Source organism: Aptenodytes forsteri, unplaced genomic scaffold, assembly GCF_000699145.1.
Source record: "Aptenodytes forsteri isolate BGI_AS27 unplaced genomic scaffold, ASM69914v1 Scaffold307, whole genome shotgun sequence".
Classification (NCBI taxonomy): Eukaryota; Metazoa; Chordata; class Aves; order Sphenisciformes; family Spheniscidae; genus Aptenodytes; species Aptenodytes forsteri.
Genome location: NW_008795303.1, coordinates 972696 through 1043130, shown reverse-complemented (window position 1 = coordinate 1043130; position 70435 = coordinate 972696). Strand labels below are relative to the sequence as shown.

At 37.9% G+C, this 70435-nt stretch overlaps 1 protein-coding gene across 1 annotated transcript; it reads right to left on the bottom strand.

Annotated features, from left to right (window-relative positions):
- Window positions 1-10816: 10816 nt before the first annotated feature.
- On the bottom strand, window positions 10817-66250 carry XPO4 (exportin 4). Its single transcript, XM_009279361.1, has 22 exons — window positions 66151-66250; window positions 61974-62115; window positions 61574-61712; window positions 49529-49645; window positions 48573-48726; window positions 39597-39709; window positions 37002-37159; window positions 36555-36729; window positions 31576-31752; window positions 29216-29358; window positions 28955-29100; window positions 27590-27767; window positions 25684-25843; window positions 23853-24022; window positions 22711-22885; window positions 21297-21590; window positions 20183-20363; window positions 18514-18632; window positions 17444-17574; window positions 16543-16660; window positions 15180-15272; window positions 10817-11490 (listed from the first exon to the last, which is right to left on the bottom strand). The coding sequence occupies exons 1-22, from the start codon at window positions 66242-66244 to the stop codon at window positions 11293-11295; spliced, it is 3375 nt and encodes a 1124-aa protein (XP_009277636.1). The 5' UTR covers window positions 66245-66250; the 3' UTR covers window positions 10817-11292.
- Between the last annotated feature and the right edge of the window lie 4185 nt (window positions 66251-70435).

Here is a 70435-nt window from a genome sequence, read left to right as displayed (position 1 = left end):
GCGCTGCTGCCGCTGGCGCCGGTCCTCGCCAGGTTCACGCGTCCCTCCCTCCCTCTCCCTCCCCCTCCCGCGGGTCAGGCCCAGGGGAAACGCGCGTGGCTTGAAGTAGTTATTTCAACAGATACAGAAATCTTAGATAGGCTATACCTCAGATTAGACATCCATAGGTAGCCAGTCATGTTAGACTTAGAAATCACGGATATATCCCACGTTAGATGCCAAGTGTTCAAAAGCCATGAGCTTCTGACTTCAATACCAGCCTACCTCTCCAAACTGTTTTTCTTGATCTGGCTCTCCTGTCCAGTCTTTCAATTTGAATTAAGCGTTATCAAGGTGGAGCATGCTCCCTTTCTTGCATACAGACAAAAGTCGAGCTGCTGCTTAGTTTCAAAAGATAGCAAGTTTTAAAGTACCTTCCTTGTTTCAATTAATTCACTGCATCTTTCCCTTTGGGCGTAAAAACTTACAATCTCCCTGTTTCTTATTTTGTACAGGCACAACGCATTTGTCTGGCACTTCTTGTCATCTCATATTGCCCCAGAACAAAAACTTAAGAACTTCCTCACCACTGTTTTTTTCATTCCTTCTTTATAAAGTCTGGTAAAAAGCATTTTGGTAACATTGTCTTTCTATTGTTCAGTGACTCTCCTATAAACCAACTTGTAGAAGGTTGCCCATCAGATTATTTATAATTAACCCAACAGCAGAGTCTCCTCACGTTCTCCAGAGCTAGGTGTTCCTATTGGCAATGAGTTGAATAAGAAACTGCTATTTTACCTACAACCTGTTGAATCTTTATCTGCTGCAACACTTCGCTGTGGCTGAACGGGAAGTCCCGGGCTCAGCACTGAATGCCTGCAAGCAGAGCAGAACTATTTCCTTGGAAGACAGAAATACTGAATTCTGATAAAATATTTTTGCAGCATAGCTTATGTAGGCAGCAGAGAACCAAATTTTCTTGTCAGCACAGGCTGTAGGGATAGGCCAATTTTCCCTTCAGATTCCCATACTTTTTACCTCCCTCTCTCCCCCATTTCAAAACAAGGCTTTGCATTACAGTAGAGAACCGTGGGCATTTCCATTTGGTTTTAAAAAACTTCCAGGTAGTCTGGATCTGGCATTCAGTGCATTACACCTGTTGTCTTTGAAAAGTCTTGCCAAAAACCATCTTCATCCCAGCACAGAAGATTGTCCTATGTGGAGTGCACCCATATCCATTCATGTTACTACCACTGCTGTAATTTAAAACAAAAAACTCCCCCTTTTCCCTGCATTGCTGCAAAGTGACAGTTACCCGACACCTGCATATTACTGACTGCAGTAAGAAATCTGGTCTAGATTCTACAAAGAAGTGACACTTAAGTAATTTTCCTATTTCATGCATGTTTGTAAAGCATTTTATATGAAAAATGTTCTGCGCAGGGCTGATAATGAAAGGATAAAGGAGACTGAGCAAACACATACTCCTCAGTCCAGATTTCCCAGAGCAACAGTACCCCCCATGACAGACGATTCCTCCTCACCAGGAGGGTTACAGAGATCATGTAAGGGCACATGGCTGTGTGGGGGCTTGGGGGGGGCAGACAGGGTGACATTATTTAGGTTATGATATCAGATACTACTTGGCAGCAGACACAGCTCAAGACCTTGCTTGAATCCATGTTACAAGACGGTTCTAGAAGGAAAGCTCAGGAGGAGCTCGAGTGACCCTGTAGGAAGGAAAACAGGTTATATCTTGCAATGCAATTTCTGTGAGATGTGAGAACAAACAAACAACATACGTGAACAGCTGTAAAGTGCACCCTGCAAGAAATTTCTTAAGAATAATTTTTGTTTCCTAATCTTTTTTTGCAGAAAGGTATCTCTAGTTAAGCTATCTCCCCTATCATTTCAGTGACATACCCATGTCACGCAGCAGTGACACCGGTGTCTCTAAGACAAACCTGACAGCATAGACCACTACTACTTCATTAATACATTTGCTAGTACTCTATGTCCAACCAGATCAGGAAACAGGGCTTTTAAAAACACAGTTCTACCCTGGAAAGTAACAGCAACTTGTTACTCATAAGGCTTTTGTGTCTTGGTGTTTGAGTTTCCCTCTTTATTTTATAGTCTATTGTATTTTTTCTTTACTAATGAAAGTCTGTATTTTTCATTCCTCTTGCTGTAGCGCAAGCTTTTGAATGAAAAAGTATAATCAGTTTTAACTAATATGAAAATGGATTATTAAATTCCAATTGTAGAATCTTTGCTGTTGCCATTAAGTCTAAAAAAATTTTTAATAGCTTTTCCCCAAAAAAACTTGACATTTTTAGCGCTGGCAAACCAACTGCACATTCATTTAGAAGGCAGACAAGTGTGCAATGTTTTACAACCATACAAGGATTACTTCTAGTTAATGTCAACATAATCCTACTTTTGAAGATGGAAAATAATAGAAGTGGAAATGCTCTACTTGCAGAACAACCTGCAACATCTCCTCTTTGTAAGAGAGGCTTACTGCATTTTTTCTTTCAATACCGAGCTGTTCTCCTACAGATAAAGGATAAAACGCATGTTAGAGCCCCGTGGGGTAGCTCTGCAGGCCAGGTGCATCACAGCTTCCGGAGACCTTGGGTCACGCAATAGGACAGATTATCAGTCAGCCTTTTAAAAACTTGCAGTCACTCTCTGAATTACAGTACAGTAGTAAGTTTTCATCCTCAAACAGTTTATGGACTCCCAACTCTTTCTCTATTGGAGATGCAAATCTTCTTAGGAACATTACAGTGATACACGATCACAGTGACTTTCTATTTTGCCAGGCTTTGTGGATCCCTTGGAAGTAATTCAGGAACCACAAAGAGGGCTTCAGATTGAAAAACGCTCTACTTAAGTGATACCACCTAGTGGTATTGACATTTTAAATGGATTTTAGAAGTAATAAAAAAAAAAAAAATCAAACTGAAACAGAATTACCAGTATTTATACCTTCATACATTTTAGTATCCCCATTGATTTTACTATGCCATATTGCCCCTGATTTATGCTGTTCTCTCAAAAAATGCCCTGAGATACATGCTAACATACAAACTTCTTGGAATTTTCTGGCCAGAAACTTCTCATGGTTGTTTTTGCTTCCCCCCCCAAAAGATGTAATCATTCTGCCATCACAAGAAGCAGGAAGGAAAATATATAAAACACATTTAGCAAAACCAGTAAAATTAAAGTGGAACAGAAAATGCAGTCAAGTAGCAAACATTATGTACAGCAGCAGATTTTACAGTTTTTCCTACACATACCTCTACACTTATTTCACACACTCTTTTAAGGAGGAGGAAGAAAATAGAAATACACTAGTGTTAAGGAAGAAAACATTTTTTTTCCTGAACAGTAAACGGGGTTTATCACTGTTTTTTGCTTTTGAAACTCCAATTCAGACTATATATACCTCTACGAAAAATAAGAGAAGGACACCGTTTTCTCAGTTCCTAGAGTAAAATTACACTGTCCTCCTTTTACAGACTATACTGGTATCTGAGTTACACTCCCAGGATCTAGACATTATCTGGCCATCTTAAGGGATGTAGGTAACAAACATTTTAACCAAGATACAAAACAGGTATCCGATTTTTCCAGCTTTCCTGAGGCTGAGTGAATTGTTTAAATACATGTGCGCTTATCAAAATCCATGTTACAGTACATTTTTAACAGTAGTTTATTAAGAAATCATGAAAGTGCATAACAGCCTAAAAGCAGGCAAAAAGTACTTCAGAAGAACAGTCTCTCCTTAAAGTGGCAGAAGAATGTTAAGCCTTCCCCAAAGTAGTGTTGATCTTGTGTGAGGACATCAGTGATCTTCCTAAAGACTCCACAGTGTGGTGGTGGGGTTTTGGCTTTGGGTTTTTTCCTCGAGTTAAAACAATCATCTGAATGAACAAAAGACCATTAGAATCATCGGTGCAGTTCTAAAATTAAAGCGAGTGCCCTGACAACTTATTAAACCAAGTTATGAATGCGGCTTTCAAATCAATACTTGTGTTGGAGTCTAGTGATGACTTTCATTCAGTAAACACCAAACACAGAGATTGGAAGCGGTTTGAATATGCCACAAACCCAAACTGCATCATCCAAAACAGTAAGTTAAAGCAAATCAAACATACGCGCCTTCGAAACCACGAACAGTAGGCCAGACACAGAGGGGAAGAAAAAGGGAAGTACATCACACCCAAAGCTCTGCCTTACTCTAACTTGCAAAGGCAACAGTGTCAGAAAAATCAAATCTGGTAACATCTATCAGATGTTAAGGTGAAAACAGTTGTTCCATGAGATTCAAATATAGACGGGAGAAAATCTAGTAATGAGTTCTGTATCAGTCACAGTGGGTAACTTCAGTGTTCTCTTCGGCAATGTAGATTTGTCTGGAATGTTTCCCAAAATAAAGAACATCTTATTATTTAATTAACAAAACTCACACCAATAGTATCGCATTTCATACAATTCCAAAATAGCACTTTCTCTTTTCCCCAAAAAAGGTGTTGATGAAATGGCAGGCTTTTACTAATCCTTGTCAGGATGATATGGGTTACCAAGTTATGGGATAACACTTGTATTATGGATTTCTTTTTCTTCTTACACATTAGGCTTGATTTTTTTCTCCACCTAAGGTTGCAAACTTTTTACTTTCTTCTCCTCCTCCGCTCTTCCAGTTCATGTACGACCTCCTCCTTGGTTGACCTGCCAAACAAATTCCACTTCGAAGGCTGAGCTTTGCTACCTTTCTGCTTATACTACATGGCAAATCAGTGAAGGAAAAAAACCACCAACTCCACCACTCATGACTGAAGCAAATGTAAGTTTCATAAAGGCAAAATTGATGGGTTTTGCGTACACTTACACAAACAAGTGTAATTAAAGGCTTTGTAGCCAAATCATTCAAGTTTATTCCAGACCTCATATTTAAGGTAAGCAGAATAGTTCCATTTTCTACATGAAAGGCTCTTGGATATGCTGCTGTTGTTAATCTTACTGGCTGCTTTCAGGGATTTGCTCAAAATTACCTTAAATGTTTCCGTCCTTCACCAAAACGCTCACTGAACTAAACCAGGCCAATATAAATATATAATTGCAATAATTCTGAAACCAGTAAAATTCTAGTGATACATACAGCCAAGATGTATAGCAAGCTGTCACCACCATAGTTGTCGCGTAGTTTTTCTTTCAGGATTTGTGAAGCTTTTTTTTAAAAAAAAAAAAGAGTACATGAAAGTAAGAGGGGAACAATAGAAAATAGCTGTAGTTTATCCAAATGTAATTGTATTATAGCACATTAGGAACTGCTGCCTTTAACTGACCTTTCCTGATATACATGAAGTAACATACTGTTGGATGTCCCTTACATGGGAACAGATTACAAGCTTGGAGAACATTTCCATGCCAGGTATCATCAGAAACTGTTTAGATTAAAGCTACACACGAAAAAATTCAAGACCCAGAAATCAGTATTCCTTCTGGGTAGACAAACACCACCAATAATAGTGACCTGAAAAGTCACCATTAAACTTTTTTTGGAGGATGGGGGAAAAGATTAATTTGATTATATATTCACAGCCACTGCTGGTAATTGTAGTCCAGTGTGAGATACTCAGGTTGCACACCTAACCACATTTTTTTTTTTCTGTTGATGGACAAACTCATGCCTTAAGTGCCAATGTAAATTAAAGTTACCCCATCAACTTTAACTGAATTACTGCACATTCACAGTAGCCAAAGAGGACGTGTAGCCTGAGGTTTCATAACATTCCTATTTTTGTTTCTACCATAAGGAGGTATAACAAATGCTATTTCAGGGATTCAACACAGTGAGATTTTAGAAAAATATTAAACAAGAATACACACAAATCACACATGGCCAAAACAAAATAATAAAAGTCTTTAGTGGAAAACAATTTTATCCTCCTCCTGCTTATGGATCTTAAAAATACAGAAAGTGTTCATTTCAAAATTGAAAATTCAATTGTGATAAGGCTTGATTACACAGCCATTTCCCAAGTCTTATTGCAACAAATTGTGAAATGTTTCTATGCAACTTCATATCTTCAACTGTACAGGTAAAACAATACTTGAAATCAACTAGCACTTCAATCCCTGCATTTTTAATATATAAACTCAACATAGTACTGAATTATACATTTAAAATATTTACACACTTGACCAACAGCAGTACTAGCATTTATTGCCTTAAAACTGCATGTTCACTGCATGGAGGTTCCTTATTTTGCACAAAGGGAACAAACAAAAGAGGATAATCTTTTTTTCCTAATTATAAACTCTAGAATGGTTCAATGGGAGATTGAAATGTGCTGGGGAATGCTATTAGAAAGGATTTTCTCAATTTCAAGTATCAAGCTGTAATAGATTGGAAAATCACATGGGTAGTATCTTTCCCTTGAGGTTGGAAGGGTCTCCCAAATCTTTTACAAAAATGGCTTAAAAGGACAGGAAAAGCAGGATAGGGAAAGGGAAGAAATGGAAAAGCAGAATCTACTTTAATTCACTGAGGAGAAGGAAAAGCCAGGGATATCTTATTTCTCAGTTGCTAGGGCCCCAAGAAATCTCATATTGAAAAAAGGGTTTTGTAAGACAGCCAGAGAGCTTAAGGCTCTACAGCAAATCACACTTCATGATTTGCTTCGTGATTAGTGCTAGAAAGCATTAATCTCATTTACTGCAAAGAGGGCACAATCTACTCATATTAAAAGCAAGTTTACAGGGGGGGGTGGGGCTGGCTCTTTAAATTTTAATTGATATCATTAGGCTTTGGTTATACTGAGTGACTGGAACAGATATGGGGGAAATAAGTGGTGTTTGTTCCTTGCAGAAAAGTGTAAAAAACCAAAACCAAACCAAACAAAAACCCCTACCACCACAAGTGGCACTTGTCACAAGTAGAGGCACCAAAGCCTGAATAACTAGCAACTGTCCTCTCTCTATTTAGACCAGAACCGAGGCACTCTGGTGGGGAATATTATCTTATTTAAGAAGAAGCCACCATTTCAACTGGCTGCAATTGAAATAACTACAATTTACAACAAGCATTACTGTACTGCAGTAGACCAGTCTTGGGGAATACTGCACCACTACTGCCTCTGCTGGGCTTTATAATTATGAAAATCTTCTGTTTTCATTACAGTAAATCTTACACCTCACAAAACTAAAATTAAAATATTTAATATTTACATAGCATCTCAGATCCTCAATGCACTTTATAGGCATAACCTAATCCTCACAACATCTCTGTGAGATAGGTAGGTATTACCGCTATTTTAATGATGACACAGTTCTAGTGACTTGCCAATGGCCACAGAGGATCCAGTGGAAAAACTGATACAAAATTAGAGGAGCCTGGCTCCTACTCCTGCGCTTATATTCATCAAGCTACTTCCATAAAAAACACCCCTTCTTATGTAATTATTTAACCAAAACTGAATTTACTTGAAGTGTTTTACAAGAAATGCTGCAACCAAAACTGAATTTACTTGAAGTGTTTTACAAGAGAAATGCTGCAACTTGTATTTCTGAATAGTTTTACAGATCACAAATTAGAATTTGCTTTACCTTTTAAAGAATTAGATTTTAAATGGACAACTGACTGCTCTGAGCAAGCTTATTTTCTAGAACTACATGGCTTAGATATAAAGGGATTTACCCAGGTAAATACTGGGGCTTTAGTGAGTGCTACGCACTATCAAAGAGGTGACTCTGATTCAAACCCCTCTCTTTCAACTAGTAGGATTTGGACATGCTGAGAAAACAAGTTTCTCGTTCCTGAGGAAAACAGTGAGCCCTTTATCACTAAACAGTGAAACGCAAACCTCTGGGCAATAAGTAGCAGATTCCGGCAGTAATTCAGTGAAGATAATTAAGTCATAAATGCACATGAAAGTGGAAGTTTCATGTAGTAGTAGTCCACTTCTCCCTGTCCATGTGTATCTGTGCTTTCAAGAAGGTCTTGAATTTCATGACCCAACTAGACGGTCATGCTTGCCAGCATCAAAAATTATAGGTTGAACAACAGAAAATTATTATGCCAGCATTAGAACTAGCTATTACAATGGGGAAGGAGCTGGCAAAATGGGAAAGAAACGACTTGATTTCTAGTCTCAGAATGAAAACACTGGAGCAATAATCTGTTTTAGCAAAAAAAAGTCTAGACAAATATATTTGTTACAATTATATCATGCAGCATTTATAATTCAGTTTGAGTTGCCTTTTTTTCCCTTCAAAAAACTGGTGCATTTTTAGAGCCATTATTCACTTTGCACAGTGAATGGAAAATCAATGCAGTGACGCTATAAAAATTTCAGAACACTTACATGGAGCCAACTCTCAGTGTTCACTAAAAATGGTCTATGAGTCTTTCCTATGAACTTGAATGAGCTCTTGCATCTAGATTTACAGCAACTGGATGTGTAGAAGATAAACAAAGGATTTTTTCTTTCCTTTTTTTTGGAAGGGATATAGAAGCCAAATAGTTTAGGTAGAAGCAGCCACCTAGCCAGCAGGAATATGAATTAATGAAACATTCCCAGAACCTTTTGCAACAATTTCATGGATGTCACTAAGCAGAGACATCTTAGCATTTGCTCTAAAAGAAACATAAAATGGCATGGAAAGATCCCTGTTGAATATACGAGAATGGAAGAAAAATTAAGAAACAAGAAAGGAAGAATGTTGTCTAGCGTAACATCAAGCAGGAAAATTACAAAAAACCCCTTACTAGGACAGTTTTCCTTTAACATATAATACTAATTTTAAATGAAGGGCAAAGGAAAGTTTTAAGCAACCTTCAAAACTAGTCTTTGAAAGTAAGTGTTCATACTTTAGCAAGTCTTGACAGTCAAAAGATGCTGTGCATCTCTGCTTGTTACAACACAATGGGCCTGATTAGAAAAGTAATGGGTATGCACATTACATTTTCCTGAATACTAACTCAATTTGTGCTCCCATTCATCAATCACAATATGCAAGAGAATTTCAAAATTTTAAAGTTAATAAATATTTTTAAATAGTAAGCCAGATTTAGGATTAAAAAAAAGATAGTGACAGAGCTAGTTATAAAAGAAATGATGACTGAGAATATCAGTTATTCAGTTGGATCCAAAAAACTTGAAGGTATTTGCTATCATCTTTTTGAAGACTTTGGCCTAGATATTTGACATCGAGTGCATCATGACAAACTAGCAGCTCCTACTGCCACTTATGTTCCCAGGCTTTAATGCCCTTCATCTGAAAAAAATGGGGTTTCAGACCTGCTGCCCTATCCAATGTACAAACTCCGAGAAACTCCAGAAGCAGTTTCAAAAACATAGTAAAACCCAGACAAATTTAAAATATCAGCCATCAGAACAGTTTAAAAACAGAAGGATCTGCCAGGATCATTATCTTTTGTGCAAGTGCACGGTCAAGAAATCTTTTAAAGAAAAGCATTACAGTTTCAAGAAAAAAACTGAGAGCAATACCCCTGTTCTAAAATACTATGCAAATTATCTCAGAAATAAAGTACTAGCTGGGAAGGTACATTATCTAACAAGTTTTGTGGTCACTTTTTAATGTGTAAATCTGCCCTAGCCCAGTTTTCACATAAATTAAAAGAGAAAAGTATAATGAAGAGATGGCATTTTTGGCCTTGTGGACCCATGCTTGAGACAGGTATGGATTTAACTAAAAAATAAAAAAGCCTTAGATCACTTATAGCACAGTATTACACATTTATGTCTTTTAAAAATTCTGGCTGTTGTGACTAATTTTGAGATGAATAGCTGAAGAATGGCACAGAGTTGCAAACATGATGCTATATGTAGCCATGAAAAGGTGTCTACTGTACATTTTATATAGATTTTAAAAACACATGGGAAATATTCAACAGTGTAATCTAGCAGAGGTCTTAAACAAAAGGGCCCACTTCTGCCTCCATGTATTTCCACAAAAATCAATTTTACTAGACATGCAGCATTTGTGTTTGCTTCAGTTTTCTCTGGCTCATGACTGGAGACAAAGCAGGCTTTGCTTTTGTATTCGTGTGCTGCTCCCCCCTGTTGGTCCACTATACTCAGGGCACTATATTCTGCTGTCGTAATAGCTGAAGTGCTGATATTAAAAAAACGAGTAAGAGCAGAGCAGCTCTGAGGGCTCTGCAGAAATGGAGCTAGATTCAGCAAAACCAAAAATCCCCCACAGCACTACACATCCCAATTATCTTTCTCGAGTTGAGTCAAACAAATATGGCCCTTGAGTAAAAGGGTTTGACGCCCCTGTTCTAGTGTAATTGTTTTAGCTAATGCCCCAACTTTAAAAAGTTTGCCAGTAATTTACACCTTTTGAGTTGTTATTGCTTAAGCAAACAGTTCAGTGTAGAAATACATTGCAGTTGCATGCAACCCGGGTATGAATCAAAACAGATACTGAAAGTAAAACTACACATGAACCTTGCATTAGACACTCATTCCAAAATGACACGTCAACATGAAGGGCTGCAACAGGTACACAGCAGCTTAATGCCAACATCCTAAACCAACTCGGTAGAGTCAAATCTTGCCTTAAATTTCTTATCTAAAGTATATGAGGTTTTTTTTTTTTTTCTTTTAAATTAAGGCAATGAAATGGCTACAGTTCCTAAAGTTCATTTTAGGGGAACAAAAATATACACCTTTTTTCTTCTGAACTTTAGGCAGCAGAACATAATGTAAAAACCTGCATTGCATTAAACATGCAATGTCAGGTTGATGTAGAAAACCAGAACTAAACACAAGTTAAAATACCATTTAGTTTTTCTTCCTCATTGGAACACAAACTCAAACTTTAAGAGAGGAAAAATAAAGCTTAAAATCAGCTAAACTGTTTAGAGCTTTGTATGTATCTGCATCACACTCTAACATGATTTTGGGTAGAAAAGAAATCTGTATGTCTATCTGGCCACTCATATTTTAAACCCGTGGGGGGGAAAGGCACTGAATTTATTTTTCGTTGTGCCCATATCTGTTCGCACATATATGGAAAAAATTTAAATTCCAATTTTCTGTTCATTCTCTCCCACACACAAGTATGACAGATTGCAGCTAACACATAGTAGCAGAAGCTGATTCAAAGTTGACCTCTCCTATTCCATTGTGTTATGTTCAAAATTCCAGGCTCTCTAGAATCTGAGATGGCTGCAAAGAACCCAGAGACAGGTACAAGATTTAGTCAGCATTCAGCATTTCTCAGTGCATTTTGCAGAAAGGGTCTAAATTAGGCATAGAGTTTTGTTGTTTATTTTACACAGAGAAGTCCACCAACATTTGCCATAAATTCTTCTAAACTCTTTAAGAAGGCCATCTTCTGCTTACGGTCCAGTGTAGGAGGAGTGCTGCTTGCAGTAAGCTTGTTGAAGGCATCTGCTAACCGCTGGTAAATTACTGGATCTTGTTGAGTTGATAGCAACGTTTCAACTAGCTCTGAGTATTCAGCCTGTTAAATAAACAAGAATCTTATTAACTTTAAAAAAAGATACAATACATACAACTTCTCTCATCAGGACAAAATCCAGGATCAAGGCTGTGACAGAAAACTATCAATACCTCTCCACCTGTTATCCATTTTCACTGACTAGGGTACCAGAAGGAACTACAGACCTGCAGCCTTTCACTTACCTCTAAACCAGATAAAGCCCTTCAATCAGACCAGGTTTTTTAGTAAGGCTAAAGAAGCCTTCAGAGCTAGGTACAGTGCTTTGCAGTGCAGAGTAAGAAGAAAACTTTAAGGTACACCCTTCAAAGTGCCTTCTGGCTTTTACTTAGCATGGGCTTACTCCTGCAAACCGCACTTCTCTTTCTTCACGCCTGCCCCACGTTCGGCGTGCCTTACCAACCATCTCCTCCCACAGGTTTTCCTTTCTCTAGATTCCCTTCCCTGGGACAGAGAGCTTAGATTCCTTTCTAAGAGTTTCCCACTTATTTTCATGCTTACTTGGACAGAAACAGAAGACAGAGAAACATGTTAAACATGACTAAAAGAACAGTGAAAGAACAGTTGAGAGTTTTGAGAAAAGCAGCAAACTGACTGTAACAGGTGCCTGGCTCAGCTGCTGTGGGGAACACCTGGCTACCTGGTATGCAGCAGCACAGCTCCTGGAGAGGACTTAGCAGAGACTATGGAACCTTGTGCAGCAGGGGATGAGATGGGGACCTAAAAACTCTGCTGGGGGCCAGGATCTGGGCTGTTATTATGGACAGACTGCTGAGGATCATCCTTGGCCCTCAGTCTATCACTGCTTGTTGTTCAGCCACACGGCCACCAACAACACTGCCAGGGGGCACCTGGAGCAAGTCCAGAGTGACTACTGAGCTCTGGGAGCAAGGGTGGAGGACATAGGAGCCAGAATGGCAGTCCCCTCAGTTCTACTGATGAAGGGCTTGGGTGGGGGTAGACACAATATGAAGTTGCCACCTGTGGCTAGTGTCACAGGGTCTTTTTGTCTTACATGATCATGAGTCCTTCTTTGAGGGATGAGGGCTGCTAACAAGAAAGAGGATCCATATGACGAAGTGGCTTAGGAACATCTTTGCCAAAGACTTGCCAACCTGGCAGGAAGGGCTTTAAAGAGCACGTTGGGGGGATGGTGGTAACAGCTTGTAGATAAGTGAGGAGACAGAGACCAAGAGTAGTAAGAACGCACAGAAGTGTGATGGGTTTAAGAGTGCTCATCAGGAAGGATGAAACAGGTTGAAAGGAGGCCAACCTCAAATGCCTGTGCAGAAATGCATTCAGCTTTGGAAACAAACAGGAAGAGCTAGAGCTCCTTGTACAGATGCAGAGCTGCAACATCACTGCAGACACTGAGATGTGGTGGGACAGGTGGCATGACTGGAGTACTCCAATGGACACTCTTTAGGGAAGAAGAGGACAGAAGATTGCCATTTATGTGAAAGGGCAGCTCAAATTAAGGATACTTTTCTATGGACTGGGCAACAATCTAGTTGAGTGCTTATGGGTCATGATCAGAGGAGAGGTGGTAAAGACGACATCATGGTGGGAGCTTGTTACAAATCACCAAAACAGGGTGAGTAGTGGATGAAGTAATCTTCAAGCCACTTGAGGAAGTTTCCAGATCAGACTTAAGAGAGATTACCTCCCTGACATTTGCTCAAATGCCAGATAGACCAACCAGGGGTGACTTTGCATCTGCTACTCACAGCTAGGAAGAGCTGGTCAGGAATGTGGTAATTAATGGCAGCCTTGGCTACAGTGATCATGAAATAGTGGAGTTCAGGATCCTTAGGAGAGCGAGGAAAGAGGGCAGCTGAGTACAGACCCTGGACATCACGAGAGCAGGATTATTCAGCTTATTCAGGAGACTGATGGGTCGGATCCTGCGGGAGAAAGCTCTGAAGACGAAAGGAGCTCAGGAGAGCTGACAGGTCTTTAAGGACAACCTCTTCCAAGCACAAGAATGGCCTGTCCAGATACTGAGGAAAACAATATAAACACATCAGGACACCGACCCAGCTAAGCAGGGAGTTCATGACTGAACTCCAGTGCAAGGAGGAAACATGCAGGAGATAGAAGCAGGGACAGCTACAAAGGAGGAAAACAGAAACATTGTGTGGACAAGAACAATGACAGAAAAGCGAAGTTCAGCTAAAGCTGAATTTGGCAAGGGATGTCAAGGACAAGAGCAGCTTCTACCAGTACATTAACAGTAAAAGAAGGAACAGGGAAAATGTGGGTCCTGCTGTTGAATGGAGCAGGTGATTTAGTGATAACAGACAAAAGAAAAGGCTGCAATACTCAATGCTTTCTTTGCCTTGGTCTTCACTGACAGGTTTTCCCAGACCTTTATGACTAGAGACAGGGTTCAAGGAGGAGAGGAACTACCAGTAGTAAAGTGGATCAACCCAGGGATCTCTTGAGAAATCTTGATGCATACAAGCTCATGAGACCTGACAGAATCCATCCAAGGGTTCAGAAAGGTGGCTTACGTCATTACAAGGCTGCTCTCTATCATCTTTGAACAACTAAGAAAATCACGAAGCAAGTACTCCTGGAAGCTATCTCTGGGCACATGAAAGAGAAAGGGATTGAGAACAGCCAGCGTGGATTTACCGAGGGTAAATCATGCTTTACCTACCCGACTGACTTCTGTGATGAAATGACTACATCTGTGGATGAGGGGAGAGCACTGGATGCCTGATGTTAGCAAGTCTTTAGCAGTCTTGCACAGCATCCTTGTAACCAAGCTGGGATTTTATTGTCTAGATGGGTGGACTACTACATGGGTGAAAACACACCTGTATCGTCAGTCTCTAAAGGATTGTGGTTAATGGCTCATGTTCCACCTGGAAGCTGGTTACAAGTGGCACTGAGAGCTCTCATCAGGGACTTGTCCTGTTAAATATTTTAGTGAGTGACCTGGAGGAGAGGAAGTGCACTCTCCTCAAGTCTGTGGATGAAACCAAACTGGGGAGTGCAGCCAGTGCATTCAAGGGCAGGACTGACATTCAGAGACACCTAGTCAGGCTGGAGGAATGAACTGACAGAAAGCTCATGAAATTCAACAAGGACAAATGCAAAATCCTGCAGCTGAAACAGACTAACCCCCTGCAACTATACAGACTGGGAACTGACAGGCTGGGGAGCAGTTCTGCTGAATAAAGGACCTGAAGGTCCTGGTGGACAGCAGGCTAAGCAAGTTAGCAGTGTGCCTTGTCAGCAATGAACACTAGCAGCATGCTGGGCTGTATTTACCATTTGTCTTTACACAGCACTTAGATTAGATGTGCAATACTGTGTCCAGTTTTGGACTCCTTAACACAAGAAGGATATTGATGAACTTGAATGAGTCCAGTGGTGGGCCACCAAGACAGTCTGGCAGGTGCTGAAAGCACATGAATTACAAGGATAATAAAGCATTCAACAGGCTGCTCAGAGAGGCTTTGGAATATCCATCTTGGAAGTTTTCAAGACACAGCTGGAAAAAGTCCTGAGCAACCTGATCTGAATTCAGTGTTGACCCCACTTTGAGCAAGAGGTCGGACTACAGACCTCCTGAGGGTCCCTTCCAACCTGAACGATTTTATGATTTGCCAGACGCACAGTAACTAACCACTCTCCTTTAACAAATGACGGGTTTTCATGGTGTAAGTGTCTAAATGCCATACCTGATGCAAACACACTAATGTGTAGAATGCTTCACCTGCTGCAGTTGTCATTTCTGTATTGTGCTTCTGAAGTACCAGCATATCAAAGACCATCTGAAATCACAAAATAGAAGTAGTTACAGAAGTGTAAACTTAACTTTCTACTTTACCGAGACTTGCTGCTGAACATCATCTTCAATTCTGATAATAATAATAATGAACATGTATTTACAAACATCCAAGTCTGTTGTTTGCTTTGTTGCTTTTTTTTTTTTAAATTTAGGTATCAGTAATCAGAAAGCCAAGTTCTTTTAGAAGTCGAGTCTTGGCTTAACAGCACAAATTCACATCTCAAAGCACTGAAACCTGTTGTTGATTTATACGTGTTCTTCAGAGAGAAATGGCATCTCTTGTACTTTTCTCCAAAAGCTGCAGATATGCCACAGAAATTACGAAAAAAGCCTTTGTTCTTCCAGAATAAAACAGGGAACTTTTTCCTCAAGTTTTGGAGACTCCTACAGCTCACAGAAAGCCAAACAGGGAACAGATTAATAAGAACGGTATTATAATTTTAAGTGGAAATGTAGAGAAAAGGCAGAAAGCTATGTTAACTTAAAAGAAATATAAAGACAAAATTATTTAAGGTGTTTCTCATTCTCTCAGCTTGGCTGATGTATGCTTTTAATGAGCAATCCCCAGAAGTTTGAATGTCAGTTTGGTAAGAAAAGATGTCTTAAGGAAAACTGAAGTCTTTACAAAATGAGAAGACAAGCACACAAGTTCCCCAATTACTTTATTCCTAGTTAGCAGGAACCTGGTTGCTACCAGGTCACTCCAAAATTTGATGAGATAGAGTGGATGGTCCTAAAAAGAAAGTACTAAATATGATACTGGATTAAGAAAACACGTAATTCATTGGATGCATTGAATAAATGACAGCATTTTCTTTCTAGTTCCCAACTATGCTCTTTTTTCTGCCTCTTGTTTTAGTACTTTATCCAGCCTCCAGTTCACACAATTCTGGAAGCCTTCTATTTCACAGCTTCCACAGTAAACGTAACTGCTAAAATTGTCAATCAGGTTCATTCTAGAGCTCGTGGACAGAGCATGGTTAAATATAAATTGCATTCTGAGAGGCTCAGGTCTTTTGTTGATTGGCAATAAGTAATTTCCTCCCTCTACGCCTCCATCCTCCTTTGTACTCTAGTCCACCGTCTCCAGTCCTTCATGCTCTTTCTTCTTACACTGCCAGTTTTTTAGGTAACAGGCTGTTTCTTACTATATGTGTGATCCTGATTAACCCGGTGAGATATGGTCACTGTTTGGCCTCTTGATGCTACCTGTATGCAAAAAACCAAAGTAACACGAAGCGCAGATGCCTTACCTTAAGAAAGTGCCTTGTTGCTAGAAAAAGGGTTGAATCTGTTTCTTGTGCTTTTGCACACTGTTCTGCTAGTGGTGTTACAGCCTCCAGACAGAGCTGGCAAACCTCTGAACTCATTCTGATAATGGGTGTTAAAGAATCAAAGTCAGATTTCAATTAAATTGTGGTAAAACTTCCCAATGGTGTCACTAGAAAATATTTTAAATGCTTGTATGTTCCAAGATTTCTTTTTACTATAAAGCTGTTAATAAAAAAATTAAATTAAAAAAAAATAGAAAAAGGGGAAAAAAAAAATAATTCCAACTTTGTTGCTTTCCTCTATTAGCTACACGCCCTAAGGTAACATAACCCTCTCTGACATAACATTTTCAGAAAGAGTCCCTTATGGTCAAGCTCATCTGTTTCTGACACGTGCCACAGATTAGTGAAAATGGTACTCCCATTATGAGAGGGAGAACCCATTGGCACCCTGACAGGAAATGCTCTGGAGCCAGCCCAGTAGAACAGCAGCAGTGTTTTGTATTACCAGCTGAGCAACTAATTCAGGAATGGCTTTGGGATACCAGCTGAAGGCTTATGAAGTTACACACTCTGAAGTGAAGTAATGGAGGCAGCAGGAATGGCTGCCAGAAAAAACTTACATGCTAAACCACTTAAAGGCCTCGTTCAAACAACAGGAGTCAGAGGAAATTCAGCTAATACTAGAATCTCAATAGACACTACAGTGAAACTCTCAATCACCAGGAGCAGAGAGTAAGAGTCGATTACCGAGATATAATTATATATACACAGAGACTGATAGAAGAGGAAAAAAATGCAAAGAAAAATAAATCAGACTTTTAACAGGTCCTTATAAAAGCAACTCAGATTTTTAAACACTCCCAAGCTCTATAAAGGATACGATGACATCCCTAACTCCAGTGAGTACATTAGGCTCTTAAAAAGGTCTTCTGGAAGTTGTGGAATTTTCTCAGGGAATATCTCACAGATGAAAGTGATTAACTTGTAATATTGATTACACAGGGATGGAAACTGTCAAAAGAAAAACACGGTAATTTTAGAATCAATCACATAACTCTATTCTGACATAATTTCCATCTATACAAAGAGATGGGACCGATGCTTTCCATTGAAGAAGAAAAGACAATTTTAGTTGACAACTTCAGAGTCATTAGAATGGCTACAACTTTATTAGCAAACACTGTGGTACAATAAAAAAGATTGCTAAAGCTAAACAGTTGATGGTGGGAGTCTGGTACCTGCTCTGTACAAATTCAAGGAGTTTTACTTAAGACATGAGCAAGTCTAGTCCTGTGGGGTAAAAGCCTTGGACACAATAGAGGGGCTCCTAGGGTACATCCTTTGACTCAGTTTCATCTAAAATGGATGTAGCTCTCATGCTCAGCGAGGGCTACTCTGGTAGCCCGCATGTTAAGAGGGGACAACTGAGATACACTTCAGAAGTGTTCCCCGATTCAAAGTAAAACATTAACACAGTGCAACCCAATGAAATACTGCCATTCCATTATTTCATATTTTACCGTTCTACTAACAAGCGGCTGATGTCTATGATATGAAAGCCAGCTGTATTGTGAAAATAATTAAAGAGTTACTACTTGCTCCCAGATATTTTTTTTTTCTTTTAACTAGTATCACTGTTTATGCTTCCTATCCCATTTCTAACACTATCAGAAAAAGGATTCCACAAGCCACATTTCAGGTTTGGCTAATTGACCTGCACAGACTCACTTTTGGAAGAAAAAAGTTTTGTTTAGGCCCTTCAAATATACATTTTCTCAGCTTACAATATTTCTTTGCAAATAGTACCTAGAACTAGGGAACAATTATTTGCGTTTTTAAAAGCCTAGAAAACTCAGCTTATGGAGGTGGAATGCATATAAGAATGAATTCTGGGAATTCATTACTATAAAGCTTTCATATTCTAGCAACTACGTGTAAAAATATACCTACCTTCAGCAGATCCTGGGACATCAGAGGCAGAACTAGATTAACCCCATATAAGACAACATCTGCTGCTGATACAGATCTATTTGTAGCTTGCCCAGGCTCATGTCCTCTAAATACTTCATCTGTAGAAAAGACAAAAAATTTTTTGTATAAAAGGAGGATTAAACATATTGAAGGAAGAGTCCCATTTCTTTATAATAAAGACATTTTTAAAAATAGGACTATTGCCCTCTCCCCAAACAAAAACATGAGGCACTGTATTAAAATAGAAACTTAGTGAGTGGAGACTGCCACATCACTCTATATTTATATTCATCAGGACTAAGCATTTCATAATCACATGTACCAGATGGCATGCTAAAACAGAACACTTCAGATACTCTGAGGGCTCCCTTCCATTACAGAACATTGCATGTTTCTAGTGATAGCTGCTTCATGCCTGCACACATAAAACAGTGAGCAAAATATTACTGCATTTTTATACTTTATATACACACACACATTATATATTTACATATGTTTATATATATTTTATAAACACAAGGAAAAAAAAAGGGACAGTTAATGCAGAAAATTCTGTAGTTTAGATGTTGCCAAGTTTTCTCCAGTTACAGGTAAGACCTACATTTCCCATCAACTGGCAGTGACCTTACTTTTATAATTCCTGCATTGAGTCAGCAACAGCATGCAGACAACTTTCAACACGTTTGGTCTCTGGGCATTACATTTAGGTAGTATTCACATTCCTTAGTTTCATGGTAAGTATTTTACAGTGTTTTTCATGCAACTAACTTCCAAAGTCTGACCTCAAAGAGAGTAAGTTACATGGCATTGAGTTGTCCACTCAATGGACAAAGTCTAAATCTTCTAAATCTGGTTCTGTATTTGTGTTGTGCATGCACGACAAAAAACTAGATTGATGCACTGAATTTCGGAGCACAACGTTCTCTCTTTCAAGACGTATCTCAGAAAAGCAATGAACAACAAAACAACCTAGGCACATTCAGTTTGTTACTGAGCATGTTTTCTGTGCAAACTGTATAGGACATAGTAAGATCTGAATCATGCAAATGTGTTTCAACTTATTTAAAAGCAATGCAGCACAGCTAAGCTAGAACTGGCAGATGACATTCAGGACTACCGCAATTTTAAGTGGCAAATATACAGAAGAAAGTAACAGGCTGGGATACATAAAAGAACCCTTAACTACACCCACATACACACAGAACATACAAAGCATGTTCTGTGAATGAGGAATACAGAACACGTTCAAACGTGATGGAAATTTAATGAGCTCAGCATTTCACAAAAGTTGGATCTTGTACTAAGACGATAATCCATCTGCCCTCTTGCGGTAATTTACTATTCTGACTTCTCTATGGGTTTTTTGTTATAAGACGGCTGCTACTACATGTTCAGACTTGCAATATTCAAATTTCAAGCTGTTTCATACATGCCCTATTTATTTTATGAGAGCAATAATAGTTTCAGATGCTAGAATACTGTGAGAAGTCCTTCCTTTGCTACTGGCACATTAAATAGTAATTTCCATATCCTGATCTAATCAAGCCTAAACTTCAGTTTTTACTTTACCTGGATTGAACACATGCCCCACAGTGTTTTTTACAGTTTAGAACACGTTATGGTTCAGCAATTACCAATTCCTTCATACCTGTATCACTGAAATCTATGAATTCTTTTGATAGAAGATTAGTGAGAAGCTCCATAATAAGAAGGAGATCCTGGTACTGGTCTTCTTCTGCTGTAACATCTATCCGTTGTCGACCTAGATTATTCTTGGAATACACCTGGAGCAGAGTTAGGCAGGCCTCATACAAGTTCATGGCTTTGGTCTACAAAACAACGTTAGATAATAAGAAAACTTCCACATGCTAAAAGTGACACACTTTGTTTTAAGATGGCATTACTTGGTTGATGATACCTCAAGATTTTAATTTCAGTTATATAACCACTTTTTGTAACAACTGCACACAAAATCATCAAGGAGACAGCCACCTTAAACAATAAGAACACTTACAGCCATATATTGATGTGCTACCCATTGAAACAGCAGAACATTACTTTTATCAATTCCTCCATTTTATCTTTTGTTGATGTTGTTGTTAAGAGTGGCTTGGGACAGGCTGACACATCTCACTAATCTCACAAACTAGATTACTAACAAAATCCCTTGGGGACTCACTTCAGCTATCAAAGTTTGGAGCCATAACACACTATTTGTGCATACCCAGTTTGGAATAGGCAGGATCGCTTCTGGATGCAAACCCAAAACTAGCCAACAGTGCAAAGATGTAAGTGCAAAGATGTAAGTGTACTGCACTGACTCGTTTTACCAAATAATATCTTGGCATCCATTATGCCTTGTTTAGGACCAAGGCAGTGTCTCTATGGTATGCATTTGTCACATAAAACAGTGCTGCAATTCTCCTAGACAAGCCTTCAGCTAAGTTTGATATGGGTAAAAAAAGTACTCAACATGGTCTGCACTCTTTTGCCACTCATGCATAGTTAGATTAGTGATGAATGATGGTTAAGTTTATTGGTATAAGAACAGTCTAGATGTCCTGCTTTTAATCTTTGCAAGTGTATGTTTTTAAACAAAGGAATTCCTCTAACAGATGTGACCGTATAGTATTCCTTTCTCTATAGAATATAAAAATCACTATCCTTTATTTGTTTAAGGGATAGCACTGTATACACACGTGCGCGCACATACACACACACACACACACTCTTCCCCTTCCTCCCCTTTTGGTTGTATTTACCTCTCCAAGATAGCAAATTTGTTTATGTGCAACTTCAACAAAGACTTCTATTATGAGATTAACAGTCTCTGGTGTGTTTTTGTATACTTCCATTAATCCAATGCAATTATTAAGGAAGTCCATTAGGAAATTGAAGAGAATTGCTACGTTATCAATCTGGGTAGCCTCAGCAATGCCACAGAGTGCTTCTAATGTAGCAGTGATTTCCTGTTTCACTTCCTCCTCCTGACAGATCTGCTGAAAATTTTCTTGGTTTATCACATTCAAGAATCGCTGCTGAAGTGGCTGAAGAACCTTCAAATTTTTTAGAAAAGTCACATTAAGGTAAGCATACTATTACATGAGATGTGAGGTTTAAGTAATTTAGCAAGTTCATGGGTTGCTTTTGGCACGGCAGTACAAGAATCATTTCCAGTTTCCAACGGCTCAATTATGTTATTATCTGTCACATTATCGTAAGCTGAAGTGGTAGTGATTAGTGATTCTCATTATCCATCATCACCTGCAGGCTGGCTTCAAAGCGAGCACCTCCATAAATATTTTACATTATTTTGTAATCTTTACACAAATGACAATGACTTTCTCTGGCTCACAGTATTTCATTCTCTTCCAAATTCAGTATTAGGGGAAAAAATTGTTACAGTTCATCAATGAAAGCATTAATTAAGATTCGTGTTCACAATTATCTTTGTCATATTATGATTCTCAATAGTGCAATCTCTTTTGTAATCAGCTGTGTTTGGAACCAATTTAGAAACTTCTATAAAAATCGTTAAATGTTTTTCCAATTACTTCCAGTGCATTATAGTCTTCGATGACTAATTTCAGAGCTTTGCTAATAAAAGCAAGTTTCTTTCAGAAGGCCAATGCTTTACAAAGTCATGCGGTGTTCACTGATCACATTCCAGCTACCTTCTAGCACCAATCTTTCTGGTATTAAATATCTGAGCTTTAATGGAGCCAGGGCACAAAAAGCTGGTCAAGGCTCTTCATTATGTTCCACAATTAGCTTTTTACTTACTGTCATTATCATTAAGTGAATAATTGAATAATTCATAACATCACCAAACTAAAATAAAAGGAAGAAATGACACAGTTCCAAGGGAAATTCTTAACCTTTTATAATAGTCTCTTTCAAGTGTACTGCTATACTGGCTGTTTCACGAACCCTCTAGGTAATTATTAGTTGTTTCTGTTTAGGTTGTGATGTTTTAGATATAATTTTTGGCAGGTCCTGGCTGCCATAGAACTATTGACCTTCAAAGAGAGAATAATTTAAAAAATTATCAATATTACATGTTCAAAATCAAAAGATTCTGTACAAGTTGATATTCTGTCACCATAAAATTCCCTAAACTAAGTTGTTTATACTACTCACTAAAATGCAGGTGACAGAAGCATCAAAATCGCTTACCTCTGTCCAGTATTGTTGCTTTGTTTCTGTATCCATATGAGCAAAACCTCCTAACACTAAAGCTTTCATTAGTGTTCTCTGCACAGAACTGGACAAATAGTGAAGAGGAGGGCTTCGCCTTGCAAATTGTTTAGCTAAATTCCACCAGTTTTCACATTGAATAACTAAGTTTGCCCTAGAAGAGGGAAAAACAGTTTAATTAAAGAAAAGACTTCACAAAATTGTATGAACAGAGTGCATCAGGTTGCTAGCAGTTGTCAGAAGGTGGGGTTGTTTTTTTTTTTTAATTTTAATTCCTTTATTCTTAGGCTAAATCGCCTTTTGACTTTCATCTTATTAATGCCTCACCTCTAAGATTTCTATAGTATATATTCTGAAAATAGCTCAATTTGTATGGGAGATAAGCAGGGAAGTGCTTTAGTTTTACACACATACACACACAGAGTTAATGGACATATTGCATGGATTAAAAGCTTAGTCTCATTATGTCATGATAAAATAAGCAGTTTATTCCAAAACTAGCTCCTGTAGGTTTTAGTTTTTTCAAAAAAACTCCTCAAGCGCTTAACTCCTCAAACTTCAGAACAGTCTTTCAGCAGACTCTGAATGCATGATTGCATGTACAATTGCATGTCAATTCACAAAAAGTAAAACATTCAAGAATTTCCCGCTTCACAATTTGTAATACCAAAGAAAACTTTGAAATTTGTCTGAATCTGCCAAATCCTGGAATTTTTAGAAAATTTTTTTATATGTTTACAAAACACATTTTATACTGACTTAGCCAGTATCTGAACTCTTAATCCAGAAGAACTTGTTCAACAACAATAAACAACATCACAAAAATCCTTGCGATAAGAGTGGAGACCAGGAGAGTTTTCCTTTCTCACTGTTTAAGAGTGAGGCACAAACGTAGGGGAAGGAGAGTGCACTTCTAAACAGTAACAAAAATTAGGTCATGTTTTGTCAAATCTAGGTCTCACTCCTCACTTTGTCAGACAATTTTTTTTCCATTTATAGTATGTTACTAAAGTAATTTGACTTACAGAGACATGAAGTGCCCTATATCTGGATTACTTTGGCCAAAAAAATTTAAAGGAAGCAAAAGAAATTTTTTGACTTCCAGAGGTATAGCAACTTACCGCTCTCTCCTTTCCACTAATGTTACTAGCAGTTGTACAGTATCATTTGCAAGGTCCTGCTCTGAACTCCACACTGCCAGGTTACTGATCACTTTTTCTAAAAGGTAACCCACAATCCACTGGGAACCCTCTGTATCAGCACCAAATGCTGTACTAAATGGCAGACTTATCTATAAGAAAAGCATTAAAATGAGTGAGTTTTACAGAAGCCAGAACCCCAAAGTGTATGGTAATCATTGTCAGCAAATTCTTTTTTTCAGGCTGTCACTTCTTCCCTACTTAATACACAAATGTTACACAGACAAAGGCAAAGAATACCTGTAATAGAAAAATCTTTGCCAAATTTATCTTGCAATTTTACACACAACACCTAAAACAAAGAGAAGTTTCAACCTCATTACAAAACCAGGTTTGAGTATGTCTAGCTTTTAATGCCAGTGAAAGTTCAAGAGCTTTAAAAATTAAAAGAAAGATTCCAAAATCATCTCCCAAAAGTGTTTCCATGAATTTACGATGAAATTCCTCAAAATTCAGTCATAACAATTATTAGAAATAAACCTAGCTGTTGATCTAGATTGAATCTTGTAAAAACTTATTTTCATTGCAATTTTTCTGCATCTGCTTTCTGCAGATTCTTCCTTCAATCTCTACATCTTTTAGGAAAGATGTCACATTCTGGTCCTGGCACATTAAAATATGCTTCCTTGAAACTGCTTGTTCTCCTATCTTTAAAAAGTTTCTCAAGAGTGAAATCCAAAGATTTTGTAATAATTGTGCAGGGGCTTCCTGTCAGCACACTACTAACATTTCTAACTTTAAAAGTCATAATATATACGTGACTGAGCATAAGGTTTAAATAGAGGTTTCAATCACTTTCACATGTCAACACAAACTAAACGTGCATTTCCTAGATACTCTATTTTGTTTCTTCATATAGTTTCTCATGTGGATCTCCTTCTTACATGCTCTCCAATTCTTCCCCAACTGGTACCTTTACAAATTCTTAGCTCTGCTGTAAGTACAAGCCGAATAATATGATTCCAAGTATTTACAAGTCTTTGGTATACCTATTTTTGTTAAGGAGGGCCTCCTGAAGCGTTAGTATTCTTAGTTGCTTCAGTAGAGGAAATAAAGGGGAAGAGGAGGAGGCTTTCTTCTTGAAAGTTAGAGCCAATAGGACCTCCTCAGGATGAGTGGCCTCCATCAGCTAGCTGGATTACAGTTAGTTCTATAAGCAAAATCAGGATCAAGGTCTAATCATGATTAGTGCTGCCCAAACATGATAAGAAGTTGCCCTTTACAAAGAATGCACCATTGAAATCATGATATATACAGTGAGAACATATGAGAATGGGGAGAGGAGAGAAAGTAGCATGACATTAGCTAATGTATACTACCTTGTGATTGTGTTAAATATCTAATTCAGAATCATGACCAGGTTACTCACTAAATCATCCATCAAGGGCAACCACTGTATTAGAGATGAACTGTAAGACCTGATGGAGAGCGAGAAGTAGCTTATAAAATTGTCAGTGAGTTTCACCCACTATGCAGCCTGAGAATGTGCTATGCTATTCTACTATGGCAATGGCCACAAAAAAATCACATTTGCACCAAAATATGCAAGAAGGGTCCTTTAACAACTTATATTTCTAATCAAAAAACTGAAGAAAACATCAGCTTTCAAACAAATTCCAAAATAAACCACAACCCCTTTAACATTAAAAATGCTTTATCATTGCACTTTAAAATAGCTACACTGACATCTGCATTCACAGGATAATATTATTGCTAATACTCACTGATTAATTCATAAAAGTTATATCCTTACCTGATCATACAGCTTTTCATCTACTAGGAGGTAAGTCTTTGCCCAGCGCTTGAGGAACCATACAATATCTTTGCCCATCTGGGGGCTCAGAAGGTGTGTGAGATTTGCTCTTATTGCTCTAGATTCTACTTCTGACACTCTTAAAATAGCAGATAACAACCTGCAGATTTAAAATACAATGAGGATGCTGAGAGTGGTTTTTGGAGAAGCAATGAGACTACCAAACATTTATTTTTCATGAAATATGACAGATGGAACAGGATAACACAGAGTAGTTCATCTCTAATGAAGTAAAAAGCACCTGAGTTTACTGTTTCTTTAAACACAAGGAGAGACAGACAGGATAGACTGGCAAATATCCTCCAAAAAGTCAGAATATGCATTAAAAGATAGGGTGATTATCTTTGACATCAAAATTACTGCAACAAAGAATCCTCACAGGCATTCTGACATCAAGGGAATGAAGGCAAATGGACTACTTGGAGTGCTTGAAAAACTTTTTTTGAAAATTGATTCTCCCTTCCTTGCATGATCAAGCTTAGTGACCAAGTGGGGCCTAATTGTGCAGCTTTTGCAGTGTGATGCATACTGAAGAGCAGAAATGATCAGCTGTTTCTCTCTCTTTCATTACCGCAGAGAAACAGTCTGAAATAGCAGATCACCAGGTGATTACATTAATACAATCAGTCCATAAACCTACATTAAATATTAGCTTTTGTAGTATATCAATTAAATTTGGTAAGAATGCACGAGGAATTTGGAAGTTAACAGTGGTCTATTTCTTGAAGACGTTTCAGAGCTATTGCCAGAGAGCCTCAAATCTCTCCTCATTTAGATCTGGTTTTACTCCCATCACCACTAAGACACTGCATTAAGAAATCCCGTTTGTTGGCCACTTCTTGAAGCTGCCAATAGTATCAGTAAGCAGTATTGAAACTTCTAAACATTAGGCAAATCATTGCCAATGAAGATCCATTTTTCTAGCCTCTTCCAGAAGAAGAAAATGTTAAGTACACAAAACAACTATCTTGGGTGAAGAATCTTCCATGTCAATTAAAAGTGGAATGCAATCTTCTGAAGCGTGAGGATTCAAATTGAGAAGTCCTTTGTGGGCATCAGCCTTCTTGCAAAAAGAGAACGGAAACCCCCTCTCCTGCTCCTTTTATAGGCTAATAGTGATATGTGTACATAGGTGACAACAATTCCTCCTACATCGAGGACCAATTGAGCTGCTACTGCCAAGCTGGGGCAGTAACTCATGTTCACAGTAGACAAGCTCACTGACGCTCTGGAAAGCATGTGCTTAAGCTGTACGTGTGCTGAATGAATTATAAAGCACATAGTATATTATCTAAAGATTTTGATCTACCAACTTTTTAGCAATTTAAGTAATTTTAAGGACTTTCTGTAACAGATGAAAGATGGGTTTTCAGTAGAGATATAAACACATTTCTCTATTTCCAAGACTTTGGCTCATGTCCTCTGTTAAGACTATTAGGTCATCAATCTAGTCATTTCAGCCTTCCCATCTTGACTCAGTTTTATGTGTTTTGATGCCTTACTCTCATTTTTCTTCTCAGTTCTCCCCTGGATCACCTCGACTTGAAATATCATCTGTATTTACCCTGCCTTTCTTTACCCTAAAAAAAAAAAAAAAATCACTTCACCTTTTCTGTCTTTTCTTAATCTCTTTTGTAGCGTTGCCTTAATATGTCTGTAATAAAACCATTCTTATAAATTATTTGCCCTTACTTTAATACTAGTTAAAAGAGACACTTCTTTTCCAATGTTCAGTGTTTACATATTGCTTTTTTACTTTTCAAATTCACAGAAGTCCACTCACAATCTCATTTTTTTCCTCTGAAAAAGCATTTAACACATTTAATAGCATGAGATGCATCCTTACCTAATTACAGAATCAGTTCTGTTGTACCCTGGGATGGAAGAGGCCTTTTCTCCTGGAGATCCTAGAATCTGAAGTGTCGTATTGATGTCAACCTCAGCTGAATGTTTAATGGAATATTCCATTACTTCTGGAGGTATTAGCGGAGTCTCTCCCTGAGTATCATTAGCCAAGAGGTAGCCTTACATTAAAAAAGAAAGAGTGATCACATCTTTCTACCCTAGGTTAACTTACGGCTTTTTGATTAGAGAATCCATTGGCTTAACTGCAGACATCACACCAGAATCAAATGTTTGTACAAACCCTGACTAACGCTGTTTAAATACATGTAAGTTAACTTTAGAATCCTTAAAGCCATTCAGTAGAGAAGAACCTAAAGTGACATTTTGTTGTCACTTTTTTCTTCTTCTGTTACATGATAAAAAGCACCTTGATTTTACAGCTTCCCCACTGAGTCCATCTCATTTGGGACTTCTATTCTGCTAATGTTTCTAATCTGTCAGAGGCTTTCAGACACAAAGCACATGTGATATAATAAAGTTTTCCTTGCATAGCAACTGCAGATCAGGTGAAGCACGGGTTTTTATACAATACTCTGGTGTCCAGATAATTAATATTCATTCCAGCTTTAGTTGTAGTTTTCAACGCCTGATCTCATGACCATCTGTGAGCTACAAACTCCACCCCACAGTGATACAAAAATATTATAAACACATTTATGTCAACATCTGAGAGCAACTAAAACATCAGATGTTCAAAAAGATCCCACAAAATATTTCATAAAGTATACATTTCTCCTAACAAAGTACAGACACTGTTGTTATGTTTTGCAAACAGATGTAAGAGAGTTCCATCTAAAAATAAAATCAAAAAGGTTCTAAATTCAAGTTCCCTGAAGCATAACAAAATGTCAGGACGTGGATCATCAGCCCTGAGAGATTCCAGAACTTACTTGATTCTTTGCCACCACTGAGTGATACTGTTATCCTGATATCATGTCAATTCCCTTATAAAGTCATGTGCCCCCAACAATACAACTGATATCATGAACAGACTAATTTCTTGAATAGGTTGACTGATAAGACATCTCAAAAAATCTATAACAAAATCAGTTGCGGGAATTTCCAAAGGACATACCTCATGTAGAGATTTCATCAATCTTTTAAAGATAACGTTCATGCTACTCAAGGCAGATGAAAATAAAACAAAGACTTTGCAAGTAGCGTATGTAAGATGAAAGCATCATAAGGGATAAAATTTATAGTCAATTAAGAGTAGTTGATATACAGGGATTTTATTTTTTTTCCTGAGGTGTTTCAGCTGCAATAAGAATACCAGAATAAGTACAATTTAAAGCTGTTCACTAACCTGTGACTAAAATAAGCCAATGAATATCCTCATACAGGTCATCAAGCACTTTATTGTCAATTGAGCCTGATGCTGGTGAGGCAAGTAACTGCTGCTGATGTCTTTGCAACTGACCATGGAGCCTTGTCACTCGGTCTTCTAATAAACTGTGGACAAATAACAATAAAATAACTTCACTGTTTTTAAATTGTTTCAGCAAAGTCAGGCTTTTAATATTTGATGGCTTTATTGATTTGCATTCATTACTATTTTTTTTTATACCTTGTAAGAAGAGGTATACAGTGTTCTGCAGCAATTCTCCCCAGCATGCCTACGCTGGCCAACTGGTCACAGAACTGGTCTCTGTCATCTTCCTGCAGTTCACTTATTTCTTCTTCTTCCCGAGAGGCCACACCATTGGCAGTCTTTGGTTATTTCAACATAATTAGAAGCAACCAGTTAGTGTTATACTTGTTAAATTTTATCATCACCACAATTTTCTACATTATTTTGGCTTTTTCTTTCAAGGTGTTTTGCACGGATGAACAACAGACATACTAAATTAGACACAGAAGAGTTAAACAGAGGTGTAAACATGGCTTCATATTGTTTTGAAATCAGCTTTTCACAAACTCATTAGCAAAATGCCACATTCAGTTAATTGTATATTTGCTACCATTTCCAATAGTGCTCTCAAGTCAAAAGATTCACTGTGAAAAAAGGATAAGAGTTATGAAAATTGATACTTGTTATTAATAGGATAAGCACAGGCTGGACAATAGCAAAACAGCTTCTTCACATCACAGAATATATAAATCAGCTCTGTCGAGCATCCACTGCTAGAAGTGCGATATAAGGTACTGAATGACTCTGGCTCACGAAGACGGTCTGCAAACCCAGTGGTCAGAAGATTGCTGAAGTACATTTGCATTTCAAATCACATATATAGCAGACCAAGAACCATTTTAAACACTGGAACTTCCATGCTTTCCCCTATTCATTAGTCAAAGATATTGTTCTCAGTTGTCTGAGATCTTACGTAAATCACAGAATAGGTAGTATTTGTCATGATGAAATGAGAATCATCTCTTTCATTAAAGATTTTCCATAACCCATTGTTAGAGGGGAAAAAGGTTTAAAAAGTAAATGCTATAACCTCAGGAAAACAGAATACTTATAACCATCATCTCAGTTTCATTTCTTGCTGATGCAGAAGTTGTGCTGTTTGATTTCTCAAAGCTTATCTTGGCTGCATTATAAAACTACTTAAATAATAATCAGACCTTATTCCTTGAAGAGATGAACCATTACATGTAGAAACTAAGCATCGATGTTTAAATGTTTTAAAGAAAATCACTTAAAAAAAAAAAAATCATAAAATTTACACAACTAACAAAGTAAAATACAAGTGACAGAGAAAACCGTCAGTGACAGCATACAAGTGACAGTCTGCTTTGTTTCTATAAAGGCTGTGGAAAACTGAATCCACACACAACTCCTTATCCAAAGTGCTTTTAACCCATCTTTTCTTTATGTAACCCACCAAATCATTCCCTTTTGGCAACTTCAAAGTTGCAGCTGTTTACTGAAGAGTGAGCCTCTGCTCTCAAAGCAGAGACTGAAAGTTCCTGTTACTGCTTTGATACTGAACAAGAAGCATTCTAAAATGCCAGCTGTGGCTTTTAAAAGGTTACCCATGGGATAAATGACTTATCTCACAGAATGACATGAATTAACCTGTGTATACAAGTTATGTCAAGACCGCTTGATATGAATTCAAAGTTCCCTTGTGAAATATTTCTCTCTGTTTTGGCTCTGTTATTACCATCTGTTACATATTGAGATAGAATTAAGTTTTATATGGTGCTTTTCAGAATGAGGTATCTCGGAGATCTTTGCACAGCATCAAATTAAAGAGAGATTTTATACAGTTATTGAATTGAATCTATGCAATAATTAATTCATCCAACATCTACATCCAACTTTCTGTATGAAAATCTATTGTAGTAAGATCCAGACTCCTGGCAAAGAGACTAATCTGCTTTCTTTCTCAATGGTTCAAGGGATACTTGAGGTACTTTTAGGTTTTATCTAGAACACTCACCTCAAAAATTCAATTGGGAATTCACGTACCATTTTATCCAAAAGAACCACATAATATTGCAAGTTTCTTCTAGTCTGAGCATAGTCATATTACATTTTTTCAGATATTTATGCATGTCAATTATACTTCAAAAGTATACTTTGAAGATAGTGTACGGGAGGTAACAACCGTATAAAAGGCTTCCAATTTCATTGGAGATTTTAACTAGGACCCTAGTCCAGAGAAGGATGGTCAAAAGTTTAGTCATTGCATCTGTGGGAAAAACAGTAAGATGCATGTTGATTTGAGTAACAGCTTTACTTTTTTCTATTTTTTTTAAAGTGATTTTCAACTTTGTATACCTTTATTTCCTCTTCAGAATGAGAGAAACAGACTGGAAAATGACCACTGAGTAACAAATTCAATAAATTTGTCATTTCCAAAGTCACAAAGAGTAATTCTATACTAGCTCCCTTGAGCTACATAATATAGTACACACCAAAAGACATGGGCTAGTCACTATATATCATCATCAAGAATTACTAAAACGAGGGCTTACCAAATTCCTTGTACCATCAGGAGCAGCTAGATGGCACTGAATGTAGGAATTAAAGACCTGAACAGCATGTTGGGTAAAGAAACCTTTATGGAAATGTTTGTCATCTTGTACCAAAGTAAGCCAAGATTCCAGCAACTTATCATATGCTTCCATATATACCATGTCATCTTTGTCAAGCTGTAAGAGATGAAAGAAACAAAACAAAAATCTTATTCCTAAACTAAACCAGAGGAACATACTTATATTCATTATTATTTAACAGATGTTCTTCTAATGTTGAAACAATTTAAAAAAAAAAAAATCAGTCACAAAACCCATCTAAGGATAGCCAAGAAAATATCAGAATGAACTGAAGCAACGCATCAAAATGGTCAGTGCAGCTTTCATGCCTGCTAGGCTTTAAAAAACTGTCCAAGTGTTTAGTTATTTCTCATCTGATGTTCAAAACCGAAACAGTCTTAAATTGCCTTTAATGCATAATTACCTAAATACAGGAGCTACTGAGCTTTCACCCCAAAGATGTCAAGCATCTCAGCTCTTATTAGTAACAACAAAGAATTGAGCCATTTATTTTTAATTAAATAGACAAATAGGTATTTGCATATAGATTTATATGTATTCCACTATTGTTGAAATAAAGAGAGATAAAAGATGACAATTCTGTGTTCCAGAGGAAATCATTGTAAGATTGCATGTGTTCAAGAAACCCTACTACAGGTAGCCAGTTTTGATGATGATATGCAACTTCTCATCCTATGAACAAGCAAAAAAAAAAAAGCAAAATTCCACAGAATAGGCCTGCACCTCCAATTGCTTAGTGCATTTTAACTGATGCTTCATCTTTTTAGTTATTCATATGTGTTTCTACATGGTACATAAGTTACAAAAGGAAATAACATATCTGAAAAACAAAGTCCTGGGTTACAGGCAAACTAAAAAACCCAGATAGCAAAGGGGCCATTTCTTTTTAAAAGTATGTTTAATGTACCTATCAACTTTCTAACTTGATGCAAAAATTGAACTTTAGTAAATATATCCAACTTCAAATAACTTAAGTGTGACTGTACAGATAAACATGGTGCTAAAGCAGGACATTTCTTTCCTCTAAGAAAGCCTTCTCAAGTTTTAACCAACAGGATCACTCACAAAAGTTACTTTGAGATAGCAGAGCTTAGTGAAATGATTCCTTGGTGAAATGAAGAGATTATTAGGGCCTTAATCATGCTCCAGACAGAAGAATTCCTGACTTTCAGTGAAGTTACAAACATGACTGGATGAACAGGCAAGGAAAAGAAAACATTGGCTGGATGACTGATTAAGAGGGAAAACTGCTATCACGTTGGAAGCATTTCAAGATAGCTTCACAGCATCATTTTATAACTGCAAAGTGGTCATATTTACGGAAGTTAAAATATGGCACACACTGATCGAAGTGTGAAAACAAAAGCTGACAAGGAGAGAGGCAAAATTGTATTCAACACTAACATAAGCCACAAATTTAGGATGGACACCACAACGTGTCTTTCTAAAACTTGGCTAAAGGACACACGAATTCATAGACAGTCATTCAATCCTGAAATATTTTGACGTGTGTGTGTATATTTACATATATAACTTACATGTAACTTTTAATGATTTGTAAGAATCCAGAGCATAAATCAGTAAACAGACATGTCTTTTTATGAACAACAAAAGAACTCAAATCTATCCAATTCATTTATTTGAGAAGGTAATGCCATGAAAAAAAATGGTTTTTAACACTTTATGGTAGTTTCCTAAGGAAGCTAGGATTGATAAGTGCCTCCATAAAGTACATGCCCAAATAGTAGAGAGTTTATCCATATTGAACAAATTTGATCACAAAGGAACCTTACTAATAATTCCCAATCCTTATTTCAGATTAGCTACAGCTGGACTACCAAAGATATCATGCAGGTAAACTAAGTGACATAATGCAGACTGGGGAGCTGAATCATTCTGATGGATCCAACAGAAGCAATGGCAGAGGCCAGTTCAGAACTCAGATCTTCAGAAGAGGCAAGATACAACCAGTAAAGTCAAAGCAAAGATGCTTAATTTCTCTAGTAGGGGAAAGGAAAAGGAAATTGGTGGTACTTTCTTCACAGTCTACTGACCCTTTGAAGAAAGAACACTTCTAAAATTTGTCAAGCAGCAACAAGCTGGAAAGAGTTGGAAGCACAGCAGAGAGGACCAAATTCAGAATGATCTCTCCCATCACATGGTATTTTAAAAAAATATGAAACAGGAACAGTGCATTAAGATTCATTTTGAGAAAAAGAAGCTTTTGATATAATTTCTATTTTACTTTTCATCCAACATCCTGTTCATACTCTTCACTAATTCAGATGGACTATTTGATTTCTACTTCCGCATAAGCACTAAGTGGTGAGCAAGGTGAAGCATAGCTGTGGACAAGCATCTTCTCTCAGACCCAGTGCTATTAAAGGAAGAGACTACTTTGCAAGAACAAGAGACCAACTTGCACCATAAACTAACCTCCAGCATTGTTGAAGCTTACTGCCCTCCACCAGTGTAGCTGTTCTGGCAAATGTTTCAGCTTCCTTCAGCCAATCTCCCCAACCCCAAGAGGCAGGTTAATGTAAAACAGCATTTGAACATGATGTTGGGATTGTGGTTTTTTCCCCCTTGGTTGAAAATCACTATTAGCTGCTTTGAAGTGGTTTGCATATTATGGTTCAGGACCTCCCAATTTTGACAGTTTCCATAGCAGGTCTTCAGCTAAGTAGAATCCCTGTGCCTGATGGGGTTTCTGCAATGTTCACACAAGCTGTTCTGCTGGCATATGAAGCGGCAGAAATATGGGAAAAACAGCTTTTCTGAACAGCAAAGCTTATGGAGTACGCCTGCCTGCATTCTGCTGCACTTCAGATTTCTGAAAAGTTCCAGGAATTTTATCTCAGGACTCTACTGAGCCCAATGCACACAGTATTTCATCTTGTACCAAAAGCTCTTAATTACAGACAGTACATGAGCTCACAGAAGGTGTCACTACAAGCAATCTATAAGCAAGAAGCTCGGGGAACACATTAACCATGGCTGGGACATTCCTAACTCAAAAGATTGCTTTCAGGGATGCAAAGTAGTATTTTTTCAGAACACAGTTATCACTACGCCGTCTGGATTAAGTCAGCAATAGCTTCAAAGTCTCGGTAGCATGCCTTATTGCTAACACACTACTAAGATATATGATTTTTTTTTTTTCTAAGGCTCATCACCACAGAATTCTGTATCATCCTGGAAATCAGAGAAACAGCATGAAGTTGAGATATATCCTATACATCCGTAAGACCTATCACAGAATGGAAGAGGCAAAAGTGTAATGTTTCTTTTTCCACAGAATGATTTAAAGATTCAAATACAGTGAGCAAATGCGCTCTCAAAAGAAAAAACACTTGTATTCTCTCTTTCTGATGTTGCTGAATCTGAGAACATTTAAGTTTAATACTGAAAAGACCTTCTTCAGCAAAAACTATGGGATTATACAAGCATAGGCAGCCACAGTTTACTAGGCATAACTGGCCAAACATTTCCAAAACACACTCTCTGTACCAGATAGCGGTACAAGATTTTACTGAGAGATGAAGTGTTTTGAATGGTGTCATGTTGAGCACTCCTTTCATGAAACCTCGTTGCATATTCTAGCTCTCAAGTAACAAGAGGCTAATTGAGGAAACAACATCCCTTTAGTTGCTTTAATTTAAATGATAGGTGCCTACGATTTTGCTGAATCTTTTCTATAAAGGCTTCAGGAGCATTCCTAAATGTGTCAGTGAGCACCAGAACATCGGTTCAATGTTCTACTACATAATCTCAAAAGCAGGGCAAGTTTTGAGCAATAAGGTTTGGAAAGTAGCTGTATTTTAGATTCTAAATTTAATCAACAATTTCTTGATTAAGACATGAATACACTTGAAAGTTTAAGTGAGCACTGAGCCAAATGTAATACATTTTAACCTTGAGCAAAGACATAATCTAGTGCTCTGCAATGAATGCTAATTAACACACCTGTGATCTCTGGTAAAGAAACACATCCATCAACTTTATAACTACATACTTCTATAATTATTTTCAAATTCAGGTAATAAAGCCCATCAATATAGCAAAACTGGTAAAAATTAATACTTTTTAATGATAATGGGGAAATACTGGCTAATATCTTGATTGTCTCATTTTGAATCAATAGCTATTGCACATAAATAGCTCAAGTGCAATATTATTTGCCTTAATTCTTAGGGGCTTTTTTCCTTAGACTAGGTCTTCTTAGAAGTTTTTATTTTTAATGCAATTTTTAGAAGCAGAAAACTTAAGACTATCCCAACTGCTCTTTAACATTACAACCAAAATTTGAAAGAAGTAAACAAACAAACAAAAAAAATCCTCTGAATTCCTGTGCTAGATTTGTACACAGAATTACCATTTGAACTGTGTCAGCAACGAAGGGATGATTTGAACAGCTTAGAAGTATGAGGTTAACAACAGCTCTTAACAGGTACATTCACTTAAAACAGAAGTTCCTGACTCAGAACTCCTGACAGCAGTTAAGTTTCAGTCTGTCCATATGTTCATGTAGGCATTTTAAGCTTTCAGGACCACAGCTCGTTCATCATCTACAACAGTTTTCAGAGAAGTCCTACAAGAGCAAGTCAGCAATATTTAAAGACTTTAATATTTTTAAATGAATCCATTCTTTTAAAAATGAAAATATGAGACAGGCGCTTTAAATCAAAGTCTGAAAGATGCACACAGTGTGTAATTATGTTCATTATGATGTTTGAAACAAAAATCCTCTCAGATGTGATTTCAGAATTATCTAGAACAAAACCACTGAATTCACAACAGTTATTAATAAAACAGCCAAATTCTCATGTCACTTATGCTTATCACAAATAGAGAGAAACAAAAAAAGACTACCTGCTTACTTGAGAGCGGATACTTACCACTTCTTCCAAGGCAGCACTTCTTCCAAAAGAACAAGTGAGGTGTGCGAGGCAGTTAACAAATGAAGAGAAAAGTTCATTTGGAATGGCAGTTAAAATATTGCGAGGAAATACGGTTATCAGGTTGCTGATAATACTGGAAATTCCCACTGCTTCAGAGTCTTCTATTTCAATTCTATAGATAGAAATAGTGGTTAGTTTTTTGCCATTAAGAAAAATGCTAAAAGTGAATTGATTTTTTTGATACATTTTCAATCAATAAATCTATTTCATGTTACTCAAGAAGCACCTACTTTAAACTGCCTTTTCTTAATTTCAGTAATCCAACAGTAAGCACAAATTATACCCAGAAATAAGCAAGCCTTACCGGTTCTCCACACAGACAGGCTACACTCCAAACTAAAGATTAAAAGATGCCATCTAAATTTAGAGAGCAGGCATACATACCCATTGATAGTATTCAGTAATCCCTCAATGAAGTGTGCCAGGTAATCAACTTGTGAACCTTCATCGGGAAAGACTGGCCCGTGCAGAGACGCCAGCTGTGCCAGACACTGTAATGAATCTTGGGCCATATCTGTATCTTCTCTGATTTTTCGATGTACCTTTCAGGAAGTGAGATAGTTAATAATACATGGAAAATAGGGTGTTCTTACAACAGTCACATGGCTCTCAATCCAAAAGAGCACACACCAAAAAAAGCTTACTATAACTTCCATTCAGTCCAAAATGCAAGGGTTTCTACAACTCTCTAAACCATAGTAAATGTCAAGATTGTGACTCAGCTCACAAATTTGCAAGCCTTGAATTAACTCACTGAAACTAACATTTAGTTAAGTCTCACCTACATGTTGAAAATTGAACTGTCTACTGAATGTTATGTCTTAAAGAGAGAAACAGATGCCAGCCAGTCAGACATACTGCTCCTTCTAAAAACAGCAATAATGACAGTCATCTCTATTATGCTAACTATGCCTAGGCTACGGAGTCTTGCTAAAGTTAGTCAACAAGTTCAATCAAGATTATAGAGATGCTTCTATAGCAGAGGTAAACACTGAAGACACATACAAAAATGAATGCATCACTTCCTTGGCAACACCCTTACATTATACAAAGCCAACAGTAATCTTCCTGCATTTCTGCGAACTGTTACGTCATTACTTCTGCTGGTGAGACTTTCTAGATTCAAATCTTAATATTTTATAATCATATTCTCACATACTTATTTTAATTGCCAAGTATGGATTCCAAGAATTTTCTTAGGCTCATGCCTCCTATTTTTTCACATAAGATTTACTGAATAAATAAATATAGGGTAGCTTTTTCACCCAGAAGCAAATTTAGTTAAATTATTTCAGCAATATTATACACAAAAGTACAGTTAAAACACTAATCATTTCTCTGTGGCATTATAGTTGCAACTTCATCCAACTCGTAACTAGTCGGATTAGCCGCACAGTTAATCTCTGAAAGATCAAACTAGCAGGAGAAACAAACCCGGCAACAGAAATACCCCTCCTAATAGACATCCCACGCTAGGCTGAGATTACAACTGAAGGCTCTCTCTTTAACATGGGAGTCCTGTCAACTTTTGCAAGGTTATTAAAAGTTCTCAGATCAGATAAATGAATATAAATTACTACCATTCACTTACATTACTTCAAATAGCAAACTAATACTACAAGCCTCAACCATTGCAAATCAGGAATCTAAAACCAAAACTGGCAGCATACTGCCCTGGCTAGCATTCATTCAAAAACAATCAAATACAGGCAGGTTTTGGTTACTATTAAGTAAAATGCAAATGTATTAAAACAATTCTGCGTGTTATTCAAAACATTATTCTTATCGCGAATAAGTAATTGTAAACCAACCAAAGAAACAGATATCTAACTCTGACAACTTCATACTATTAAACGAGGAAGGGTTAATATGTGAGCCAAAAAGTTATTTGCATGTGGAGGTTCACAGCTGACAGTAGCAACTGTCTGGATAGTCTAGACAGCTGTTCAGATTGTGCGTAGTTGCTAAGAGTTCTGCCAGTGATTTTTTCACCTTTTCAAAACTACTGGAACAGATAAACTTGCAATCAAAAAAAATTTTTTTTTAAATCTAATTTATCAAAAAATCCTATACAGTAAGGACATGTATCCAAGCACTTATCAGATAACTCTCAAGCAGCACTGGAGAGTTACATTTACTTTGTGTAATAACAACTTTGTCCAAGTTTTGAGCACATTATTTCTCTGCTTTGCAAAGATGAAAATAGCCTGAGAATGCTGAATTCTCAGGTCCCAAGAGATGTAACATAAGATAAAATAGCATAGTAAATGAATTTATAAGCCAATATATGTTGCTGCTGCAGTTAACTCCTAGCTGAGCAAAGACTACAATCGTCTCCCCCCAACAGCGGTAGAAAGAAAACAATACTAAATTTTATCCAGTTTTAATATCATGGGTTTTTTTAAGCTACAGAAATCGAATATTACATTCCCCTATCCCAACTCTACCTCTTCCCCATCTCTCCTAACTTAATCTGTTTTAACTTGTTTGAATTTACTTTGTGCTGAGGAAAGAGATGCAGAATTCTGTATGCTGAAACTGGCTAGAAAACTGCAATTACATTACTTATTTTCAGCTGTTCCGCTGAGCAAATGTTTTAAGATCAGCAAACACATACTGTTCATTTGATCTTTTTTGAGAGCAGTTACACCTTATCTGAAAGACATACTCTACTACTGCTCACCACGCTTCATTTCTTTTGATGAATACATGTCCAAAAGTATTAAATGTATAAAAGTTTAGGTAACTATACACCTTCTTTTGTTAATGGTCATCAATTTAAGGCTATTTATAGGCAAAATATGTATTCGGTAACCTAGAAAAAAATACAGTACTTCCGTTTGCTTTGATAAGCAAGCTGAAGTTAACAGAATCAGTCCTACCTGATGCAAAAGGAAGAGTCCAACGATACAGTTTTAGAACAGGAAGGAGCTGCTTTCCCTGTGGTCTGGACTATGAAAGTTGAAGAAAGAAACTTACTGTAAAGAAAAGCTCCATAACTCTGCTGTCCAGGAGGGTCTCACGCCAGGATTCTGTTGGCTTTAGCATCACATTTTGTGAGGATTCAAACATAGCTATATAATGTCTGCCCAGTTATCTGGTGTCAAGGTCAACAATAACATTCCTACTTGGCTTTAAAAAAATCCTAGATACAACAGGATCCATTCAGAAAGAATGTAATGGAAACAAACTTTAAGCCTCTTCACATACACAGCATAATTCATGCATGAGGCCAAGGAATAAAAGGTATTAAGTATTGAAAAAAAGAATGCTCCAGGAATGTTAGATAACAGTTTGATCATAATTATGAGACATACCATAGTGATACGATCACTTTGATAACCAGGGTGTCTAATGTGACACAGCGAGAAGGGAAAAAAGCAACCGCAATTAACAGGTGTTAAAATTTATGCAAAATGGGAAATCATTTTCTAAAAAATTTTCCTGGCAGCTTTTAAAAAGGCCTTATGATAGCTAAAGATAGCTCATTGAAATCTATATCCTATTTTTCTAAATAGCCAAATATGCGTCCCAGAATGCAGATATGTTAGCCCTGCATTAATCTACATTTTTTAATCGCACTGTGAAGAACAAAAGCATAAGGCACCACAAGGCATCGTCACATTAAACACATGTTAGAGACGCGCATGAAAAATGCGCACACCGTGAAGCCATGATTTTGCTGCACTCATTTCAGTCCTTGCCATGTGTTTTGGCATAACTTAGTTTACAAAATTCTGCAAATTCTCTAGTACAGAAAAAACAGAGACATGAGCAAAAACATTTAAACAAGCAGGTTACATTCTTTGTCAGTCTGATCACGCAGAAGAGTGTTTATCAAAGATTTTTGAAAGTGCTTCCTTCTGTGACATCCCCCAATCCAAATAGTAGTAAAACTGCTTTAACTCAGCAACTTACGTTTTCATTTGTCTTTTTTAAACCCTTCATTATCCTCTCTGATCCCTTTCTAACCCAACCATCAGAATAAGTAACAGCATGCTCAGCTGCATGTAATTTACTTATTGGTAATGAACTGCATTAACTTTTGTACTGTAAGTCATCAGTTATTATAAAAAAGTGTATCAAAAAGTATTTATAAGTCTAGAAGAAAATAAATTTCACAATGGTATCATTCAAGAAAGCAGACCACTTAACTTTTCATGGGTTTTGTTTAAGAGAACAATATATAAAGCAAACATCTAGCTTAATATGAAGGATTATGGCACAAGGCAGGGTGCACAATTTTAGTTTATTTACACTTGCCTTCTGAGTTCTGCCAAAACCAGAAATTCCTAACAACACTGTGCAGAACCACATTCCAAAAAAGCTACTTTTTCCATAGCACAGTACCAAGTGGACCTTCACTGGTGGTACGTGTCCAGAACTGTTGTCAGCACATTATAATGCATAACAACAATCAAGGATTTTCACATTAGTGCAAAACAAAACCAGTTTCACCATTTTCAAAATTATCAATGTGTGTTGAACCATAGCAGATCTGCATTATTTCAGATGGGGAAAAACTAAAAACCAGAGAACTGTCTATTTTACTTCCACCTGAAATACAGATGTCATTTAAGTGATCAAAAATGCTTCAGTTCTCCCAGATGAGAAAAAAAAAAAAAAGGCATGAAATTATCACACGCAAGCATCCTTTATCAGGAGTAATATTACAAATTAAAACTAATTTTACCTGGCAAATTAAGTTAGACTTTTTTTCCTTTGCATTTAGAATATTTTAAAAAACAGTATTTTAAAATTGTTTATTGACAAGTGTCCTTTGCTGTAACTCTCCAATAAACGATTGGCTTGGAAATACATCAATATTAAAGACTGTCATAGATAGATTATCGATCTCTGAAAATCAATTTGCTCTTCACTAGGTTGAGTCTACAGAGAGGACCAGCTACATAACACTTTTCACGTGGAATGAAAGAAGGGCCAGTTTGCTGTCACTATTTTAACAAGCCTATCCTGTTATTTTTAGTACTGTTTCTCACACTAATGGACTGATGACACATCTGACAATAGCAGATTTGTGGGTAAAATATCTGTTCACTGAACAATACAAATTATGTCTCCACCTATCATGGAGATCTTACACCCATTCTCCATCATGCACTAGATGTACACAAACGTTAACATTAGTTGGCTGTAGGGATGCTTGCTACCGTGTAATACCTTAACTTATTCTGTGCTATGGTTCAACCTTATTAGCAGTAGCCCAGTTATGCCAAACGTGAAAAAAATGACACTAAATTACCCAGTACATGGGTATACACAGGACAAATGCAGTCTTAATCAAAAATTACTTTAATTCTCAATACTTATGAGGAAACAAAAAGCACAGAACTAGCACAACACTTTTTTTGTAAGCACTCAAGCTATAACATAGATTTATGATAAGCATAGATCAGTCTACTATGACATCCTGGAGGGTTTGGAAGGTTTGTTTGTTTGTTTTTTAAATGAAAAACAATTGTAAATCACTTCTGGTAATAAATACAAATGTTTGTAACACTCCCAATTCTCCTGAAGAATGAGTAACTCATTATCGTTCACTTTGAATGACACGGAAATCCAAGCTAAGAAACAGCTACCAGAAGCACGGCAATGTTTCACCCAGTTCACAAAACGTGTAACAGATTCCTACAGAGACCAGAAACTTCTGCTTGAATCAGAACAGATTATTTAATAACATGTACCAAGCTCTACTGAAAAGCATAAGAATAGAACTAGATGCCTTCATGTATGATAAGGCTCATATGCTCACTAATTAGTACCTAGAGAGGAAGAGGAGAAGACCATAATGTGTAAGACAGATTTTCTTTTATCTTTGCCTAAATTTATGTATGTAGCCATTAGCTCTGTGCTTGGTTTTGTTTCATGAGCTGGAGAAATAAGAGTAATCTTTCTAAAATTATAAATTTGTAATTTTAAAATTGCAATTTGTAAAAAAAAAAGAAAAGCTAAAATTGAAGTTTTATATGCTTCTTGGAGGAATGTATTAAAAAAAGAAAATAAAAGATAAACAAATGCGTAGTTTTCCTCCCACTATTTGCCTCTGTCCCAGAAAGGGACTGATGGGTGAAGATGAGTATCAAAATATTTCATACCCTAAGGCAGTCACGAGGGATTATAATGTTTCACTTCAGGACTTCCCACAAATTCCAGTATCTGAGAATGGATCCCACAGTCTTTTTCCTAAGAGAGACAAGGCTTACCCTTCCACAAAGCAGTAAATTAGGAACTCAAAAATCAAAGCTGAGATTTCTTCTGCCAGACCTCCATTCACAAATTTGTCCACAGGAGTGAAGAACAACTCAGAAATGGAGGGAAAGTTCCTGGAGTGCTAAGGCCCGAATATCTTTCTTAAAAGTTATTTTAATCACTTTACCTTTGCTGTTCGGAGCATTTCTGGAGAGCTTTGTGTCAGTCTTAGACTTATATTTCACAAATAAAAAACTGCATTAGAAAGGTAACTCCTTGGAAATCTGCCACCCAGTGTTATAATGCTAACATACTGATTATATTTGGATTTTTAAGACCTCCTCTGGCTTGCTAGCTAATCAGCCAAGCACATGGGATGAGTCTAGGAGCAACTGTCTACAACTGATGCAGAGGCTTGCTGCCCCCTATGGAGAAATGCTTCACAAACCTTTATATAACTTACACTCTCAGCAAACATATCCAGCATTCAGGAGAAGGAACATATGCTTAAATATTTAATTATTAAACACAAGTATTCTTAACTGTCATGAGAATGAAACAACTACTTTGTGTCAGAGACACTGGATTCAAACTGCATCTGTGCAGCAACAGGCATAGGAAGTGTAGGAAGACCCAAGCTAATTTTAAAACTAGCCAATTCCAGAGCCGATAGCAGTGTAGCCATGCCAGTACCAAGTCTCATGTTGACCACCCAAGTGGATTCTGCAGCTCCTGCTACATTTTGCTGCTATGGTTATACAGTATGCAAGCTAATCACTTGAAGCCTAGCTTACACTTAAAGCACCTATGCAGAAGTGACTGCCATGCAGATGCAGCTCAAGAGTCACACCTTTCCACTATATATTGGCTGCCATCTAAGAAGCTGATGACAAAGCACTGCAAAACTGGAAACTTAAAACCACTGGGGCAAGAGAACAGAAGAGAAAAAACCTATATATTTCATCAGTTGCCCTTCATAAAAAGGGTCATTACTAGTCTCTTTTCCTCTTCTGCTATTAATGCTTTTAAGATGGTCTTTCATTGCAAACTGATTTCAGAATCAATTCAGGAAAACCCATATGATGAAACACTAATTATTAAAAAGTTCAATAACAATACAAACATGTTTAGTGCAATTATGACCAAATTCATGGGATCTGTCAATCTTGGGTTTGCCCAATTTTGTCTTAAAAAGTTCTTAGAAAGGATTGTCAAGAAAACACAAAGTACCCTAGAAATAATTTCTAAACATTGGGAATTTCAAAGTCAGGTCAGTATTCCAACCCTTGATCTTTCAGATAAGGACAGACTGCTGTAGTAAATTCAGGATAATCCCAGGCTGCTAACAAACACAAGACCTAAGGAACGCAGCCCTGCTGCTGAAGGAAATCTGTGTTGTGGCTCCTCAGTACAGATTCAATCATTTCTGTAGCTGTGCAACAAATCAAACTGGGGACCTCAACCTGCTAAAAAATGTTTTCAGCCAGGCGGTTCCCTGCTCAGTATCACACTCATGGGAGGTGCTAGGGCAGGATGCTTTTTCAGCAGTAATGCCAGCTTGAATCATTCCTCAAAACAAACCTCAAGTTTTCTGGAACATTCTGTGTGTTTTTCACGCACTTCCATTACACATAACAGATGCTACCAATCTGGGTTGGACCGAGTTCAAATCTTGAAAGTCTGCAGAGCTATATGATTCACAGGATCTCCCAGAAAGGTATCTCATTCTGGCTTGAGGTATAAAAGCCGTTTTCAGAACAGAGATATGAAGAGCTTGTTCCTTTACCTGTGTGGCCGAGGAACACGCATACTTAAAAAAAAAGTGTTCAGATCAGACAAAAGCTTCAGTCAGTTCATACAATTGCCATCACACCATTTTTCAATGGAAGAGATATGAAGAGCTTGTTCCTTTACCTGTGTGGCCGAGGAACACGCATACTTAAAAAAAAAAGTGTTCAGATCAGACAAAAGCTTCAGTCAGTTCATACAATTGCCATCACACCATTAATTTCAATGGAACAGCAACGATGCACATTAGTGGAGTGCATCCCATTAGGTTTATGTAACCTGTATTTTAAATCCAATCCCCTATTCTACGTTCACTTGAAAATTCACCAGCTTGCCTCCAAGCAAGAAGAGGAACCAAATCCAAAACAAGAACTAAAGATCAATTTCTTCTTTATTCATGTACAATTAGCACTCTTTACAAAAAGCTGTAAAAATCTGCACCTTAATTAGTAAAGGATAAGTAGTTCTATGACAGCTCCTAATGACAGATAATAAACACCTTTCTGTAGATGGGAGACAGCTGGACAAAATCTTATGTTCTGTTTAAGAACTTTTGCATTTGAGGACATTCATCCCAAGTCCATTAGAATGTGGCTGCCAAGAACAGATAAATCCCAAAGTCAAGAAGTAGTGAGAGACATCTCTGGAGGTAAAAGAATATAAATTATAATTACATCCTGACTCCACAGGACATATTATATGTCCATGTCAAGGTGCATTAAAGCCCAGCAACATTCAGCTCCTTAACTGGAGACTTTGGACACCGATAATGTACTAGGAATGGGATCCTTGAAGGCACTCTTGTAAAGGAGAGGGCTGTACCTCTTAGTACTGATCACCTGTACTTCCTTAATTAGTCAAAACATTCATTTAAGAAAAGGTGCGGTTAAAACTAGTTCCATACAAGTAAACAATATTTAACAGTGCTGTAACAGCACTGAAAAAAGAAACTACAGAAGCCAACATGCCACAACAGACTACCATACGTTCTTAGTGCAAAATAGGAATCCTATGTTATTGTCATTTCCAACAGTGCTGCCAAAAACCTCTGAAGCATCCACTAACACCAGGTGAACTAATACCTTGAGGTAGCAGAGAAAAATAACAATAGATGATTGCCTGTGTGTTAGAAAATGAAATGGAAGAAACTGTACATGACTGAAAGGAGGCCTCCTAGCTCATCATGCCCAGCCCTTCCTACTGCAGGCGCTACATTCTACAACACTCAAAAATTATTGAGTTCCAACTTAAAAGTAGGTAGGTCCCAGCCTCTCTTCTGTTGTTGCTCCAATGAGATGGCTATTCCAGAATGCATCTTTCATGCCAGCTCTTCTTGCTAGCAATAGACAATACAGACTTACTACAACTCTTCTGTTATAACTGGTGCCAGCACTGTCCATTTAATAATGTAACATATACTAAGTTATCCTGTAACAGCAGAAGAACACTTGAGAAGTGTAATTCTCACAACTTAGTGATTTAAATAATGTGCCTCTTGGCGATCGTCACTGTAGAGTTAATGCACATTCATCCTAATTCCTTTTTTTGAAGATAAAATAATCTTGCTAAAGATTAAAAACAAATACTGCAGATTACTGTTATGCTGTAGGGAATACTGACAATCAATACTATCTTACCAGGGTAAATACCAACTAAAGGAAAGAAGACAGATCTGTGGATCATTTTACTCCATGCTTCGAGTATTAAACTTATGCCCATTGCTTCGGCATAGGCACTGTCAAGATTTGGAAAGAGGATACCAACTGATCAATCAACACAGCAATTCTTACATTCTTATGTAATGTGCTACCTATTTAGAAACTGCAGTCAAGTTAAGTTTCACTGCTCATGAGGTAACAATCAACAGTTGCTTTTAAACCAGTCTTCTTAAGGAAGAGAGATTTATGCCACAATATAATCAACATGGTGCTGTAAACCCCAACAGTTATTGAATCTTCGTCAGCTAAGACCTGCATTTCTCAAGAATGATTAAAGCCATTCCAACTTCTGTGAAAACAGGTTGCTACACAGACGAGGGAGACCCAAGCTGGTGCCGTAATTCTTACAGCTAAATGAAATGTCCAATGGTAGAAAACAAAAAGATGGTATCAAGTGGAGCAGAAGTTATGAAAAGATTTGAAATAAAGCCATGTAAGAGCACTTGTGGTGGTTCAGACTAAAGATCCATCTGATCTCCAGAAGTGGCCAGAATTTGTTTAACAGCTGTAATATCTCAAGTAGGCCAAGTAGCAGGAAACACTGTTAACCTTAAGCAGCAGTATGGCTTGCTTAGCTATTTCAATTAACACTTACTTACTAGCACCTATAGACTAAATCACTTCATATTATATAGAGTTATAAATGAACGTTGGAACTCCCAAGGCTTCACATCTTGCTTGTATATATCTAGCTCCACCACTGCAAACCTTAGCCTAGGATCAAGTGCTCAGGTAGAACTAGAGCCTTCACTTTCAAACTGTAACAGCAGCAGTATTTGGGACTACGTCAGAGGTTTGCACAGAGCAAGACTAAAATTCAGAGGGAACCACCTCTACCCACCACTGCACAACACAAGAGCATTTCCTTTCTATTTAAGATTACAGCTAAAAAAAAAAAGTGTTCACACATTATTTGAATTCTTACAAATCCCAAATCCTCTTCCAAGAAATTTTGTAAGATGCAATAATTTAACTCCAGTCTCAGTCTTGTAAGCACATGCACTAAATTCCTCTCTGGACTCCTGCCAAATCACTTCGGTGATTAATAGGAGTGAGATATTTACTCTTAATCCGTGGCACCTTCCATAAAGACAATATAACTGGTATTCTGTTTTACAGATGTGAACCAAGGAATATCCAGTTTCAAATAAATTTCACTTTTGCTGCCCACTGCATAATGAACAGAATCAAAGACAATAGAAACACACAGATACTGCCTTCTGACCGTCAAACCAGAAAAGCAAATAAAATCCTTTACAGTGGATTTGAAGGCAACATCCAGATTCCTGCAGTATGTATAACTTAGTAGCAATTTTAAAAGGTTTTCAGAAAAAAGTTTATAAAACCAGCTTAAAAATTTGGCTCTTGGAAAGTTTGCTGAGCATCTTAAAGACAGTCTAGCTATTAAAAGAGGTATTGTAATATTTTACTGCAAGTGCTGTCTTAACCCTCTATTAAATAGAGAATGTGATTGATTATTTCTACAGTATTCTTCTAGCCCATTTTTTGGGCTGAGCATTTTTGTATGTTTTTTCTTCTCTTCCTCACTAAGACTCTTTCTGATTCCCATTTCCTCCTCTACTTTCCATCTCCACCTTTCTCTGGACTTTCATAATCAGCACACATCACAAAGATGTCAAAATGGAAGCAATGGCACCTGTGTATTGCCAAAAAAAGGAGATGCCATTTCTTATCTCAGCTAGCAAATACTTTTTCTTCAGACCAAAGAGAACCTATTACATACATGTTCTACGACCATGCTCTTTTATGGGGAGTTGGTTGAGCAAGCACATTCCTACATGATGGGGCATTTACCTGCCCCCTCCTCTTCTCTGAGGGAGAAAAGTAGGACAGATCAGATCTCTGCATAAAAATTCAACAGAGCTTAGACCTGTTTACCATTTGGTTCTGCACTAAAGCAGCATATTACACTTTTCCTCTCCCCTGCACCAACCAGACAGACCATCAACCCGTAACTAGTTCAGCAGAGCAGCCCCCAGTTTTGCCTTTTATATAAAACACTTTAAAGCTTTAATGAAGAACAACAGCAGCTTGTGTATGTAAGCATCTGTTAGCAAGCACGGGGGTGACCAAGAGCACTAATGGAAGAAAACATAAATCAAGGACTAAATACAAGGCTTAAGTTTTACATTTTTCTCTCCTCACAAAGACTTTACTTATCACCTGGTAGAGGTGACCCAAGTCAGCTAAAATAAAGGGCCTGACATTAAAAGGATATAATTTGGAGGAAGGAAGTTCCAGCTTAAGACCTGATTGGCTAGTGCAAGATAACGCTGAAACACTGAAGACATCTGAGCATTGAGGTTTTCACGTCTGCTGAATTCCTGAAGTACCTCTACTGTGAGCATGAAGATCTGCCGCAGATCGTCCTCCTATAGTCAGGACGAACACAATATATTAATAGAGTCTCTCAGTCATTAATTAAAATGTTGATTAAAAAGAAATACTTTTCTAAAGAGAAAAGAATTTTCTGTTTTCACCCTATTTTTCATTAAAATACAGAAAATATTCTGAAGTTGTCAGTCAGAACCCCCCCACTCTTTTGCCAAAATTAATAGATTGAGTTTGTAAAGAATAAGAAAAAAAATCCTCTCATAAATGCTAGTCATTGAAAGAAAGACTTAACAATACGTTTTTAATAACTGGTGGAGGAGAGGGTTGGTCTTTGGCATGAAAAAAAGTTGGTAAATTGTTCCACAACAGTCAGTTTAAAGCAATGCCTTCACAAAAACATTTCTGCCTGGCCAAACAATACATCTGAGACAACCAGACTACACCATCTGCAATAATATTTTTAAATACATAGCTCTCCTTGGCTTTAAACCAAAGCTATATTTAAGACTATCATTGTTCCACAGAGTGTTCGTTTTGTTTGCAATTGGTAGCCAAGGAATTAAAGAGTCCAACCACATAAAGATCTGCAGATGTATGTAAGATCTACATTCATAAAATGGGCAAAAAGGGATTGTACTTTTTGATACAAGTTTTTTAAAAATACATTATCAACTTCCCTAAAATAGCCAGTATCTGCATTTATAATATAGTATTTGTCCTATTAAATGCTGTTCGGCACACACTGTACCTGAATGCACCTGGCACAAGAAAGTAGTTCTGCTTTTCAATGTTTAAATTTTAGAAAGACAGGTAGCATATATTGATACAGAACTAGTTTACCTGAAATATACGTTTACAGTTACCATGGAACTCCATGCTTAGTCCAATGTTGCTGGTTTTACTTGAACTTGAGAACTCGCTCAACAACGCCGTTAAAATGGAACAGGCCAAAGTTTGCTACAAAAAAAATAAGGGGGAATAATATAACTAAAAGATGTCCAATAACGTAATATCACCTACATTGTCCTTAAATTATTTTATCAGCATATTTCTATGACTATTACTTCAGTTTCTTCTAACACAAACTAGAACAACTCAAACTTTCAGGAGTTCAGTATAGATCCTTGGGTGAACCACCTCTGGGATCATCCAGGCTCCATCCTTACAAAAGAAATTCAAGTATTTGAGCAATATAAAAGCAGCACCTGTGCAATCATCACTACAAAATGGAAACAAACTCATTGCAATCCATTTCCCAGCCTTGCTGTTTACTTTCTCTCCCTGTGCACAGGGCTTTACAGGTATTAGTTTCAGGGAAGATTCAGTTTCCACTTGTTTCTATTGATCTAATAGTTCAGGTCACTCTGAAGTTTGTTTTGGCCCTTCTTTGCATTTGCTACACTTACCGTGTTGGTGTTTGATCATGATTAAATTTATACCACCAAAAGTGATAAAAGCTAGTCAAAAACACCACCTGCAATACACCGTCTACTACATCTTTTCCCTCTCCCCCCATCAAAAAAAAGGAGAGAAATACACAGAAAGCCCTGATGCTTGAAAGCTTTTGGATACTTCTCCAAAGCACAACATCCCCAAGCCTCAGAAAGAACCTTTAAAACTACTCTATTAGGACGATGTCTCTGAAGCGATATAAAAATCGGTGAGAAAAGGCATGTTAATTTTGGAGAAACAGATCCACGAAGACTGAAGGTTTAAGTATCTTTTTAATTCTCAAAACTTAAGGTAAGGTAAATCAAATGCTTATCCTAAAACACAACTTAAAAGCCAACTTTCCTTTATGAAACACACTGCTCCAGCCTTTGTTGCTGTTTTTTGAAATAAAAAAAAGCTTTTTTTCCTGATGCCAAAGTCCAGTAACCGTCAACACCAGTTTTAACATATTTTTTTAACTGATCATTACATACAAAGGGGAGTAAATATTGTACAATGGAGATGCAAGAAGTACTTCAGAAGTGTGCCATACACTACTGTAACAAGCACAATAGAAACTGTATACCGACAAAATGAAAACACTTTTTGTTGAAGAGATGTTCTTAACAAAAAACTTCAAAATTACTGGCTATCCTCCCAGACTGTTTGGAGCCAAGGTGCCAGGGATGGACAGAGGGATAGGAATTGTTAAAGGGTCATGCATGCCAGCAAGTGTCCAGGGGTTAAACAGAAATATGCACACTACCTCTGAACACCCGAAAGATTAAAGTGGAGATGATACTATTTATGCAAGCTCATACAACAGCTGAGACCAGTGCCATCCACCCACCAACTGCAACATCTTTGTTCAGAAATGCCTCTGAAGTCAGTACCTTGACCCCCCAGACAACTAGTTATCTTAGCCAGTATACACTAAATTAACATTCTTACTTGCTAAATAAGTCCCAGACAGATCTAACATAGTGGCTTCATGATAATGTAGGGGTTTTCTCTTCTACTATATAATAAAGCTGTACAGTGGACCAGCATATTGCTGATCAGTTGCTAAATCCAAGCTTTCCCATTTTAAAGAAATAACTATTTATGTCAAGTGGACTGCTTCTCATCTACAGTCACCACTGTCACACATAACAAATGATAAAAGCAACGTTTAGCCAGTGAAAAACATCACCACACTTTGAACTACTCCAGCAAAGTGCAATTTTGCCAGTTCTATACCAGACTTAGAAATATTTCTAATTAGCTCAAACATTTCAGTATTTTATTTCCAAATTTCTGTGTAAGCTATTTACAGAATAAATAACTTCTATTTAGAGGAAATCCAGATTTGATCCAATATAAAAAAAAAAAATCAGTGTAGGCTAACACTGAGTTTTAAATCCAACATTAAAAGTTCCATATGAAGAATTAACACATGGGGGGGGGGGGAACCAAAATAGAGATGTATATTGGTTAAAGGCACAGCAAAAAAAAAAAAAAAAGAGAGGGGGGGGGGGGGGGAAAAAAAAAAAAAAAAAAAAAAAAAAAAAAACCGAACCTGAAGTTTGGCTCTAGAACAATGCTTCAGATAAGAATACATGTTTTTAAAGGAATAATGCAAAGTTGCCAGAGAACACTGCCCAATTTCATTATGTGCAAGGAGATGCAGAAGTCTCACAAGGCTAAATACTTTAAATGCAGGCTTTTATTTTATGCCTGAATTACTGACACGGTGATACTTTTCAGCTCAGAGAAGCCGTGACGTAAGGACATCATTAGTTGCAATTACAAATCTGTACAGTTTGATGCTCTATAACGTACCATGTGGTATTAATGATTACAATAGTACAACAGCCTGGCTAAAGCTAAGCTGCTTCTGCTTTATCATGCAAAGATCTTCACACCAGCCACCACCCAGACCACCACAGGGCAAGCAGGGCAGTGATGCAGACTACCCATCACTTGCAGTTGGTTGTCAATTCTTGGAAAACAAATCAGTAAGTTCGAACAACAGGTAAGGAGCAATAGGAAAAAAAGTTTGTTCCCACCATGATTACAAATAGTTAATATTAGCTGAAATAATAGACATTTTCTCCTTCCATTTTCTCTAGTTTGCTTATATGGTATATAATAATTCATCCTTTCTGTTTGGATAGTAATGTGCTATTGCATGATAAAAGTATGTCCCAGATTTTTTTGTGTGCTTTTCTCCTGATTTCAAGGAGAAATTTTAAAGGAAGGTTAAATTTTGTGATTGATGGTATAGAAATCTCTTCAAATATGTAAAGAGCAATGGATGCAGCTAGGCTGACTGAATCTGCTAAGAGCCTGATAAAGCAGCTTGAGCAGTGACCTGCCCCCCTGATTTCAGTAAGAGCTATTTCAGGTAGTTCTGACATCAGTACCTGCTTTGAGCATGAAAGAAGCGTGACGTTACTAGAGATGTACACACTTTATTCCCTCCAGCAGCCTAGTGCACAGCGAACACCAGGGCCCACTGCATCCCTCTGCTTTCCTCCCTCCCACTGCATTCCCAGCATCCCGCCAACTCCTTCACCTTGGTATTTTGATACCTGGGGTGCAAATCCTGCCCCATTCCCTCACCATCCCAAGGGCGCTGTGTGCACTACAGGCACGTCCATGCCCTCCTGTCACTCTCTGCATCTGCGCTTACCCCTTGCATCCATGAAGAATTATAAGTACACCTGTATATCCAGGTCACCAGAGCAGGAGAAGACCAAAGATAAGATACTGGCCAGCAATTTAAAATTTACTGCAACAACAGGCTGAGAGGAGATTGCTTGAGATTCGTTTCCTAGAAGGTAGATGCCAACCCCCAGGAGTTTAGCTTACAGACAAAAGCAGAGGAACAGATCAAGACCTGTAACACATCCTTGGAATGTCAAGCATTTGCATAGAACTGCACACAAAACCACCACTGCTTCCCAAAACTGCCATGAAACTATAGGAATTTATATAGATTGTTGTGCATATCAGTAAGATTGCCATTTTCATATTAATATTAACAAAATAATTAGCATAAAAGAACATGTGCCCTGCCATCTATTGAACTCTTCTGAATACACAGTAATGCTTCAGAAACTCTGGAATAAAGCTTAAGTAAACTGTACTAAAAGTAAAATTTTACTTTATGAAAAGTAACTTTACTGAAAGTTAACTACTAATATTTTGAAATACTTTTTTTTAATTTACATGTATGTTTGGCATGAATACACTTTAAGTACCTCAACACAAATGCAGGCTATTAGAAGATTTCAAAAATCTGAAAAAACAACATAATTTTAGATAAACCAATACAGTTGTGCTCTGTGAAATAAAATTACTTCCTCTTATACATAATAAAATTGAATGCACTTAATACATGTAAAGTTCTAGGGTGGAGGGTTTTTTTTTGTTGTTTTGTAGTGTGGTTTTTTTAAAGTTTTTGCCATGCCACAGGAGACATTAACAATCCAACTTAATAATACCATACAGTAATAAGTAGAAAATGCATGTGATTCTGGGCATCATATTAAAAGTCAGATCTGAATGTCTATTGTGCAGTAATGCCATTTACTTCATACCAGTAAAAGTACACCTCTGAACCTAGTTTGGCTCACTCGCTAGCAATTTCACTAGTTCTGCCACAAGTACATACCCAAACAATAACCCCATCTAACAAAATAAAATACTTCTCTTGTTGAGAGCGGACTGCCTCTGAGAATAGCTTGGCACTCACCCCAGTTAGCTTTATTACCAGGAATAAACTTCATGAAAGATCGCTATACATAAAATAGACTCTCAGCTGCTCAAACAGAAGATCAATGGGACTTGTGATAAGAGATTAACTTGGCAATCAGACACCCAGTAGTATCGTTTTAGTGGTTTTCTTTTTAAATTATTCTAATAAAAACACAGACACTACAGAAAGACCATGCGTCATTTTAACAGTAAACACCACATATATAATTCATAAAACTCAGATGCAAAAGGTAAATGCAACTTATTCCTCCAAATGGAATGTCCCCTATAACAAAAGTTAAAGCCATAATGTTTGAAGGGATTTCACACTTGTGCCTGGACTGCCCATGGAATAAGTGAACTGCTTCATTTGAGGGTAGTTAGGTTACAAAGCATCTGAAAGGAAGAAGAGTTCAAATACAGCTTAGGAAAAAATAGACATGTGGTACACCAGCTCCAAGGCAGAAAAGCCAACAGACAAAGCAGAATGAACTACACCAAAAGTGTTTCCTCTGTTCTGAAATTCAGAGCAGAGATACAGCTAGGTTGTCAGAGGCTCGATTAAATCATTCATTTTACTACAAAACCAAAACAATCAAGCAAGCCCCTGCCTTCTGCAAGTATCATTTATACAAACAATCAAGCAAGCCCCTGCCTTCTGCAGGGGCTACAGGAAAATGAGTAAGTATATTTAAAAGAACAAAGGTCTCACCTGAACAGAGCAAATCATAACATCTACCCTGTTATGTTAGATCTCTGCCAGCCTGAACATGCATTTAGAGGACTTTTTGTCTCCATCCATATAATGTAAACTCTGTTACTAAAACCAAAGGGAAGCCACAAGAAGCGTTTAATAATATCCCAAAACCAACTAATTTTAACTTGCACAAGAGCAGGAAGAATCAAAGAGTAAATCTATCAGAGGTAGAATTTGCTGTGCTGCTCCTAGGTAATAAAATTCTGCAGTGAGAATGTGTCAAAAGCAATTTCACCAAATAAATTGTTTAAAGCAAGGCTTCCTTTATAAAGGCGGTAATATACTTCTTCCTTAACTTCCTTGAATAAGCACAGCTGTATTTGCTAACATTTTCAGAGTATCTAAATCCCCAGAATGTAAGCTGCAACTCCAAATGGAAAGGTTAACAGGATGGCCACGGGACCAAAAGAAATACCATTAGGTACACAGAGTAACTGGGGCCACTCCAGCTTTTCAACGTGTGAGTATTGCAATGGGAGGGAGAACCCAGGAGTTGAAGTAGTAGTTCCCAACCAAAGAAAACCAGCACATATTCTGAAGAAATATAAGCAAGCACCAGGAAGAACCCACTGGATTTTATCTGTTTGTTCCATCCCAAATGAGCCAACTGGTGGAAAAAAAGTTGTAGAGCAGGGACAGGATGATAGGAATAGGACCCACAGCTGCAGTTTTGTGCTGTCAGCAGTAAGGGACTGACTGGGCAACGCATCCCTTTCCTCCCATTCCCCCTCTGTCACCGTGCAAAGACAGACAAACAGCACCAGGTTAACACACCACACCTACAGCGGCACAACGGGTGAGACCCTGCTTCCCCTCCTTGGGGGGAACCAGGCAAACCGAGCAAGGGAAACCCCCAAGGTTGAGCTGAGAAAGAGAAAACCAATTCCTCTGCAAATCACTGGGGGCCACAGGAAGATGATCTTGTGGCATGTCAAGCATGCAGGCTTTGGCCAAAGAGAGAGGGGAAGTAGCAGCCTCTACTAATAATGGAAGAGGTCCAGGCAGAGTTTGCTGGAGCTTAGGGTGCAAAACATGCTTTTCTTTGTTTCTCTGGGGACAGGCGAAGTTGTGAAGCAGAAATCAGGAGGAGGAAAAAAAAAAAGTAATCTCATCAAAAAAAGTGGAGGTCTGAAAACCATTTATCTAGAGGTAACAGCCTTCTCTGGGTTCTTGTCTGAAAGGCACCAGTCAAATCTTCACTCCTACAGTAGTTGCACGAACAAATCCAAGACTTTCAATTAAATTCAAAATAATGAATAGTAAAACTAGCCATGCAGCTCGCGATCAGTATCACCCAGCTTTAAATATACGTCATCCTGGCAAGTGCTCTTTTGGTGGGCAGGTGTCCCCTCTCCCCACACTTTTCCCAGTACTCATTCCTGGCCCTTCTTGCCTGCCTCTGCTTGCCATACTGTCAGATATGCCAAATGAGCTGCGTTACATGGCTGTGCTCCACAGCAGATCTGCTTAAAGGGGTGGTGGTGGTGGGGAAGGTTAGGAGGGAGAAGGCTGGTTGTTTTTAAGTAGACTCCCACACAGATCCAGTTAATTACTGAACGTATATATTCAGAAGGGCAGTACCTCTGAGAGGAAGAGGGACTACAGACCGAGCAGCTAGGGTCAATAAACTTCTTAAAGAGGCTTTTCCCCATAAGCCTGTTTATTTGTGCGTCACCACAGCAATAAAAGAAATACAGGGTGACACATGGAAAGGCATAATTTCTTCCTTCCCAGTGAGTCTCTGAGATCTACAGGTGAGGGCCTCCACACCTGCACATCTCATGAGACAGAAGAATTGAGGAAATGAAGTCCTGGATGCCATACATAGAACAGGAGGCACACATTTCTCCTCTGGAATGCGTCTCCTCACTTCCCAGCCCTGTCTTTGAAACTGTAGCTCTATTGTAAGCGATAATACTGGGAGCTATCAATTTCTAATATTAAAGTCATTAAGCAACTAAGCTGGAGTCTTGCTGTACTGCATCTCCAGTAAAGGAGGCTCTCTTTCAAAAGAAAAATCGGAAAACTTTAAAGGGCACCCTGGTTAATACAACTACTAAAAAAATACTTATGTTTTAAAGTTCTCTTACATTTCTATTACTGAGTTTTAACCTCGTATTTGGAGTAGTTTCTGGATCCCTAAGAGTCCCAAACCAATCTTTAACACACTAACCTAAGCCTTTATAGAGCACTTGTCAGCATGAAGGAAACAGCTTAAATATCCTGGTTTACCATCTGGTTTTTATACTCAACATGTCTCAAGGGTAGTAAGGTTCATAGGACAAGGTAATAATTTTATTAGACCAGAAGATACAGCTGAGGGTAGAGAGGGGAAAATAATACATACGTTATTGTCAAAATGTGAAAGTCACAAGAGGCTCTCCAACTCCTACCCTACCACATGAGACAATAACAGCTAGACAAGGATCCAGAAGTAAAATTCCTCTTAAAGAATAGAAATAAGAACCATAAATGCTAAATAAATGTAACTAGTTATCTATGCAGCCATTATTATTGACAGATTAATTTCAGTTAAGATGAATGCCTAGAGTTCTGCTTATTAGTATTTCCCACTGTTCACATGAGATCCATCCACAGCACATTCCTCAGCAGTTTAGGTAACCTGAAGCATCTGAATCTCCTCTCTAGCCCAACCATGAACACTGGGAAACAGACCAACAGATTTAAAGGTTTTAAGAGAGAAGGAACTGTTATGATCCCAGAGCTCTTCCAGTAAGTCTTGTCAAGTCTTCTTGCATATACAGAAAAATTTAGGCTTCAGGTACAGAGCTTTATATTAGAATACATTCTACTGTATGCGTTGTAGATCTTAAAAAATACAGCTTCTGTTGCTTCCCAGTCCCGTGTCAGGCCTACAGCAGTTGGACCCCTCTGCATCTGCCTACCCATATTCTGGAAGAAATCGAGGTGTGACCCATATCCTAGTCCAGTTTTAAACAAAGTCCATCTGATTGTGTTCACATGCTGACCAGTTCCTCCTCCTGGGAATCAGTCACCTCAGCTCTCAGGATTCCTGTCCTTCTGTCAGGGATGAAGGACAAATGAAATCCTTCAGCTATGCAAAAGCAGAATATTCTAACACAAAAAGAAAAGGACAAGAAATTGAAGGCATTTATAGTTGAGAAGAACTTGGCCCACACAATTCTCTAAAATCTTGAAATCAGTGATAGAGAACATGTATTTAGCATTTTAAGATTGGCCCATGATACTGTGTCTACTGCCAGAAGCTCTGTCCCCCAGAGATGAAGATTTTGAAAAAGGATCCTGAAATTGCTATTGGAGGGAGACTACAGACTCTCCTTCAGGAGCAGAAGGATGGCTTGCATCTATGTTACAGGAGGAGCCAGTAAAAACAAAACCAGGAACTCCAAAGCCAATCCTTGTCCTCCCAGAATATTACTACCTAAACTCATTTATAAATTAATAGGCAGCCAGACCCTCTACAGTTTGCTTTCCCTTCTCAGACAGGGGTTTCTTCCACAAGATTCATAAAGGTCCGTACAGCAGAGAAGCGGCAGCAGGAGCCAGCGCTCCAGGTTCAAACCCTGGTTCTAACCATGCATCCTTCCCATCCCATCCCACCTCTCCTTAGTGCCCCGTTATTTCCTTAACACATACACTGTGTTCCACTATTAAGAGATTACTCAATACTAAAGCCATCTTTTTCATCTCCTGCCCACTTTCTTCCTCTCATCACTATTCCTCTCCTCTTCCTCCTAATCTCCTTTACAGTTTTTCATTCTCAACAGTTCATCCATCAGTCTTGTTCCCATGTCAGTTTGCCACAGCATTACTCAACATACCTTCAAGTTCCATCCTCAAAATACATCCATTTCTAAAGATACTTAACTAATACTTGAGAAGTTAGTATCTTAAGCATATCAAATCCTGGAAAAGGACACATGCAAAAGACAGTACCATCTACATTCACTGTTCTCCTCATTACACCAACCTTCAGGACTTGACCCTGACAATATGTTACTGAAAAGTCCCAAAGATTTTAAGGAGCATGAGCGTAACACACACAAAACTAGTACCGATGTCTGACAGGAACTGGGTGGAGGGTTGCAGGGAACAGAAAAGATTAAGTACCTACTTTATTCTTGTAAGATAAAGAAGGGCCAGGAAGCTTCAGAGACAGCAGAGAGGAGAAAGCATGCGGAAAGCAGGCAAGAGACCACTTCGCTTTTTTAAAAAGGACTTTCTCTCAATTACAAACTGCTGTAGAAAGCCATTATCAATAACCAAGAGCCATGATTGAGATGTTAAAACATTTTTAAATATGAAGTGACCTGCTGCTGACTCCATATGTTATTTCTCATCTGCTGGAGTGAACCTCAGGTAGGAAGACACAAATGCGTGGGCAGTAGGTCAGAGGAAACACGGAGCAGAAGTCTGGGAAGGATACAGAAAGGGACCGAGAGACTCAATAGAGAATTGGGAGTCACAAAGGTGTGACAGACTGCTGAAACTTGAGTGTACAAGGCTGGAGGCAAGAGTGCACATCACATCACAGGAAAGACGTTAAAAAAGTGGAAGGAGTCAGGGAGGCACAGAGGGCTGGAAAACATCTGCTGATCTTTCCCAACACCCATATCCTAGCCTCTTCCCTGACTTGGGTGGAAGTGTGTTTTTATAAATAGCTAATATAAACACCTCTCCAGTGAAGTGCAGAAACACCTGTGACACTGCATGGCACTGTCCTGACAGCACAATGTGGATCTTGAAAGCAGTATCACTCCCTTAGCTTCATACCATACCCTGAAGCGCCCTTTGCTGAGACGCCACACGGCAGCAAGGCAGCTGCACCACCGTGGTTCCACACCACTTGATGGGCATGGCTGAAAACTACAGAGACACTAGTAAAAACACCCACCCATATTTGAAAAGATAAGTAATTAATTGTATTAATTATTTCATACAACCTTTCAAAGTTATTATATATTTATACAAGAGGCATGCCCCGAATCCACTCAGAGCTCAGTTTGTGGCAGGTACTGTGGTAACACACAATTTTATTACTGCTTATTATTGTGCATGCCAAATCCTGGGTCACATGAAGCTGTGCCAGTACCAGAGTTTCTCTTGCAGCAAAGTCTCAGAAGATTACAAGAACATTTTTATGAATGAGAACTATTTTATAATATAAAAACTCATACACCCATGGGAGCATGTGTTTATAACCAGCCTTCCAAAGACTAACAAAGATATACCACGCCTTACAGAAAAGATGTTCCAGCAGCATCACGTGCCGTTTTTTTACTAGTACATTGTATTAGCATACCGGAATAGAAAACATCTTTATATACTAAAGATGTTTTAAATACCCTTCTTAACACCTGAGCACAAATACTTTGGAAAAACTATGCAGAAAGTAATACTTATAAAGAGGGGTAGATAAAGGGAAATTAAAAGCTGAGCCAAACTTGGTCTCTGTATGGTGGCAGTAAGCGAAACTCAGAAAAGAGGAGAATGAAATATTGTCCCTTCCCCCAGCCAGGGCTCCTCTGCGATGTGCTCTGTTCTGCAGCAAGCCCAGGGTGATATACTTAAGCTGGCAGTCTTAGCTTGCTGTATGCTGTGTTCAGTGTAGCATGTCTGTATACTAGTGCATGCACAGAATACAACCGTAGAAGTTGGACTGTGCAAGAGTTAGTTCAGAGAGGACTTCTCTGTCAACATCCAAGTTTCTATTTACTCCACTTTTGTATCTTTATGGAAAGATCATATAAACTACATAAGCAGACACACCAGCTTGCAAAAAACTTGAAAATCTCAGTTGTAACTCCATTTTAATAACAAGGCTATGTTCCCCAGAAAAAAGCATGAACTTAACATTGTTCTCCTAAACAAATACCCATTTCTATCCAAATTATGCACAACCAAAAAGGCCGAAATATTCTCCTTAAGCCAAATAACAGTGAAATTAAGGTTTAGAAGTGTAACCGAAATTTCCATTCCCTGGGGGGATATCACTTGTGCTCAGAGGTGACACACTATTTTTAGGACCATGACATGAGCTGCATTACTTCTAGTACATTTTGATCGAATTTTCAGAGTTAAACATTTGCCACTCACATCTAGTACAACTGCTGCTCTAAATGCTCAGCAATGTTAGGAGTCCATTCCCTCAAGGTTTGTTTTGTTTGAGAAAAGCTTCAGTTAAAAATTTCAGCATGGAATCTACATAATCTTCGATTTGCATTTGGTAGGAGAAAAATCACCTCTCTTTAATCTCTAGTTACATGCCTCTATTATGACCTATTCTAAACTTATCTCCTGGCATAGCAAACGGAATTTTGCTAAATGCATAGATAGATATTGGACACCTTGTTTCCACTTTGAGCTCAGTATGGAAGGTAACACTTACCCCTAGTAGTATGACATTAAATCTAGAGTAAGTTTTGTATTTCCATTCCAGTTTTACTTCCTCACACCCCTTTCTCTTCACCTACCCATCTCCCAGAGAACAGCAGAGGCCTATGCCTCCTGCTGGGTAGCCTATTCCAACAGCTGAGCCACAGGAGGGTACAGCACTGCACAGATGGAAGGGAAACAGAGTGAGTAGAGAACCGGCCAGCTATTGGAAAATTCATTTTAGATCATGCTGTTTTACTAAAGAAACCCAGAGAAACAGAAAAAAAAAAAACAAACCATCACATTAGTGACGGTTAAAGCCAGTATTGAGAAACCTATTCCCTAAGAAATATGGTGTAATTGTGTACCAAAGAACTACACATACTACTACTAGTCCCAAAATATTCTTATTCAAAAATCTCCAACTTGGTAAATGATTGCTTGAATAGCTATAAACTTAATTACTAATTTTTATTTTTAGATAAGAAAAGTATACAAGATTTTATAGCCACTAAGTATATAGCTTATGCTGCTGATACAGATTGCTTAAATTTTGAAGAAGAAAACAAAATACTTACCACAGTGGGGTTACCGCTGCTGATCAACTGGCTGACTTCATGAAAAATGCTTTTGCAGTCGATTGATTTGTCTAATGATCCCCGTTTCACTATCACCGCTACTGCTAATAGAATCTGCTCCCGAACATACTTTTGAAGGCTGTAAACAACATTGCAAAAATACGTTTGCAAATAATTTTGAACATCAATGATCAATAAAATTTTAAACTAATTTCTTTTTCAAACATTTTGTGTGAATTCATAAGGGAAAGCTGACAACTCTACGGAAGTCAACTAAGTGTTAAGAATGGAAGACAAATTATTGTTGAAATGGTCTTCCACTGCTACCCTTGGAAACAACAGGATAACCCAGACTTTATGCAGAATCCTACATGTTCAGAGATGTTTTTTCTATACTTACTTAGGCCTTTGTAAGACATAGGTTAGAAGGAATGTTCGCAGTGACTCGATGCTAGTTTTTTCCAAGAGAATCCATTCTCTTACAACTGCTTCCATTATCGCTGTAGCAGCTTGGAAAAGGACATAGTCCACTTTACTAGTTTCTGTGGGGAAAAACAGAGGCAATTTGAGAATCAGAAGACACACATGTGTTTAGCTTGTATGTATTTCTAACAAAAAAAAACCGGAAAGTACTATTAGTTAATTTATTATTAAATGGAATTTTGTTGCTATGAAATCAGACAAAGAATTTACACCTCAAAAGGAAGGGGAAACCAATAACCCAATTATCAAATTGTCCAATATTATTTGAGTCAGAAACTCAGGGGAAGAAAAGTTGGCTGCATGAGAAGGCTGGCCAAAAATCAAGAATAAGAATGCTAACACAACTGTGGAACAAAATAAAATAAAAATGACAGATTTAATCACAATACATTAAGATATGATTAAATTGTCATGTGTGCCAGAACTGAAGGTTCTTCTGTCATTCATGTGCTTGTCTTTGGAATCAACAGTGCATAAAATTACTTGTATTTTATGGATGGTAATGGAAGCAAGTCCACTTACACATAAAGATAACATTTGTGTTTAATTATTACAACAAAAGTTTTACAGACTGGTGTATTTAAGGTTTTCTACATTATGTTCAAACTTCTGTATTTATCTTGAGGTAATCAAAATATAACTTTGTAACAGTGTAGGAATCACTAGCCCTTATTATCTGAATATCTGCTTGCTTTGTATATAGAGGCACTAAAGAAACTAGAAAAAGATGTTATGGAAAAAGGTGACAGTTTGTGTGACTACAAAAAAGCAAGTCCACTTACACATAAAGATAACATTTGTGTTTAATTATTACAACAAAAGTTTTACAGACTGGTGTATTTAAGGTTTTCTACATTATGTTCAAACTTCTGTATTTATCTTGAGGTAATCAAAATATAACTTTGTAACAGTGTAGGAATCACTAGCCCTTATTATCTGAATATCTGCTTGCTTTGTATATAGAGGCACTAAAGAAACTAGAAAAAGATGTTATGGAAAAAGGTGACAGTTTGTGTGACTAAAAAATATAATTTACGGAAAAAACCAAGAATTTGAATTTAATTTATATGATGATAGAAAGCAACAGAATTTTTTGTTGTTGTTGTTCCTTTGCTTTTAAAAGTTTTAACTTGGAAATAGCAGGTAGTATCTCAGTAGCCAGTTTCAAAACATTCTGAGCTCTGTAGGAAACATAGAAAGAGCATTTGAAAAAGGTGTAGCCACAGGGTGGCAAAAGCATAAAATATGAAATGGTGAAATAAAATTCCTGAACAAGAAGCGGAGTTTGAGCTATGGTGGGCAACCTGCCAGGACTAGAAAAAATGGGTTTATTCAAGAAAGCCTCACTCAGGGGACGGCGGGCTTCAAATAACTACAAAACAAACTTTCTTCCATGATTATATACACAGAAGTTCATAATATGTATTTCCTTTACATGTAAGTTCTATATCCAAGATAAAAACATTTTAGCAAATTGGCTGCTAAGTCATTTAATCAGGCTCCAAATCTAAACCCTACACAGGTAAACGTACTTAAATCAAAATAAACCACCTTTAAATCTACTTAGCTTAATTTGGAAAACTAAGTAAACACTTAATTAAAAGATTAATGTCTTTGTTTAACACACACACATAAAAATGAGCTAGATTATTCCTGCATGGGTATTTTAATTCTGGCATTTTCTACCTTCGGGGTCTTTGGCTTTTCAAACTGTACAAAGCTCACACAAAAAGAGAATGCTATCCAAAAAAAAAAAAAAGAGGATGGAATTTCTCCTTTGTGTCAAGTACTGCAGATGCACAACTGCAATCATTAACAGCACAGACGTCCAGCACTCGGTGTAAGCTTATAACTAGTCAGAGCACCATTCTCTTCTACATGAAGTTACTAAAGAAAGACAGGACAAGTTTTGCCAGTACATTTAAGAGCTATAAGCTTACAGCAGAAGAACGTAGAGCCTCATGCTTCCTGGGTTCAACTCCAGGTTTCTAAAGAAATTATACGGTAGTGGCTGTTCCCCTTTTCCTTATGCTCATCATGTCCATTGCTCTCCCTGTATCGCTTGTACACTCTTCTTTCCACAAATGCCATCAACATCCTTGTTATCTTTCTCTACCTCCATTCCAATTCCTGTCTTGACCGTTTTTTTTTTCCTGTTTCTTTTTAAACCCATCTGCTCTGATCTTCTGGTTCCTACCCATCCTTACCTGCATATATCCCTTCAGTACACTTTAACTCTTTTATTCGTCATGAACAGCTTGTCTCCCTTCCTGGTTCCTGATATCATAATCCCTGCCTCTCCCTTCTCACCTCCCAGGTGTTAACCAGCTGTTCTTTCTGTCCAGACTGTACAAACAGTTACTCATGAAGCACAAAGTTTTGGGAAAAGTCTCTCATTTCCAGGTCTCAGCATCACAACTGCCTACTGGAGAAGCCTGCCAGGAAAAACCTGCCACATGTGGAAACATGCTGGTTTCTTAATGGTGATAGCACATGAGCAGTTCAAGGATGTAGTATTTCTAGGCATCCAAAAGGTGTTAAAAACAGGATCACATTCCTTCCAACCAGCCACATTTCAGAAAAAAAAAATAATGAAACATGTCTGCAGTGATATTTCATTATTAATGCTAAATTGTATTCCCCTCTGAGAATAAGAGGCAGTGATATATCCCTTAGTACAGATACTACTACTAGGTATTTATTTCATAAATTTCCATTATTTACTTCTGAGTAGTAACAAATACATCACTTATGAGACACCAAAATGTTCTGCAAAGTTACTTAAGTATGGGTTTTTACCCCACTTAAAATTTTCTAAAAATCAATGTGAAAATAAAAAGCATCAATTTTGCAGACCCATAAAGCAAAAAGTGTGGTTACAGTCTTCAGGACCAGATGAAGTACTAATATAATATACTAAAACTGGAAGAAACTCATTTGTAGAAAAAATTTTGGTTGGGGAGTGGGTGTAGGAAAGGAACCACAGCCTGCTCTATATATCACAATATAATTTAACAACACAGTAGTAGGCCTGCAATATTAACATCACAATAATCATGAACGGTACATCTCTAATCCAGTAAATTTAGAAATAACTTTTAAAAATTACTGTGGAATGAATTAAGTATGAAAATAATCATATTTTAAACATAATTCTAATATTTCTCTGTTCATTCTGGCAAATTCTTTGAAAGAAAAGTTGCTTTTTGTGGTTTTGGCACGTGTTCTTTTCCACAAATTTCCAGGTTTTCCTCACCAGGTTTCGGAGTCAGCTTTCACTGAAACTTCCCCCTTGCCTCCCCCCAACACTCACATCTGGTCAGTACAGCGGTGCTGAGCAGGAATCTTACATGCTTACTGCTCCTGCAATTTTCAGATTATTTAGCTGCCAAACTCTAATAAGTCTCTATAGCGCCTGTAAAAACAGATTTGTTTTTAAAGACTTGTATCACAACTACATTTACAGCATTTCTATTAAAACCCAAGAAATTCTGATAAAAGCTGATACCTACCTATCTCTTTCCTTTCTCCACCGGTATAATCCCACAAAAAACTTTGAATCAATACCCTATTGTTTCTACCAGGTGGACAGAAACTTTTCTAACTACTTTTGCTGTTTTTTGTTCTGTGTTTTTTTTAAACACAACAGTTGGGCTGTTAACAGCAACTTACTAAGACATTCAACTTGAAATAAATTCTCACCATGGAAAAGTTCAGCACCAGTGTAAAATCTGGCAAAAGTATATAAAATTGCATCATTGGTTGATTCAATGGGAAGCATCAAGCCAAGCAGCAATTGCACTACAGGCAGTTCTACAACCTCCACAGATTAGACAGTACTACAATAATCACGGAGCAGAGGAAAACTGAATCTATTAAATCAGTTTAGGAACTTAGCTACACAAAGTTGCACATTGCAGACTTTAAAGCTGCCAGAAACAAAACCAAAGGGCAACAATAGGCTTCACGCTCCATCACAAAGTATGTCCATCAAAAAGTATCAAAACTAATGTTCGCATTCCCAGCTGCACAAGAACAGCACAGTTCCAGTTATAATAACAGGTACATTCTTAACTTAATTTATTAAACCTTACCCAAAATGTGTTTGCAAACAGCAAATGGTGATTTTGATTTTCTAAATGATAAGAATATGTGCTCGGCATGTTGGCGTTGTTCATTATTGACCATGGAAGGTGGTGCCTGAAAGACAAGAGAGGAAAAAAAAGTTATTCAAGTACTAAAACCCCACCCTGATTGTAAATACATATGAGCAATGTCATTAACTTATAAATATTTGCCTTGTTAAATATCAAACCCGAGTATCTCTTAGTAAAACTGCCTGTTCTTTCTCAGTCACGGCCGCCTCTTATATAACACTGTGTATTTACGTTGTGTACATGTAAGTGTGAATATTGAGACAGCAGGCAGAGAATGAATAATTCTAAGTATTGTGTTCCTAATGATGTTTCTGAAGAAAGATAAAAGTCAGATCTACATTCAACCCAATCCTTTTTCTGCTCAAACAAAAAATATTGTTGCACACCACGCTCACAATCACAGAAACAAAGCACTATTTTTTCTTTAGTTCTACACTTGTTTTAAAATATTGAATTGTATAATAAATTCAAGGGATTAAAAAATCATGACTATGGATATGTTCTAAAATAAAGTATTGGCAGTAACATACTACCCTCTAGTGTTTCACATTAAAGTTGACATCTTAAAGATGGAGTGAGGGCTTGAATTTGAGAGAGGGGTCAGCTCATTTGGGGATGGCTACAGTAGTTGCCCAGCTGCCTACGCCCATTGTCTCTATACCCATGCCCTTACATCATGGGCACCTTAACTGCTCAGGTAGCACCTGCTGCTCCACTACTGCTGAAAGCCAGCTCCATGGTGGTTTCTACCTGAAAATCAACTATAGGTAAAGCATGAAACTAAGCAGTAACCTGTATCGTTGCGAGGTAGGATATTGCCTATGGAGCGCAGATGAGAGCTAACTGCCTGTATTGCAGCCTTACGTCACCGAGCAACCCCGAGATCTGCCCTGCTGTCCCACAAGGTAAAAACAACCCTGCAGAAAACATCGGCTGTTCACAACACCACACTGCTCTCCACTTTTGCCATTAATATTCTCCAATTTCTGCTATTTGGGATTTATCTGAACAAGCACACGGTACAAAATACTCTTACAGGAAATTAATACCACAAGGCAGTGTAAGCTGAACTGATGCGCCTTTGAGAAAGGAACCTGCACACGTAGAAAGACTGCATAAAAACTACAGAGCTGGGTCAAGGTGACAGAGTAGGTTATTGAACTGCGGCTGAACTTCCAAACTCCAAACTCGACTCCTGTCCCTGGCAATCTGAGGAGAACATATGTGCCACGTATCTTTTGGTTTTGATTTGTACCTGCTGCTTTGGGAATAAAAGCACAAAGAGCTTAGCATAAAGACCAAGGTTTTTAACTTAAGAGAAATATTTTCCAGTAAATAAAACACATCAAATCTGATTTAATTCTTTCACCCTTGACAAGACACAGACAACAGAAGATTCAAATCCAAGCTAATAACACCATAGATTAAAGCTGCTGCTCCTCAATCATTTCTTCAATAACCTGACTAAATGAAGCAAAGGAAAGCAGATTGCTGATCCTCAGATCCTAATAAACAGCTGTGCTCCTTCTTACACAGCAAATTTCTGACTCTCACAACTTTTCCAGTGCAGATATTATGAATGCCTTGGGAAGGGAGCAAAAAAAGAAGTGGAAGAAGGAGGCTGCAAAAAAGCCTCATGGATGCAGAATAAATGCTCTATCCCTTCACAAACCTGCTCTGCTACAGCCAGTTCGGGGCAGGACCTCCCTGGACAGTGATTTGAATGTATACAGGACAGCTCAACCTTACCAGCTCTGGGGACAAATCAGTGTTTGTCCATGCCCCCTTCTGGGTAACCAGCAGTACGTGTTAGGTTGTGCACACATGTAGATGGCAGTGTGCCTTCAGTTGAAGTCTGTCTTCCATGTGCTCGGAGCAGCGTCTCAGGGTCTAAGTCAGCAGGCTGCACACAGATGCACAGACAGACAAATTTTCAGATATTTGGGGCATTACGCACTGCTGAACAACTGGCACAGAAGTAAGCTCAATGATGGTACCCGAATCCTTCCAGGACACTGATCTTCAGCAAACTCCAACACAATGCAGAAACCCAAACTTTTAATAACTTCTTAAGCAAATTTAAACTTGTAAAGAAGCAGCCTCACTGAATCAGGGCACATAACACTTCTGTGATAGAAACTCAACTCTCCTGCATGCAGCCAGCCATCAGCAGGAGCTGTTGCCAACCACCCATGCTTTCTGCAGCTTGAAGGACAGTACTTCTCTGTGTGGACTCTAGCTACATTCACTGCAACAGAGCCAGCTGTACCGAATGCCAGAATAATATTTGGAGCGGGTTATCAAAAATGTAGGAATGACCTATACAGTAACAGCTTGACATGCACTTCAGTCAGTGCTATTGCAAATAAACCAAAGCAAACAAAAAAGCAGGCCTCACGTTTTTCCCCATTGTATGGGCAAGCATTTCTGCGAACGCACAGAGAACCAGACTGGGGAAGCGATCACCGAAACGCATCCCACCAAAGGCAGGTTATTTTCATCTGGATCAGTCCCCCAGCCTGGTTCACCATAAGCCAGCACAGAAGCCTGTGCCAGCACAGTATAGGACATAATGGCTGGTGACAGGCTGCTTTTTTCAGCACGAATTACCATTTAAAGTGCATTTAATCTACAGCCTCTGTTGCTGTGCAATGCCATGGGAATACTCTGAAGTCTCAAGGAACACACAGCTTTGGCCAATGAAGTTTTGTGAGAACTAAGAATCAAATTTCTTGAGACAAGTGACTTATTTTAATAACTCTCTGCTACCAAAAGGAGAGGTCCCACTCCTCTCCTGCTCTCACCTGCATGGTCTTGTCACCTCCTTGCATTATACCTTCTATCAACTAGGCCACAAAAAAAAAAAAAAAAAAAAAAAGCAGGATGGCAAGGGATATGAACACTCTTTTGTTACTTTAATAAGCATCAAGAAGTCAGGCAAGTGCCAGAGCCAGTGCAACAATGGGGAGAAAAGGAGTGGAGTGACATTGCCCTTTCAGCAGTACTGACCTTGGAGCTCACAGCTCTGCAGTCTTGTGAAGCCTCAGTAATTACAGCCAAGTTAGAAGGAATCCTTTGGGTGTAAATGACAAAGCATAATATTTTGCAAGTCTGGGGTCATTTATATTCACATTCTTAGAGCAAGAAGAGCAAATCAGGGCTACCTGATCTTGAACTGATTTTGCATTAACAAAGCATATTTTAGTTTGTCATATAGAAATCATGTCTATTTTCAGTGTTCTGTAATACTTACAGGCACTTTCAGGGACATCAGCAGCAAATTATGGCACCATTAAAAAAAAGACAGAATTAAAGTTTTATAGGAAATACACCCTTATGCTTACAATAACTAGAAAAGAGACCTCCAACTTTACATTATTTTAACTCTTTTACTTCTCTGAAGTCTGATTACAGACGACCTTTGGCACCTTGGAAAGGCATACGGCACATCATATTCCTGTATTAATTTTAAAAATCACAATAACGTAATAATAAATTACGCACTTAGACTCTCAAAACTGTCCGGAACAGACAAGTGCAACAGGTAAGCTTTAAACTGTACTATATAGCCACCAGAGGGAGCTTAAAGCTCACAGTCTACTGCCTTCACTGCATTCAAACAGTAGTTATCTGTACAGTGAAAGTAAAGTCCAGCTAATTTAAGGCTTTAAGGGAAAGCACAGCATATACATATTCTGTGTACAAATTTCACATTACAAGAACACCAGCTTAGGTGAGCCCGAGAGCCCTGGAAGCTGGTGCCCAGCATCCCCTCGGCACAACAGGGTTAGAAACATACCCCAACTACCCATCACGCTTGGAAGGTCCCCCCAAAATACCTACACATTCACTGTTTTCTTTCTAATCGTCTCCTTCACACTCCTCTCTACCATCTAGCTTACAGGGAATTACAAACCAGCGTGGCAATGATCAGGCTCTTTTGGCATATTGAAACTATTTCCAGCTATACCACTTTCCTTTCTATACTGTCTGATGTTACCGCTAACACCCATCTGCTCTCTTTTGTCTTACAAGTTACCTATAAAAAGTTCTCCAGGACAATGATCGTAGAATAGAATCATAGAATCATTGAGGTTGGAAAAGACCTCTAAGATCATCGAGTCCAACCGTCGACCCAACACCACCATGCCCACTAAACCATGTCTTTTTACCACTCTTTCAGTAAAGAAATTTTTCCTTACATCCAATCTAAACCTCCCCT

What these genes read in the sequence shown, in the direction of transcription:
- XPO4 (XM_009279361.1), bottom strand. Translation starts at nt 66,244, where the DNA reads ATGGTCAATAATGAACAACGCCAACATGCCGAGCACATATTCTTATCA. An exon ending in CTGGAGTTAGGGATGTCATC is followed by an intron (nt 16,661 to 17,443) that starts GTATCCTTTATA and finishes ACCCATTATCAG; the next exon opens with AATGAGTTCAGAGGTTTGCC. An exon ending in CATTAGTGTGTTTGCATCAG is followed by an intron (nt 11,491 to 15,179) that starts GTATGGCATTTA and finishes TTTATTTAACAG; the next exon opens with GCTGAATACTCAGAGCTAGT.